General features: G+C 27.2%; 5 protein-coding genes across 5 annotated transcripts; 3 read left to right on the top strand and 2 right to left on the bottom strand.

Moving 5' to 3' along the window:
* Positions 1-17,014: 17,014 nt before the first annotated feature.
* On the top strand, positions 17,015-17,119 carry CLUP02_02904 (uncharacterized protein; the record flags this gene model as incomplete). Its single annotated transcript, XM_049281932.1, has 1 exon — positions 17,015-17,119. One exon carries the CDS (start codon positions 17,015-17,017, stop codon positions 17,117-17,119), a length of 105 nt encoding a protein of 34 aa, XP_049139075.1.
* Positions 17,120-41,001: 23,882 nt separating this feature from the next.
* Positions 41,002-41,208, top strand: CLUP02_02903 (alcohol dehydrogenase GroES-like domain-containing protein; the record flags this gene model as incomplete). Its single annotated transcript, XM_049281931.1, has 1 exon — positions 41,002-41,208. A coding segment is annotated over one exon (207 nt), but the record flags the coding sequence as incomplete, so codon positions are not given.
* A 4,024-nt stretch (positions 41,209-45,232) lies between these two features.
* On the bottom strand, positions 45,233-45,460 carry CLUP02_02902 (uncharacterized protein; the record flags this gene model as incomplete). The annotated part of the gene is made up of 1 exon (XM_049281930.1): positions 45,233-45,460. A coding segment is annotated over one exon (228 nt), but the record flags the coding sequence as incomplete, so codon positions are not given.
* A 4,587-nt stretch (positions 45,461-50,047) lies between these two features.
* CLUP02_02901 (uncharacterized protein) lies at positions 50,048-50,200 on the top strand (the record flags this gene model as incomplete). Its single annotated transcript, XM_049281929.1, has 1 exon — positions 50,048-50,200. A coding segment is annotated over one exon (153 nt), but the record flags the coding sequence as incomplete, so codon positions are not given.
* A 4,419-nt stretch (positions 50,201-54,619) lies between these two features.
* Positions 54,620-67,568, bottom strand: CLUP02_02900 (uncharacterized protein; the record flags this gene model as incomplete). The annotated part of the gene is made up of 13 exons (XM_049281928.1): positions 54,620-54,631; positions 64,195-64,435; positions 64,503-64,619; positions 64,683-64,823; positions 64,889-64,926; positions 65,145-65,192; positions 65,272-65,311; positions 65,494-65,505; positions 65,574-65,831; positions 66,090-66,167; positions 66,582-66,857; positions 66,924-67,034; positions 67,168-67,568. 13 exons carry the CDS (start codon positions 67,566-67,568, stop codon positions 54,620-54,622), a joined length of 1,773 nt encoding a protein of 590 aa, XP_049139071.1.
* Positions 67,569-72,089: the final 4,521 nt, after the last annotated feature.

Here is a 72,089-nt window from a genome sequence, read left to right as displayed (position 1 = left end):
ATTTATTATACGAGAACCTCTAATAAAAGCTATTATAATAAAATAATATCGTTATAAATAGAGACTAGATATAGGAGCTTTAAAAGCATAATCGTATATTGAAAATAGCGAGTATTATTTATTTTTAATTACGAGAATAATTAATAAGCTACTAAAGTATAACTAATTATTTACTTAATACTTAGTAAGTAACGTCCGTTATTTTAAGTACTTACGTACTATTATACGCTATTATACGCCGTTATATATTATTATACGCCGTTATTACGTCTTTATATTAGCTCTATTACTAAAAAGGATAGGTTCTTAAGTAGCACTACGAGGAAGTTATAGGGTCCGAATTTCGCTACTTATATTACTTAAAAAATAGTATCTCGGGAGTACCGTTAGAATAGTTATTAACAAAAATCAAATGAAATATAGAGTCTATTTTTACTACCGTTAAGAATATCTGCTTAATAAAATATATAAAAAACGCAAAAACCGTGGGCTAGTATCGTTAGAATAATTATTAATAGTATTACTATATAGTTTTATATATATATCGCTTCCTCTTTTATAAATATTCTTAATATTTAAAAAGCCGAAACCTATTATAATAGGTCTCTATAAACCTTTAGTTATAGTTATAGCGACTAGTTTATAAACGAAAATATAAGTTAGGATAGGGAATAATAGTACGAGTAATAACGTATAATTAAAAACTATTCTAAAATATCTATAACTAGCTTTTGTAATATTTATTCTCGTATATTTAATTATAGTTATATATATGTAGTTAAAATAATTATAAGCCTAGCTTATATAAGTTAAGTTTAAATAGATAAAATATATTATTAAGCGGAAGTAATATATAATTAATACTATATAGTAATATTAATATATAATTAATATTATCTTAGTAATAGGGTGGGGCTAAGAGCCTAGCTTATTAAAAAAACTCTTAATTCTAAATAAAAAGAGACCTTTTTATTAAAACTTTTATTAATATCCTCTCCTCTATTATAAGTTTATAACTTAATAAAAAGTATATTACTTATTATATAATAATATTAAAGACCTATTATATACTTTTAGGGAAAGAAGTATTTTTATATTTTAAAAAATCGCTTAGTAAGCGTTATAATAGGGGTTAGTAAAAAATATTATATTTATAGTTTTTAAAAAAGTAAACGGCTAGTAGTTAGTTTTTAATAACCGGGGTCTAGACTAAGTCTAGACTAAATAACGAAAGTATAAAGTAACCGGGGTACTAAACCTAGATTATTAATTAGAGAATAAAAGTAAGAAGTTAATTAAGGATATAAGAAATAGAAGTAGTTTTATAAGTAGTTTTTAGCTTAAGTATAAGTAAATACGGCCCGATCTAGTACTAGCGTCTAGCGGGGCTATTTAGTAAAATATTTTTTAAATATAATTATTTACCTTATTTTTTTAAACGGGACTACTTTTATTATCTAAGACTTTTCTTAGCTATAACTAGATTTAGTACTAAATTTAGCGCTAGTATTTTAAAGTTCATAACGTATTTTTCTTATTTATTTCTATTTTTAATAACTAGCGCAACTCTAGTTATAATAATAGAAACTATTATACTACTTTTAACCTTTTTAATAGGGGTTAAATATTATACTAAGAATTACGAACTCCGTCGTTATAACTTAAACCGGCTTTTAAAAATAGAACTATATTTCTAACGCGTTAAAAGCTAATTACTCCCGTTAAAAAAATACGGTATATAAAGACTAATTTTAAGCCGCCGCAGAAGCCTATAATTATTACTTCTTAAAAGTAAGAAATAAAACTTATCTTTTAGTTTATTACTTAAGACTATTTAAGTATATAGTTATTTCGTCTTCTTATTTAATAACTATATTATAAGTCCTTTGTTTATCGTAATTATAATATTTGCTAAGCGTTTTAATAATAACGTTTCGTCGTAGTAACGTACCTAGACTATCTAATTTCGCCTATAGATATTAAATAAGAAAACTAATAGGTACTATATAGTAGTATATATTAATTAACGTAACGAACGAAATCTAAATTCAATAGCCAAAAGCTAACCTAAATTATAGAAGGTAAAGTTAGTCTCTATATATATCTAGACTTAGTTAGATTAGCCTAGTTATACGCTATTACTCTTGTTTTTAAAATTAGCTAGAGATAGGCCCGTAGCTATATAGCGCTAAGATAGTATTCGAACTACGGATTAGCTTTACTATTTTATATATCTCTTAGCTATTTATACTTAAGTCCTAAGCTATATTTACTAAAAGTCTGCTTTTTATAATATTAATATTACTAATTATAAAATAAAATAAGTATACTCCGGCCGTGAGGCTAGTTTAGGATAACGTTTTATACGTCATATTTTTTAAATATTTTCGAATAAGAATAATAATTAATAGGACGCGTAAATACCGATCTGCCTCTATTATTAAAGAGTTTTATAATTGCTAAAGGCTACGCTCTAAGTAAATAAAACTACTATAGAGTACCGCATTACTAATATTAGCCCGTAATAATAAATAATATAAAAAGACTACTAAATTTAAAAAGAGGTTCTATATGTCGCTATTAATAAGCAGGACTTTTAAAAAGATATGCTTAGTTACGCTAATAACGAGTTATAGAAAAGTAAAGTATTAATAAAATAATTTAAATCGGTAGGTATCTAATAATATATTTATTAATTAGGTAAAGACGGGTAGTTAATAACCGGTAATAATATAAAAAGCCGACGGTAACTAGAGCTAGGAAGTATCCCTCAAAGAGCGATATATTTATATTTTACTCATATAGTAGCCGCAATATAGTAGCTATTAAGTATTTACGATCGAATTATAAAAAGCCTCTTTATACTATATTCGTAAGTATAATAACTAAGCTTACTTAATACTAGTAGCCCTAAAGCTTAACATAAACGCTCCTATAGTATTTAATTAGATTATTACTAAACTAAAAAGGTGCTATAATAAAGATAGAACCTCGTTATATATTAAGCATTTATTTTAATATTTTTAAACTTAATAATATATTACTAAAGCTTATGAAATAGGCTAATAAGTAGTATAATATAGTTTTTAATATTTTATAATAAGAGAATAACGCACTCTATTGTAAACTTAGGGTAGTACGGTAGTTATAGTAATTTATTATTAGTCTCGTATATAGTATTATTAAGTTAATTAACTAGTTAGAGAAGTTATTTACGATAGCTTAGTTACGGATCTAATAGGGAAGAGTAAACTATTTAGTAAATTATACCGTATTTTAAGCTATTAAAATAGTTTATTTTAATAGTTTATACCGTTACTAACTTATAAGGATATATTATTTATATTAAGACCTAATAATAAACGAATTTAAAAAGCCGAATCAATACGGACTTTAGATAAAATAAAACGGCTAGTTAGGAAAGAAAGTCTAATAGCATAGGTCAGAGCCCTTATAAGCTCTTAAGGCGCTTTGCTCCCCTTTCTATTCTTTTTTTTTTTTTTTTTCCTTTTTTAAATTATATAAAGGCTCTATACGCTTCTCTCTTCCCTTTTCTTTTAAATAAGGGAGCCTTATTTTACTCCTTATTACTTTTATTATTTATTTTACCTTTTTTCTAATTTATTTTTTAGTATTCTTATAATATTACGCGCCGTAGTTAACGGGCCTAAAAAACGACGACGCTACCCCTCCTAGGTATAATAACGAGGAGTATTTTAAAACTTATACCGTTTCTAAATACGATTAAATATTATTAAAAAACGATAAAGAAATAGATTAGTAATAGTCTCTACTAATTAAGATCTTTTCGTAACTATTATTAATAAGCTATATTATATTTCTTTCTACGTTCGCCTTATTAAAGAGGTCGTAAGTTCTTAAAAATATAGGTAAGGTTAAGTAAACGGTATTATACTAAGTTAACGACTATTTAATTACTCTAGCCTCTATATTCTTAAGTATTATATCTATCGGCTTAGCGTAGCTATAGTTTAAGTAGCGTGCGAACTATATTTAAGTATATTAATATATTATTATATAAGATGCCGTACTTAACTAGGTTCTATACGTATTAATATTTATAAAGCTATAGTCCGACGTTAATTAACTCGCTTATTAAGTTTTTATTAACTATTTTAAATATATATATAGTATACGGGGGTTAATAATTTATAATATTAATAATTACTATAACCATTACTAACTAGTAGCTAGTCATATTTTACGTTTTATACGGCGTTTATTAATATTTATTAAATAGACTACGTTATAAGACGGAATAATAGCTTAGAAAACGTTATTAGGAGCTAGTTTTCTATATTTTTATTTCTTAGTTTATTTAAAAATTAGTCTTACGTTTCCTTTAGGTAAAGGTAGATATACTGTCGTTAAGTATATATATAGCCCTATTTCTAGCTATGCTTAAATATAAAATAACTTAAATATTAAATACTATAATATTAATTAGCTTTGCTTAGAATATTATATATATAAGCAGATCCTTATATTTCTATTACTTTTCTCTATAGTATAGTATTAAATTCTACCTAACTTAGCTCTATTTATATCGAAACTAAACGCGCCTAGTTTTATAATAGTAAGCGATCGTTAAATATATAATAGTATTTAAAATATCTATTTATATAGCCCATATAGTAGAGGGCAACGCTATAAGCTACGTCGTAGAGTTAAACTAGCCGTTAACTATATAAAATAATAATATTCATTCTAGAGCTTAACTCTTCCTATATACGTTATATAATACTAAAATCTACTCTTTATAAGTATATTTATATACTATTAAATACTTACGAAAATATTAGATTATTTATAGAATATATTAAAATAAGCATAATAAAATTTAATAAAAAGACCTAGATTACTATTTTTTTTAATAATTATAACGCCTTAAGTGCCGCTATATCGGATCCTAGGGCTAGACCCGCGGCGTATATAATAATAAGAAATTATAATAAAAACTTATTAAAATAAACTAAGAATTAAAAAAAGGAGCGCGTTTTAAACGCGGTTTTAAAAAGAGGTTTACTTAGCCCGAAATACGATAATCTATTAGATCGCTTATTATATATTAAAAAGGGCTTATTTTAGAAGTATTATTAGGCTGAGTTTAAGCTTAATAATCTTAGGGGTACTTTAATAATAATATTAAGATATTAAAAATTATTTTATATTAGGGAACTAGTCCGTACGGAGTTAAAGAAAGTCTTAGAAAAGCTAAGAGTACTTTGCTATTTAAATATTATTAAGTTTATTTAGGTATATATAATACTTACCTCTTTTTATACTATTTTCGAGGCTATAGCTATTAGCTTTTTATATATAGTAGAATGCTTAATATATTTTAATAAAGTATAGCTAAGTACTATAGTTAAGTAGGTAAGTAAAGAGATAGGGCTAGATAAATATAATTACGTATTAAAGATCTAACTAATACTTATACCGATCTAAGTCGTAAACGGCCTTAGTTATTTAGAGGGAGAAGGCTTAGAGTATACTTTAATTAGTAAAAGAAACGTATTAATAACTAACGCGAGTATAATAAAAATTAGTAATTAGCCTATTTCTTAATTAATATAAGCTTAGGATTTCGATATTTAACGTTAAAAACTATATATATAACCGAATAATACTTTTATTAACTACTTAGAGGCTATAGTTACTATTATTTTATAGCTCTTAGTTATATTATTTAATTCCTTATATAAAAGTATTATAAAGAAACGCTAAGTATTAACGACCTTGGCCGCTAGGCCCCTAACTCGGACGGGTTTACTTTTTTAATTACGATTAACTTTACGTCGTTTGTTATTAAGTTATAAAGTATTTATATTATTAACTATATTTAAAGTTCGTACTAAAGATTTAAATAACTAACCGAGACCTATAGTACCCGCTTCTAAAATATTATAATACTAAGTATTTCCTTAGTTTTATTAGTTTAATACGCGTTATAGTTCTTTTATAAGAATATATATATAAGAATAGGGTAATACTAGTACTTAATTAATCTTTTTTTAACTATTTCCTATTTTATTAAAAATAGGTAGCTAATTATACCTATTACTTATACTCTATAGTATTATAACTATTCCTTAGACTATATACTTTAGTTCTTTAATTCTTTAGTCCTTTTTTATATTTAGTATTTATTTATACTTATTTATATATCATTATTATTAATTTTCTTCCTAGATCCCTATTTTCTTAGTTATAAGCGCTTATAGACTAGGTTATTACTCCTTATATAATTTACTTTACGAGTATAATTATTAGTCTTATTTTTTTAAACGTCCTATTTCGTATAGAACGGGCTCGGAAATAACTTACTTATTTTATAAAGAAATATTTAGTTCATTAGCTTCTTATTTATTATTACTCGCTACTTAGTCCTTAGAATATTATTTCCTTACTTAGTCCTACCCTCTTCCTAGGTATAAACGTATTTTACTTAACTTTTTAACCGTTAACCCTTCTCGCCCGCTCCGGGAACCTAGCTCTCTTTAATATACTTCCCCTATTTTCTAGACCCTATTTAAACTTTATTATAAATATACTTATTATACTTTTTTAGTACTACGTAGTGTTTTATAAATAATAGGGTTATATTATTACGATCCTTTTTATAAATTATATTATTAGTACTATAGGGGACGATAAGTTCTTAGTCTAAGTTTCTAAAAGCGCTAGTAAGCTCTTTATAATAATAGTAGCTAAACTATTTTTATAACTAATTTCTATTTCTTTATCTTATTTTTATAAAGATCTATTATTATAATAGTAGTAGTAATAATAACCTTTTTCCCTTTTTTTTAATACTATATTTACGAGTTATATTTAAGAGCTTACTAAGCGCTTACTTATTTAGTAGCGGTAGGGCTTACTTTTTATTTACGATTAATAGCCGGCTATTTATAGCTTTAGCTATATATTTATCTTATTATAATAATACTAATAACCTTTTCGTAAATAAGCTTAATAGCGTTTTATAATAAAGTAATAGGACGAACGTTTAGTAGAGCTTATATTAACTATAATACTAAAGCTATGCGCGTTTTAATTTAGTTATCGAGGCTATTTATATTTAAAGCGGGCTAGTATTTACTTATATAGATACTAAGAGTCCGCTTATTAAAGAGCTACCCCTTTATTATAACCTCGTAAGCTAAGGTAAAATAGAATATTATCTATCTTTTTATTAAACTACGTAAGGGATTTATTTTTAGTTTTATTTAGTATTTTTACGAGTATATTATACTATGGCTAACCTTTTTTTCTAACTCGTACGGCGTTAGCGTATTAATATAAGACTACGAAGCAATATTTATAATAGCTATAGGTTATAAAATCGCAGCCTAGGTACCGTACTTTAAAAAGCTAGTTTATAAATATAATTACTATAAAGGCCGTATATAATAAATCTATTTTATATAATAAGTAGCTAACCTTAATAAGTTAAAGAAAACGTACTAATACGAAGCGGTTTTTATAACTAACTATATTAAATATTATATATATAGCTAAGTCTATCCTAAATCCCATATTAAATAATAATATACTAAATAACGGCTACGTATATATATTATAACCTAGCTATTTTTATTAGTTAACGTAATTAATTAGTTACGAATAGATCCTCGAGATTTCTATCTTTTTAAATATAAAAATATAGGGGATATTCATTAGTAATTTCTAAACTTTATTATTAAAGTATATTAATAACGAGTAGATTATTACGTACGCCCCGATATATATCTTAAGTACGGCCGATACTAAGCGGCTAATTAATAAATATTTTTATAATAATAATAACTAATTACGTAGTAAACCGACTTATATAAAGGACTTTAATATAAGAGCGCGGCTTTATATTAATAGCCCTAACTTTACGGCTAGTTTATAAAATAAAGTATTTAACTTATTTAGCTATATATTACCTAACGTATTTAGAAATATAAGAAATATATTAGTCCTCGGTACGCCTTTTATTTTTAATAATAAATACTTTTTAATTAGTTTCGTAATATTTATTATAAATATAACGCGGGACGTCCTTTATAATCTTATAAATAGGTTTTAAATAAATAAGAACTACCCTTTATTTTCTAAGTTTTAAAAAAAAAAAGATATGCGCTAGTATTTCTAAACTAACGTATAGCTACGAGAACTTAATTACTAGCCGGCCGGCTAATACGCCCAGTACTTCGTGTTTTATAAGTATTTCTTCTAGTTAATAATAAATTTCGACGGTTTTTATAATATAATTATTATAAGACTCGTCTAGCTATATAGCTTATATATCGAATAATACGGGAGGAAAATAAAAAAGAAAAAAAGATAAGCTATAAGTACTATTATTTATAATATAATTACGAGTTAGTTATTATTGCGACGTTCGGTTTTTAGAAATAACTTTATATAAAATTCCTATTATTACTAACCGATTTAAATACTACGTAAAAGTAAGATAGTATTTACTATCTTTACTCGTTAGTAGTACTAACTAATAAAGAGCTATATAGGTAAGCTTAATATTTAGAAGTATTATAATCGGACTCAGGTCGGAAGGTATCGTAAGAAAGTAGGGTAAGAGGGGGCGGGCTAGGGAAAAAGCGCTCGCGCACTAGGGTTATTACGTCCGCTATTAGTAGCTATAATAGTAGCGCGGCCTATAAAAAATATTAAAAACGAGAAGGACGTAGATATAGATTAAGTAGTGGGCTATAAAGCTAAGTACTAACCTATAGCATATATATAGATCTATTACGAGAATCGCTTAGTTACTTCGGCTTTTAGTACTAGCTAATATAATTCTACTAGTCCTTAGTAAAGCGCTAGAGGTTTATATATTTTTTATTAGTACTTATATCGCCGCTCTTAAAATAACTAGCGGACGCTATATTTGATATATAGATAATTTTATTAGCGCCTTTTTTAATAGTATAAGCTACTAGCGCTATAAGGTTATAAGGTTTTATAGCTTTATAGTAGTTATAATACTAAGGTATACTAATTTCTTAATAATCGCACGTAGGCACTATGCCTCGGATGCTCTCTAAAATTAAGGGTAATATATACTTTTTATAAGCCCTACTTCAAATAGAAAATCGGCCACGGTAGTAAATCTAATCTAGCTAAGCGACCGGGCCAGTAGTAAGGAAATAGCGCCTACGATCGAATTTACTATTAAAACTAAAGTAGAGTTAGTAAACGGGGGCGTATATAGCCGTACCAGTATAGGGGTTACTTTATTTCCCTATTCACTTTATATAAGACACGGCCGGTTATAGGTTAGAGGCGGATTAGGTTATAGTAATAATAAGAAGCTAAATCCGGGCTATAGTATAAAGAAATAAAACTATTACGAGCGGGGTATTACCGGCGCAGTAGCATTTACTTTCGAAGTTTATAAAAATAATATAGTAGTTTAAAAGGATAAAAGCGTTTTTTATAACGTCGTTCGACTTAGTACTAAATAGCTACCCTCGAGAAGTAGGTTACTAGGGGCCGTAAATACGGAGAGGGAGTCTTGGTATATAGATAGTTATTAATAAAATAATTTAATCCCTAATCCTTAAGTAATATACCCCTCTATATACTCATTATTAACCGTAAAATTAGCTTTAGCTACTTTATAAAAAGACGTTACTAAGATATAACTTCGAAATAGCCGGCGATATATTATAAAAAGTAATATAAGTATAGTTCCGAGGGGCTAGGGGAGCTTTTTTAATAAAGCTAAGAAAAGCTCCGTTTTAAACTCGCTACTTATTACCGCTCTAGCCCGAGGCTTACTTAATATTATTATATTTTCCTAAATAAGACGTTTATATCTTAATATATAATATAAAAATAATAAAGCCTATTTTGTTATAACTTTTTAATTATTAATAAATAGTTCTTATATTATAAGGACTTAGCTAAGCTTAAAACGAAATAGTAAAGGATAGCTTTTTCCCCCCTTATTAATAACTAGACTTTATAGCCGCTCTTAGCTTACTAAGGACGCTATAAAAAGCTAATTAGAGCTATTATTATTTATTATATAGCGATTTTATATTAAATTAGTTAATTATATTAATAAAGTTATCTCTAAATACGGGACTATTAGAACGTACTATAGCTAAGGTTACTTATTACTTACTTATTATAAATTCGAATGCCTAGCTTATAGTTTAGAAAGTACGTATTTACTAATTAACGATCGTTAAACTAAGAAGAATATTACCTATCGGTAGTAATTCGATAGGATATGGGGCCTATAAGTAAAATAATAGTCTTTTTTAATAAATACTAATAAATATATATAGGCGCGCTTATTAAGATCTACGCTTACTTTTCTTATAATAATACGCTAACTACCTAAAAACTTATAATAAAATAAAGCTTTAACGAGATATTAAAAGATATTAGTTATTAATAGCGAGGACGCTTTAAGTTTTCGCTCGGATTAGATTATTAATAAAGAGGATATTTAATTTAAATATGTTCCTTATTAAAAATAACGGTAATATCTAGTTAGGGTTAGGGTAGATCCTTTTAGTTTAACGGCCCAAACTTATATAGTTATAAATTAGTAAAATAAAATATATATAGGTATAAGCCCTTCTAAATTACTAAGTAGCTAGAAGGTTACTAGTATTCTAAAAGGGCTATTTAATTTAATATAATCGTAGTTGCGTTATATTAGACTATTTAAAAAAGCGTAAACTAGTATAGTAATAGATTACGGACTAGCCCTATAACTACTACTCTATAAGTTATATAGACGATAGTTCTAAGTAGAGGAGGATAGAGGGTATTAATTCTTTTTATTATTCTAGGCTTACCCTTTATAAATATCTCTATAAGTAATTCCTCCCTAGTAATATATATTAGTATATATATATCTTTTTAATTTAATCCTTAAGGCTAATATATAATAAACTCTATAATAATCGTAGCTATATAACCTTTTTATTTACGTCTCCCCTACCTCCGATTTATAATTAAAGAGTACTTCCTCCGACCGAATTTACGTAACGGGATTATTCTAATTTACTTCTTCTATTATTAATAATACTAGCTTTCGTAATCGCTCTTATACATCGCTTAGAACATAGAGCTAGTAATTAAGTCTCTAAATACTCGAGTTAATATAGTTAATAATAAGTCGTAGTCCGGCTATTATAGTCTTTAGGGATACTAAATTAGGAACGTAGTTATTATTACGGGGATTTTTTATAATTAACCTTACGGTATTATAACCAATAAGAGCTATAAGCTTACCCCTCGACCGACTTTTAAATTATACTTTTTTAAAAGAGATTCCGAGGCGCATAAGGGTCTTTTTTAATATTTACTAATTAATTATTATAAGAGGATTATTTAATACGACCGATTAATAAGAGTCCGTATTAAAACGTACGAGCTACTTAATATTATAAAATAGTTTAACCGCTAGCCCCGTTAGTTTAAATACAAAAACGATCGTAATATTTAGGGATATAATACTACGGACGCTTATACTAATTATATATAAGCATATTAACGCTTAAAAATAGGCTATAAATAACGAGATAACGTATAGAGAATTATTACGGGACGATAGCTAAAACGATATTTTCTAAGGTACTAGGATTATATACTACGAAAGTAATATTATATTTAATAAATTTACTTATAAATAGAAATGCCGCCGTAATCTATACTTAGCTTACTGAAAATAAGCTTTAAGCGCTCGAAATTTTATTAGTTATTTTAGCTCTTTATTTAATCTAAAATAGCTACTTCCGTCCCTTATCCGCTATTTCTTATTTAGTATTATATATAAAAGGCGCTCGGTTTAACTAAGAAAGAAAGCCGTATATTACTTACTAAAACCCCTTAGTATCTCAATCCCTTTTTTATAATATAGTTTACGCAAGAGCGAACGTAGTTATAATTAAATATAATAATAAATCTATAATAAATACTCTATAAATATTCCCTTTACTCGCTTTAATTCTAAGTAGGTTTATTATAGCCTAAGATATCTTATAAAGAGAGACCGTATAAGCCGTTAATATTATAAAAAGGATAATAATAATAATAACTAACCTTAGTAATATAAAGCGAAGTAGCCTAAACTTAAAATTAGTAAGTAATAGTATAGTTAATATTAGAAGTAAACTAAGCCCGGTAAATAAAACGGTCTTTAAGTTAAAGTATTTCTTTACTAGCTTTTATAACTATTTTATTTCCTTAAATAAAGGGATAAACGTAGCTAAGTCTTATATTAAATAAAAAGCATAGTTAAGAATTATAGCGTAATCCGAGGTTATATATACGTATTTAATACTTATTAATATACTAAACGGTAGATTAGTAGTAACTAAGGATTTACTTAATACGACTACGGTAATAATTATACTAGTTACGGCACTTTATATTACTATAGTAATAAACTTAACTAAGTTAAGAACCTAAACAAAGCGTTTTGCTTATTTATATAGCTTCGCTATTATTAGTCTCGTATTATTAGTATAAAAGGTTACGTACTAAAATCTATACTATTCCCTTTTTTTATTTACTTTATTTTATAGAGCCCTAATAGTTACTATAAGTATAACTAGTATTAAGACGACATATAGGGCTATAATAATTTTAAAAATTATAGTACTAAAGGAAGGGATATAAAAACGAGGATAATAAGTATTTAAAGCTAAATTATAAATTTAAGAGATAATGGATAGATATATATATACTATACGAACTTATTAAGACTATATTAATTTACTTTATAACCGAGGCTTAGAGTAGCTTATAAATCTTTATATATATTCGTATATAAAGAATATTTACTATATATACTTATAGATTTTTAAGGACGTACTAATATTTAGAAGTCCTATTAAATAACTTTCGTTAAATACTATAAAAAGTACTAATAAGCTCTCGATATATATTAATATATAAACTAGGATATTATTAAAGTCGTTTCTTATTTTTTTATTTAGGTAGCGAAGTAGAGCTAGTTTAAATAACTATTATATTATTATATATAGCTAAAAAACGGATAAATAGATAAAGGATCTAGAATTTATAACTTATTATATACTAGACCCGTACTATATAGACTATATATAATTTAATTAAGCTATATAGGACGTTTATAACTAAATATATAAAACGTTAATTATACTAGATTTTATAAACGCCTTACTCTTTATTTCCTTTAGTATTACTACTTGCGCGTTTTATAAATAATATATAGTACGTATTAACGGGTTCCTTACTTTAATATTAGTATAGTTAGTTAGGGACTAAGGCTTATATAAGTAATAAACTCCGGCTCTAATAATACTTAATATACCTTAAGGTAATAATTATTAATTATTAGTCTTTTATATAGGAGTTCTATATAAATTAAAGTAGTATATAGCTTTTTAGTAACGTTTAGATATTTTAATAGGGGGTTGCGATTATTTTTAAGCCGTTTATAGACTTTTCTAAGCTATATTTATTACTTTATTTTACTTCTTCGCCCTATTTAAAAGCCCTCTAAGAGTATATAAAGAAGTATAAATCGACCCGGCCCCTAGTTATAGTATAAATTATAAATATCGTACTAAATTTAAAAGTTTAATTAGTAATACTTTATCTCTCCGATCTCGCGCTTAAGAATACTAATCTTTAAATATAGGGCGACTTTTTAATTACTATTAAGGCGGGCTATTTCTTTATAGAGCAGTAAACTAATATAATAATAATAAAACTCGCTCTTAGAGCCGCTCTTAATAGTTAACTATATTACTATTAATTTAATATTTTTTAATAAGTAAAAGCTTTAGTAAAAGGCTATGGCCTTACTAAGTATACTAAAAATAGTTCTATATTCTTTTAGTATAGGGGGCAATATAAAAAGTAATATTAAGTATAAAGTTTAATAAATCCTTATACTAAAAATAAGACCGTTACGTAGTTTAATTATTTTAAGAGAGGAGCTAACCGTATATAAAAATAATAATAAACCGTACGGATCCTTAAGTAATATATAAATAGTCTTACTTAAGCCTTATTTTATTAAGAAGGGCCCTTTTTTAATAAGTAAAAATAGCTAAAATAGCGAGGGAGAGGTACTAAATATAAACGGACCGATATTACTCCCTATATTAGCTATAAAAGTTAAGCTAATTAGTAATAGCGAAGACTTTTCGTATATAAACGCTTTATTAAAAAAAGTAGAGTATTTTAGTTATACTTACTAAAGCCGCTTAGAAATATTAAAGTCCTTAATATTTAGATTTTAGGCTTAAAGCTCTATATATATTTGTATTTATAAATCTTATAAGAAAGTAGCGTTAGTATATAATATAAGTATACCCCCGCTAGCTAGTATTTATAAGCTTAATAATATTAATACTTTAGTATTTTTATTTAGTATCGTAATAAGTAGCTTAGAAAAATAAACCGTATAGTTAAAAAACAAAGCTTAGGCCTATTACTCTAATTTCGAGCTATTTTTAACCTATACTCTATATAACTATACGTAATTTATATAAATAATAGCTACGAACTACGCCCTATTATAATTATATAGAATAAGCATAATAATATTAAAAATCCCGTAAAGCCTTATAGCTATTTTTATATTATTAAATATAAAGATTATTAAATTACTAAAGTAAAAAGATAGATAAGCTAGCTATAGTAAGTAAAGATACTCTATAATTATATTAACGTCTACTTACTCGCTTTTAGTAAAAAGTCGTAATAATAATAATACTCTTTATTTTAGGGTATTAATATAATTAGCTATGATTTTTATTAAGTTAATCTATTTGCTTATAATATATAATAGTACTTCGGCTTATTTAAAGGCTTTTTATAACGGGTATTTTAAGATTGCCTCCCCTATGTTTTAAAGAGAGGCGAGCGAGTAACGTTTTTAAATAACCCGTAAAGCGTATTATAATATTTTTAATATTACGGAGGTAAAAGGGTATATAGTAAGATAATAAAAGACCTTATAATCGTTTATAATAATAATATATAACGTAATAAAGCTTTAGTTAGTTATTTAGATCTCGTATTAAGCCTTATATATTTTAACTATCTAACTTATATTTATAATTTATTATTAAAGCCTTGTACTAAAAGTATTCTTAAAATTACCGGATATTACCGTTTATATAACTAAGAGCGGCTTTTCTTATTTATTTATAATATAAATAGGCTTTTATTTAACTCCTTATAATAATTATATATAAGCTATTTATTATAAATAAGCTTAATATTTAAATACTAAAAGCGCCTCTATTACCGCCTATTAGTCTCCGTTTTTAAGTAAGTATTTTAATATTACTTCTTATTATATAAAAGTAGAGGCCCTTTAAATTTAACTCGAAATTTACGTTTTAATAAGTTCTTATTACTTTTTACTTATACTTCTTATATAATCCTTTACTTTTATTTTTTAATATACCTCTATACGTTTATCATTTATAGAGCGTTTATTTTAAAAAGCTAGGAAATAATACCCTTAGCTAAAACTTAGTTTAATAAAAGCCCTTACGATATTATTTTATTATTATAGCAATAGCCGCCTTATTATTATTTATAATTACCCCTAACGCCTATATTATTATAACCTTTTTATAAGTTTAATATCCCCCTAAACGGATTTCTATCTTTTATATACTTATAGTTATAAGCTATTATTATAAACCTCGAGCTTAGTACGTATAACGGCTTTTAAATAGGTATAGTATACTTCCTAACTAACGCCGTATTAATATTATTTATTACGAATCTAAGCTACGTACTTAGTTAACGGCTATACTTAACTATCTTAGTCGCTTTTTTTATTCTAAGTATAGTTTTATATTACGTATTACGTTCTATCGGCTTAATATTAGTAAAACGGTCTTTTTAAAATATTAGTAATATTAATATTATCGTCTTATACTTTTTAATTTTTACTAACTTTATCCCTTTACTAATCCGACTTATATAATATAGCATAATATAAAGACCCTCTTTTTTAGGCTCGTTCTTTTTTTTACTAACTACGCTATTTATTTCTAATTAAGTAATATAAGTATTAAGTAACTATACTAATCCTTTACTAAGTAGCGTTATTACTTAGTATATAACTTAGCGTTAAACTTTTTATATTATATTTTTATTTTATATAACTAGACTTATTCTCGTACCCTAGCTCGTTAATATTACGTCTCTAGCTAATAAAATATATAAAAAGCTCGAGGATATAAACTAACTAAAGAACGCTATATTTATTAGCTCGGCTACTTTATTATTAATAGCCGTCTCTTAGGGTAATTTATATTATAGTTAGGGTAGTATAAGTACTCTTATATTATTATTACTTAGGGTAGTTAGTATAACGCTAATTATTATTTATAAGTTATATTTCGTAATATCCCCGTTTTTATAATACTAATTTTTTTAAACTATTAGCTCTATTATAATATATATTTATAATACTATTTAAAGCCTCGTAATAAGAGCAATATAATATTAAGTATATAATATAATATATTAATAATAATTATAAATATATAAATAGCTTTATTACGTACCCTTATATTTTATAAATATTAAGGGGTTTACTTTAGTCTAAATTAGTATCGCACTCTTCCTTATCATATTTACGTTAGTATTAATATTTATTATTACCGGTCGACTTATTATAGTATTTAATAATTACTAATAGCCGATCTAAGCGGGCTAGACTTTAGCTACCGTTATTTCCGGGCTAATAATATTATAAAACGTCGAGATACTAATAAAAGTATAGGTACCGACGCTCGTCCTTTTTAGTCTTAGTTACAGTTCTATTTTAAACGTATAAAATATAATATTATACGCTCTTTATGATAAACATAACAAAGCGATTATTACGGTAATATATGCCTTTTTTTAATAATTTAGTATAATAATCGGAGTAAGTATTAGTAAATTTATTTTTTAAAACGTAATATTATATAAGCTAAAGAACGATAGCTTAGCCCCTATGAGTACGCACGGGGGTACCTATACTATTTCCGCCCTATTTATTATAATTAACGACGCTAAGCTACGATTTAAAACTATAAATATATATATATTTAGTTTATAAGGCGTTTATAAACTATATATTAGCGTATTTAGGTTAGCGCTCTTAATAAGCTTCTTAATTTAGAGGGTATTATTAAATAAGAGCTTATAATCTAAATATACAATATATACGTAAATAACGGGTTATAATAATATTTATAATAGTTTTTATAGCTCTAGGAGTTAAGTATACTTAAAAAGGGGTATTATAACCCACGCTTACTTTACTAATACTTAATAATATAATAGTATAAGTAGTATTAGAATTATAAGACATAATATATTTTAGGATACTACTTAACTCTAAAACCGGCTATAAGCCGTTTTTTTTTTAAGAATTAATATATAAACTCGAAAAAAGGCGTATATAAATAATTTATAACGGAACCTTACTTAGTACTATTTTATGTAATAAGAGCCCGACTTTTATAAAGCTACGGAGGTATAATTTCTTAGTATATATATTAACCCTTAGTTAAGAGAGAGAGATTATATAAATAAAATACTTATAGAAGTAAATTACTAAGTAGGACCTATATAGTATTTACGTAGTATAAAGAAATAGAATATAAGTAATAGCCCGGACTAAACTATATAAGTCTAGCCTCCTATACGTTCTTTTTATAAGTATAGTTTTAAAATTTATTATAAATATTCGCTTATAATCAAGTCTTAAGAAAGAGCATTTCTTATTAGCATATCCTTAGTCTCCCGCGGGGTTTACGTTCTTAAATAAATAGTAAATATAATTGGCTTATTAAAAAACAAGTTAGCGTATTAAATATACTTAATTAATAATATAGCAAAATTTAGACGTTAGTTATAGTACGCTTAGTTCATTAAATCTCGTAATATAGCTAAACGTATTTATTTCTAAATTTAGGGCACTACGTATTTATTACTTAGCGTAAAATAATACCGTAATATATATTATAATTAAAAAATTAATTATAAGATTTTAAAATAACTAAGGTAAAAAGGGGATATACTAGCTATTGTATACTATTATATAAAGCTAAGTTAAAGAACTTATAGAGCAATAAACTTCGTAATAATTAAATATAAGCTTAAAAGCTAATGAATTGAAAGGTAATAAGAGAAGTAGTTTTTTATTAATATTAGCTTCGTAAACTAACTTAACTTTTAATTCTAAGCGCTAACGTATTATAAAAGATAAAAGCTTTGCGGACCTTTAGCGCCGTTTTATAAAAGTAACTTAGCTTTAGCTAGGATCCCGTATTATATTACGGTTTTTATAGCTATATTACTTTATTAAGTTAAGTATATACTTAGCATATATTACGCGTACTATAGACTTAAAAAGTATATTATATTATATAATTTCTTTTAAAAGCCTAATCCCGATAAAGTTAATCTTTTATACCTAGAAATATAAAGCTTAAAAAGATAATAAAAAAAGTTTTAAAAATAGATTAACTTTATAAGAACCTTCCCGGGACGACGTATATCTTTAGTATAATGCGCACAATTTTAAAAAACTAAGTAGCTTATATAAATAGCTTTTAGCGTTTAATACGGCCGGTTTATAACATAATTTATATATATTATAATCCGAGCCTTTTTTAAATAAAATATATATAACGGGATATATAAGCGTTTTACTAAATATTTACGATTTTTATATTATACCGAACCGGGACCTTTCTCGTTATATTATTAAAATAAGGTTAATTTTTAAAGTATTTATTTAGAACGTAAATCGGGTTTTACCTTTTATTATATTATTTTAACTGAAGAGACCGACTATTAGATATTAGTATTAATATAAAAAGTTTTTATAACCGTAATTACTAAATTGAAGTAATACCTAGCTATACTTTAAATATATAAGTAGTAATTAATATAATTAATTAAATATATAATATAAGAATAATGTATCGCTATATTAATAGAGAGATAAATAATAAGAGATTATATATTAGTAATCGTTTAGTATTATAGCTATTAATTATTTATATATATTTATTACTATTTATTAATAATTATAAAATAGTATACGCTCTACTAAGGCCCATACTAAGGGTACTATTATTAAAATAAGAATAATTAATTTAAATATACTAATAACGTTTTATTATTACCTTAGTTTATTATACCTAAGCTAGACTAATTAACTTACCCTTAGCTAAGCATAAGCCCCTTATAGAGTTATTAACTATAGAATAAAGTATTGTTATTATTACTAACTACTAAATCTAAAATATATTAGTCGCTTATATTAATACGTTAGGGCGTACGTCTTATTAAGGTCTATCCTATAATTAATATAACGCTCGTTATTATCGTCGTTTTACGTATTATACTTATAATTAGCTTATAACTTCGTTATATTATTTAATAAGTAGGGACCGGTAAATAAGAAAAAGGATCTACTTATAGTTATTAGCATTTTATAAAAGTAATTTTAATATAAACTTACTTATTTTATACTATTAAAAAACCGTCGTAATTTATTATATAATAGTTTAAGTTAAGGACCGACTAGTTCTAATTACTTATTATAGTCCTATAAAACGTAACTATTTTATATCTTTTATTTATTAATATACCCTAATTAATATAAAAATTTAAAAAGCCGCGTAGTTAAAAAGAAATTTACTTTTTTATAAGTTAATATATATACTACTCCCCTAAAACGTAATATAAGATACTAAATATAATAACTAAGTAGCTTAGGACCCGGACGACTTAAAATATTATAATAGATATTTAATAATATTAGTTACTAAAGGGCACTAGCTTTAGATTTATAATATATTTATATTTATAGAATATAAAATATTTCTCTTAGCTTTAAGTATAATTATAACCTATTTTTTCTTAGGGTTATATAATTTTAATTACTTTCGGATTTTCTTAGCTATTTTTAACTTCTCTTATTATATATAATTAAAATCTTAGAAGTATAAGTTAAAAATATAAATAAGCATATATCATTACGAAGTCTACTTTAGCTCTAATCACAACGAACTCTAACTAATACCGATTTAATTTACTAATTAAATCGAGCCGTATATAAGTAAATATATAAATATAAAAGACGACTACGTTTATAGGAGTCGTCTTTTTAGTTATTACTAAAAAGTATCCTTTTTATAGTATATATATAATAACGCCGGTCGAGCTTAGAATTATTAAAGGATTAGTAAGTACGTTATTTCTCTTACTTATACTACTATATAGTATTTATATATTAAATAAGATTAAAAACGAAGTTATATTATAAGCTATATTATAAATTATAAGGCACTTTACTTAATACTAAGGATTTTTAATATTCCTTAGATATTATAATTTCCGGGACTATAAATATTTAGACTCCTTTTATAACTAAAATATAAGATATTAATAATATTTAAAACTATTCTTAGGATATAATATATATATTATATATTTTAATATATATATAGTATATATAGCTTTTATTATAATAAACGGATAAAGATAATAGATAATTTACTTAAGTACTTATTATTATATATTTAGTATTAAGCTTAGTTCTCTTAAAGTTATATATAAATTTTAAGCTCTCTTATAATCGTTAAATATAGCTCTTATTATACTATATATTATTTCTAACTTAGGGTAAAGAGAGAAACGCTACTATTAAAAACTATATATAAATACTTTTAAATACGGCTTAGAGCTTATTTCTCTATATATTTTTATATATCGCATTTACTCTATATATTTATTATAATATACTTTATAAACAGGTCGCTATAGCGATTTTTAATAGGTTTTATTTTTCTTAACGGGAAGAAGATCCGCTTTTAAAGAGTAATATATTGTATAAACATAACTATAAGCTTTAGCGTCTATATAGTACTATAAGGATTAGAGCCGAATCGTACGTATTTAATAATAATAAAAGTTAGCTAATTTAACTTAACTTTTACGAAATAAGGCGAGATTTTTATTACAACGACTTATTAATTAGTAACCGAGCGGTCGATCTATTTATTACTAATAGTTATTATAGCCTATTAAAGTCGCGGGTACGTTCTATTTCTAATTTAATAAATAGAGCTTAATAACTCTTTATATTATAGTATTAAAGGAGTAACTACTTTTTTTATAATAAGAATCTATATTAAAAGTTATAAAAAGGCGTTTAGAGTAGTAAATAAATCGGTTATTATAGTTTAAACTAAGTTACGGAAAGTAAATTATAAATACTTAGCGTCCTTAGTTACTAACGTATAAAGAAGGGTTATTTTAAACTTAGTTAGAAATAGGTTTTATATAACGTTTAGGTATTTATACCGTTATAATATATATAGCCGCTATTCTCAGAGCAGTCCTTAAAATAAAATACGTACTCCTTATATAATACTTTTTACTAAGGAGATAAAATCTTTTATTATTAATAAATATAAGGTTCCCTGCCTTTTTATAAAAGAATAGATTTAAAGTATTAAAATGGATTAATATACTATAGTTATTATAATTATATAATAACTATAGGGCGTATACTTCTTAATCCTATTTATATACGTTACTCTTAGTATAACTACTATACCTATACTATTAAAAGCCCCTTTAACAAATATATTAATAACGGCTATATTTATAGGCTTCTTTCTCTTTATATTTATAATTATAATACCCTTTATCGTAATTATTATAGTTATACTCTCGTTCGTATTTAGTAATATTAGTAATTCCCCTAGCTCTAGTCGAGTTATTATATAAATCCCGGTTTTCTTTTTAAATTATACGTTCGTTTAGTTAGTTATTAGAGCGGCTTCATTTTTTATAGAAATACTAGCGTAGTAGTTTATTATTATTATCTACTTATAAACTAGGGTATTATTTTTAGCGACCGTAGGTATAACTAAATAAATTACTATAGAAACTAGATCGTTTAATATTTTTAGGTATACTATAATTAGTTATATCGATATAAAGTAAAGAGTCCCTAATTAAGTAGTTAAAGGGGCTATTTATTACTTATTAGTTCTTTATAATAAGCTAAGTTAAGACTAGTTAGTCTATACGTAAGTTCGGTTATAAAAAGCGGTATTTACTTTATATAAAATAGCCTACGTCATTCCTTAATAACTTATATAGGCTTTTAAGAAGTAAGAATCCGAATAAAGATAAAGAATATATAAATAATTATATAAGCCCTAGCTAGCCTAGCCGGGGTATAATAAATTATATATATATCTTTACGTTTTTAGTTATTCTTAGCATAATAATACGCTTACGGTATATAAATCTACTATTACTAACTAATAATAATTATAATAAATATATTAGTAAACCTCTATAATAAAAATACTTAGTTCGAGTACTAAGGCTATATTAGTAACTAATATTATTTTCTTTAGGAATATCGGGATATATTAAGAAAAGCTAGTAAGCTTAGATAGAGGTAAACTAAGTAAATAATACTATTTAAGTTAGTATTATTAGTAAATAATTTTAGGGTTTAATTAGGAGAGATCTAGGCCTTAGTACGGGTAGTTAGTACTATACTATATAACTTAGGCTTTATTATAAACTGTTAATCTTTATTTATAATAGAACCTTATTTACTTTTACTTAGCGAAATAAGCTACGACCTTTTTTAATATATATAAGTAAGTTATAATAAATAATACGTCGCTATATAGTCCTTAAAACGAAAGTAGACTTAATTTTAGCCCTTTATAATTTAGCTTATAATAAGTTATATAATTTATTTATTTATATAGACAAAAGGTAAACAAAAAAAGAGGTAAGTTATACTTATTTAAGAGTACCTACGTAATAGGTAATATAATATAAAATAAACGAGATTCTAAGCTAGTCAATATAACCTTATTTTATTATAACGCCGTTTAAAGCTTACTTAGGTAAGGTAAGAATTATCGAGTTATATAAGCTAGCTAGTTAATAATATAACTATAGTAAATATTATATAGTCTTTCATAGGTCGTAATAATTATTAATTAAGTATTAGGTTTAAAGTTTATTATTACTTATAAATAATAGGATAAAAAGCTCTACTACGCTTATTATAGAGATTATTACTTATATCCCTTTATATCTCCTCTTCTTATTTATTTTATAAGCTAAACTCTAATAAGCTTAAAATATTCTTTAGTAAGCTATTTACTAACTCGTCCTAAAAAAGAATATATAGGCCCTTATAATCTTACGGTTTAAAGTATTATAAAAAAAAAAGAAGAATACTATTTAAAATAAGGTCTACGATCTTAGCTACTTCTTTAAACTAAGTAATCTATATAGTTTTAATAAATATAGTACTTTATTCTTATTAACTAGTGTTTTATAACGTAGCTATTAATAATCTTAGCTCTACTACTCTATATTTAAAGAGCTTAATATATTTATAGTTCTATTTTAATATTAGCTTCGGTAGTAGCTATAAGATAGTTTTTTACCTAATTAAGTTCGAGACGATTCTTTATATATATAATTCGTAAAATAAAGTAATAGGCCGCTATTATAATACGGCTCGGTTTAATTTTAATATATTTTTTATTTAATAAACTATACGTCGATAGATATTATATGAGCGGGAGTATATTTAGTACTTTTATATTTATAATATTAATTTAATAAAAAAATACGAACGGACTCGGTAATTTAAAGGAGTTCTTTAAAACGTTAACTATAGTTACCTTAATAAAAGGAATATTTTTTAGTTAGTATCGCTCTATAAGATTACTATTAAGTTTAAATATAAAAGGTATATTTAATTTTTTAAACTCGGTTATAATAGTAAAAATAGTCGCTTTAATAACGTCGAAATAGTATTTTAATACGATTCGAACTAAGAGAAATTAGTTAAAATAATTAATTACTAAATAGACCGTTTTAATAAGGATATAGAGATATATTACGAATTAAACGAACTTCGTATAGACTTATAGTCGTAACGCCTATTTTTATAAAACGCACTCTTAAAGTTTTATATAATGTACTAAAAGTAAGGTCTTTTATTAATTTTAGAAATTAGTAATAGCTTAGTTTAATACTTACGAGCGATTTTACTTACTTTAAGTCTTTTTAAAAAAAAGACACTAGCGCTATTATAGTTTTTAATTATTTCTAAGTTATTTTTATAAAGTAGATATTTCTTATTATTTATTTTATATAAGCGTATTTTAGAGAATTATAGGACTCGAAACGCTTATTATTTTTAATATACTACTTTGTTACTTATATTTAGAAGCTTTTATAAGAGTTAAGAGTATAACTAGCTATAGATACTATATAAGAAGGCATAAGCTTTTAAAAGTAACTTTTTTATAGGACTTTCGCGTTTTTCTACTTATATTTATATTAATTACTTTTATTATTTAAAATAGTTCTTACTAAATAGCTTTTTATATAGATATAAAAGGCAGGTCTAGACCTTTTTACCCCCCTATACTCTTCTTTTTAAAAAATCGCTTTATAATAGCCTTCCTCGTTATTATTTAAGAAATAAATACTACTCTAAAACGCTCGTTAATATTAAAATAGGCTCTCGCTGTTTTATACTAACTTATATATAAGTCGTTCTTTTTAATTAATTAACTTCTTTTAGCTAATATATAGAAAAAATAATAACTTTTACTTAAGAATAGCGTTATAATACTTAATAATAATATAAATAAAAGAAATCTATTATTTTATTTTTTATAATCTTTTTAATAACGTAATTAAGTATATAGACTTTGTTTTAATTAATAAAGACTTTATATACCTCTTATATAGGGAATCCCCGAGATATCTCGTATTTTAATAATTATAATTTTAATAATACTAAGCGGGTTATTTAATTATTCGCTACTTAATATCGTCCGACGCTTATTATAACTTAAAAAAAAGAGAGGTAGTTTTTAAAAACCTTACGTTAGCTATTTAGGACCCGTTAATTAACTAAAATGCTATAATAATAACCGTATTTAATAAGCTCTTTTTATAAACTATAATAGCTATAATAACGACGGTAGTATTTTATATATAAAGGCGCCTCTATTTATAACTAATAGTTATCGAGGGCTACGATTTATTATTAATATTAAAGTATTATTTATTATTATATATAGGGCTTATTATATTAAACGAGATATATACGTAGGACTTTATTTTACGTAGGGATATTAAGAAATAGTAGTAAAAATAGCTCTATAATAACGTATAGCTAATATTAAATAGCGCGGATATAAATCCACGAGTTCGGTATTTCTTATAGTTAATACTAAATCGAATCTAAATTAAGAAAACTCGAGAGTTAGAGTATAATTAAATGAGTAAGGATATTTATACTTTAGTTTATTAATCTAGATTTACTAAATATTTTTTATACTATTTATATTATTTTAGAGATTAGTTCTTTTAAGCTATATTCCTAAAGCTATAATATTAAGGACTATTATTATATAATAGCTACCGTTACCGTTAGTATATTATTAATACGCTTAATATTAAAATATAGTATAATATAATTAGAATATAAGAGAAAGGCCTGGCTTTATAATATTTTATATCTATCTTTACTTACTTATAGCGTATTTCTTTATCCTTAAGTTCTATAAGTTCTATTTTTACGACCTTTATTTTTATTATAAGGTTAAAGAAGTTAATAAACTAATTATTACTAAACGCGAACTATTTATATAAATTACTAAGCTTTAAAAACTAAAGTAGCGTTCTTATTTAATTAGTATTTAGAAGAGGGGTTTTTATAATTATAAAATTATATAGTATATTATTAGTTTAAGTAAGGTAAAAGTATTAAGTTATTTAATACTACTTTATTTTATATAAGGCTAAGAGTCCGGAGAAGGCTATAAAAATAAGTAACGGCTTTTTAATAAATTAAGCTATAATATATATTTAGACTATACTATATAAGTTCTTTAATTACGTATCTTAGTTATTAAATTAAAAGTAAATCTCCGTATTATATTACTACTTAGCTAATATAATACTATTTAATATAATAATTTAATATAATATTAAATCTTTTTAAATCCTTCTAATTACTCGTTATATAAATTAATTTCTTTTTTTATATTTTATTATATTAAGTATAATAAAAAATAAAGATTACTTTAGCCCTATCTCGTTATAAAAAGGTAATCCCGTCTTTAGGGTAGAAGTACTTTAGTAACTTAATTTTTATAATTTAGAATAATAACTAAATTTAGTAATACTTTACTCTTAATAATAAGTAAAAAGATCGAAAATCTAGCTAATCTCTTTTTATATTATATAATAAATGACCGTTTATAGAACCTCTTACGTCCTATATTAATACTAATTAAGGCTTACTTATTAATTAATATAAGCGTTTTACTTAGCTAAGAAGCTTAGTAAAATTATATTAATTAACTAAAGATTACCTTTTACTTTAGTAATTTAGGCTTAGTATTTTAGCGTTCTCGCTACTTATTACTTAATCCGTACTTTTAATATTACTTTTTTTATAGCGTAATAGTATTTAATATTATACTAGCTTAGAGAGACGTTAAATATATTAAAGTTTATTTTTTTATTATTTATAAAAGAGATACTACGTTAAACGTAAGTCTTTTTAAATATATAATTAATACTAAGAACTAGTATTTTATATTAATATTTTATAACTAGAGCCGTTAGCGGCTACTTTTTAATATTATAATAAAAAGCTACTTTTACTTAGCTTAGTCTTAAGTTTAACTCGTTTAAAAAATAGAGCCTTAAATAAATCTAAATAATAACGCATACTTAATTATTTATACTATATTATATATACTATATTATATAATATAACTTTTCGAAGGTAAGTTCTATTATTACGATCTAAATAAGCCTATTTAGTATATCCTCGTTATATTATACTCTATTTTATTTATTATAAAGCACTAATTATATAGCTATACTATTAATAAGGAGTTTAATAACGAGGTAAGTAATTATAATAGTCGAAAATTTATAATAAAAATAGACGAATTTAAGTATTAAAAAAGATAAGAGGATATTAAAAACCTTAGAAAGGTTCCGGATTTAGTATTTAAAAATATTACGCTTTTTAAATAGGGGTCTCTACCGAAACGACTTATTTTATTAAAACTATATTTATTACTTCGTAAATTAACCCGGCCCTCGTATTATCGTAGTACTTAATAAAATTTAGAATTTAATAATAACTATATACTACCCTAAAAATAGAATAAGATTTACTAAGAATAAAAATATAAAAAACGATTTAGCTCCCTAATTTATTAAAAGTATTTGTAATTCGTACTAAGACTTAAAACGTACCGATAGATATCTTTTTTAAATCCTTTATCTTACTTAAGTCTTATTTTAATATCCTATTTATACTCCCGCCTTTTTTATTATAATTAAAGAGCTAGTTTTATATTATTTAAATAATAAGTTTTCGTTATAAGTATTATAAAATATAAATCGAAAGTACTTAGGATATTTTATTACCGATTTCCGTAAATCTATCGGCCTTAAATAACTTATAATAATATTAATTATATATTTTAAAACTATAAGTTCTAAAACTATAAAGACCCTTATTAATAAGACTTATATAATTAAGTTTTTTAAAATAGTAAATAAGGCTATAATAAAGGCTTATATTTTAAAAATAAAAGAAGCTACGTTTATTTTAAAAAGCGAGCTTAAGGGGACCTCGGACGGCTTATAAAAAGCCGTTTAGGCCCTAAAAGTACGTATAAACGAGCTTAAGGCCGAGTTAAGTATCATAAAATAAGAGCTTAAAGAGGCTATACTAGTTAATAAAGACCTTAAATAAAAAGAAAATATGCTAAGTAAAGTAGAAAACGAAGCTCTCTTTATTTTTTAAACGGTTATACTTATTATTATTATAAATAATGCGTTTAAGAATCCGTACGACTTAATAATATTTAATAATTTTAAATATTATATTATAAATAATAAAAAAGGAGACGTTACTAAATACGGCTATTTCTAAGGGCGCGGATTTAATTAATATTATAATATCGTTAATTATAAACTACTTAATACTAAAAAACTAAAGCTCTTACCGTTTTACGGGGTCCTTAGTTAGAAATATTTTAATAATAAAAGGCGTAACCCGAACTAAATACGCTTTAAAAAATAAAATAAAAAACTCCGAATCGCTATTTAAGTAATTACGTAAGTTATTTTAGAGGGCTATAATAACCCGATTAAGTTATTAAATCCTAAATATTTAGAAATAAAAATAAAAAACGATGCGTATTTTAATAAAAAGGGTACGGGGAAAAAGGAGCGAAAAAAACCCCTCTTATATACTATAGTTAAAATAAAATAGTTAAATAAAAATAATTAAAAAACGTTTAAAACGCGGTTTATAATTAGGTTAGTTTTTAATATAAAGCTAATAGCTACTATCCGAAACTATATAATCGGGGACCGAGTTATTTTTATAAAAGGTACGGTTATATTAGCTACTAATCTAACTATTTTCGTAACTATTATTATTTCTTAGGATCGTTATAAAAAGTAAAAGAGGGGTAATTATAAAAAAAAAAGAGCGTAGCCCTACGCCTTACGATCCGCTAGAAATAATAAAAACTAAGCGTAATATAAAAAAAGTAGCTAAGTAATAAAAGAGCTAGTTAAGCACGTCTTATTTCCGTAATAAAACCTAATAATCTTAGGGTATAAATTAATATTTAATTACCTTAATCGTTATATTAAATATTTCTTCTCTTTCCTAGTCCTAACCCTTTTTTTTCCCCTTAGCTAAATAATATAATAATTAGAATTTAGGTCCTTTTATATTTTATTATATTTACCCCCTAGTTTATTTCGTAATTATAAATTTATTTATTATAAGACAAACCCCTAAACTTAGCCGTTCTCTTATTTCTATTTTAATATATTATAGAATTAATTCCTATATTTAAGATAAGAAATATCGGAGCGTCTATATTATATATTAGTTATTTTCGTAAGAGCTATATAACTTAATTACGTACTCTAACATTTTTATTAGTTATATACTAGTCTTAGTATATATTCTATATTTTAAATAACGATTTAGTTTCTACTTTTACTTATGGGCCGTATATATTATTACTATTTATATGGAGCTTATATATATAGCCAATACGGGGATAAAGAGAATATATTAGCTTTTATAAAGAATATAGAACTACTTATAGTTTAGAATTAACTATAAAATAGATCTTAGTATTTATATATATAACCTAACTCCCTTTATCTAAGTTAAAGTAATAATTTATAATTTATCTAAAAGTATCTAGTTCATAAACGAATATTATTAACTAAGCTATATTCTTTTTTATATTTTCCTTTCTACCCTACGTAGTATTATCCTTTTTTATAATATCGTTTCTTTTTTTAAACGTTTATATTTTTAAGTAGTTAAAGTAGTTACTATTTAGAAGCTTTACGATAAGTATATTAATAAATTCTTTAATTTAAATTCCTAAAGTACTATATAAGAATAAAAAAACGAACTAGAAGTCGTGTATAGGCTTTGAAACGTTTTATATAAAAAAAAAGCTCGACTCTTATATTATACTATCTTTTAAAATAAAAAGATTTAATAAAATACTTATTCGTCCCTTTTTAGTACCGGGATAGAAGAGGTTATAGAGGTATAAATAAAGAATAGCTCTAGCCTCGTTAATTTTAAATAAAAAACTCTCCTCGTTAATCTTATTACTATTCTTTAGGGAACCCTTTAATAAAAAGATAAGATCTTTATTACTTTTAAAAATACTTAAGAACCGTTTTAATAAGCTATTTTACTTATTTTAAAGTATTAAAAATAAATAAAACTCCTAATCCTCCTCTCTTATAAAGATATTATAAAAACTATTATTAATAATTAATAAAAAGAGATCTTATTTAAATAGCTTTTTAAAATAGGTATCGTTTTTAAAAATAAGCTTTTTTAGTTTTTTTTAGTTATTATTAGTATTACTCGGAGTTAAGGTAGCTATAGTTATAAGAGGTTTATTAGTTAATAAGTTTTTTAAAGCGTGTTTAAAACCTAGCTAATTAGTAGCTTATAATCCTTTTTAATTTATATTAAAAAAGCTAGAGCTAGTTTCGTAAAGCTATTACTAAATTTAGAGCTCCCGTTGTATTTTTATATAGTTATAAAATAACGATAATAAGATAAATTAAGCTTTTAGCTGAGGCGCTACGTAGCGCGTTTAATTTATAATTATTATATAGTAGTTTATTATAGCCCCTTTACTTATAAACCTTTATTTATAAACCTTTTTATTTATAAACCCTTATTCGTAAACCCTTATTTATAAACGCTTCTAGCTTAGAAACGGAATACGGTGCGGTCCTTATAAGTTATAAATTAAGCTCTACCTCGTTATTAATAAAAAACGTTACCCTATTACTTTAGACTCCGTAATACTTTTAATATAATAAGCGGGAGATCTAAATATAGTAGTACGTACTTATAGGATAAGTACTTATTAACTAAATATTAGTACGAATTAATAAAGCGGGAAATACTAACTTTATTTTTAAATTAGAGCGTATTTTGTACTTTAAGCTTAAAATAGTTTCTATTTTAAGACTTATTGAAGTTATAATTATAGTAATATATATAATAATTAGCTAAGCTATAATAACTACTTAGGATATCCTTAATTAGTAAGTATAATTATTTTATAAAATAAGTTTTATATTATAATTATATTACTTTTTATTTTTAACTTATCTACCCCCCTCTTTTATTTTTATACCGTACCGGCCGTTAATAATATATATATAATAATTAAATAGGCGTTTATTTAGAGGATCTTATTTAGTATAATAGTGCTAGTTATTTTACCTTATTTATAACCCGCGTACGGGCTAGAGGAGTAATAATAATAGCTATAGTAACTATTAATAATCTACTAATAAAGAAGTAAGAATATAAAAATAGTCTTTAATAATAGCCGTAATATAAGGTAAAAATAGCCTTTAAAGCGGCTTAGTTAGGCCTTAATTACCCTAAGGTCTCTTAATATAAAAAAATATAAACATTCCTAAATACTTTATACTAATTATTCGTTTATAAAATAAGACCCCGAGAGAACCCCTAGAATACTTTACTTATATAAAAATAGAACTTTAAGTTAGAGTATATCCGTTATTAAGAGCTCTTTAGTATATAATTACTTAGAATTATTTAACCCCTATATAAGACCTACTTATTAAAAAACTTTAGTACTTTATAATAAATTCTTTTTAATACGACGGATCGGTATATTTAATTATTAAAATACGGCTATTAAGAATATATACTAATATATTACGCAATTGGAGACTCGATCGTTTATTTATTAAAAATAAGACTTTTTATAAATTATGCGAGTTAACTTTAACTAACCTTACGGAGTAATAAGTCTATTTAAAAACGGATATTATTAGTAGTATATACTAATATTTAGTATATATAAAATATTAAGAAGTTAATTATTAAGGTAGAGAGCTTTTATAAGCTAATTAAGTCGGTATAGGCGTTTTTTATACTTAAGGGCTTAGATACGGACGGCATAAATTTAGGAAATATAACTAATCTTATTAATTTTTAGTTATTTATATACTAAGTATACTCCGTTAAGTAGTTAAGGACGGCGATTTTTATTATATAATTATATAACTAAATAGGGACGTAAATAAAAAGCAGTAGAGGGATATAAGAATAAAATTCGGTTTACTAAGTAAATAGCGTTATTAGGGTATAAAAAGAAGAGAATAAATATAGCGAATATACTAATATTAAGCTTTATAAGTACCGTAAATATACGAAAAATTACTAATTTTAAATAGCCCTGGTATAAGGTTTTTGATAATTCTATTTCGTAACTAAAAACGGAGCAGACCTATATTATATTATTTTTTTATAGCTTAATAGCTCCAAATTATTATATACGTTATTAAATAGCTAGCTTATATAAGTAGGATGCGATTAGCTATAATTAGAGTTATCTCGAGGTCTTACTATTAAACCTTCTCTCGCTTTATATTTAAATATTATATTAAAGTTATATAACTATATTAAATAGACTACCCCCCGAGCTTATTAATATTATTTTTAACAATTATAATTATTTAATATAAATACGCATTTTATAGTACTCCTAAGGGTTTTAAAAAGCCTTTAGACTACGGATTTATTAGTATAACATTTTATTAAAACGCTATTTTACTACTTAATAAGTAGTTATTTATTATTATAATAATACCGTAGTATTTTATATAATTAAAGTATTAGTATATACTAAGATAAATATTTAGGCCCCATAGTTCGCTATTATACTAACTAATATATTCTTAATATAGTTTATATCGAAGCTTTTATAAATTCTAAGTTAGTTTACTACTAGCCTATCCCTATTTACCGTCGCCGTTCTTAAGTAAAGAGAGGAACTCGTTATATCTATTCTAAGTATAATAAGTATAATAGAATAGTACTTAAATAAGTTATTTATTTTAAATATTATAACGTATTTAAGAAAATTAATAAAAGATTAGCTATTATTAAGTAGCTAACTTATGCCTTTTTATATTATTTTTATTACTAATTTAAACGCTATTATTAAGCAAATTTTTAAAAAGCCGGTACTAAGGGTAGTTTTAAAAAACGTATATAACCGTACCCCGCTCTCTTATATAATATAATACCCGCTTATATATAACTTAACTATTTAATTACTTTTTTAATAATAAACCGATTTTGATAATAAGATAGCCCCCAAGAACTACGCGGACTACTTTTTAAAATACTATTATTAAAATAGCCTATTCCGCTTTATTATATATTTCTTTAAACTTAAAGTATAATATAACTTATAATATTTCTTTTACTTAGCTCTTTTAGCTCTCTTAACGTCTTTTTTAAAAAGGTCTAGCTCTAATAAAGGCGTTTTAATTTAAAAGCTAATTTAACGTAAGGTTAATCTAAACGGTATAGTACGGGTAATAGATATTAATATTAATAAACCGCCGCTCCTTTTTAAGTTAGTAATAATATTATATTTGGTAATAAAATATCTATTTATTATTCGAAGCGCTAATATAAATATTTAAGATAAGTATAGCTAGACGGCCTTAATTTAGTTATTATTAAAAAACTACTTAGTACGTAAAATAATAATATTACTCCTAGAGCGCGGGGTAAAGTTATAGCTATACTCTTTTAAAAATATTATATAAAATATAACGTTCCGGACGTATTAAAAGCTCGTAATGTTATTTTTACGTTACGAAAATATATTCAAACTATTTTATCTCTTTTATAAGTATTATAACTCTTATTTAGTAAAGGACTAAATAAAGGTCAACTTCCTAGCCTTAATTCCTTAGGAATCCGAAATATTAGTATAAATATCTAATAATAATATTAAAAATATTCGAAAGGGAAATGTTTTCTTTCTGAGCTTATATTTTAATTTAACTCTAATACCTAAGGGCTATTATAGCTTTTAAAGTTAAAAATAATAAAATATAGCTTAGTAATAAGATCGTTATTTAAGGGCTTTATAATATAATTAGAGTTAGGTTTATAAATAATAACTAAACCTTTATAAAAATAAGGGTAAGAAAAGGATTAGGTTAAGGGAGGGGGATTAGGGGGTTGACCCCTTTTTTACTTAATTATTATATAAATTTAATAATATTAATAAATAATTAAGATTTTAGATTTATTATTATAAATAAAAGTATATTACTAAGTAAATATAATTAGCTATACTAGACTTAGAAAGAAGCTTTATTACTTAGCTATGTAATAGTTTATTTATAATAGGTTACTTATTAATAAACGTTAACTTTACTTTTTATTATTAGTTATTAGTTTAAATAAACCGGAATTTATAATTACGAACGCAGGATATTAATAATATATCGTAAAGACTTATATAAGAACTCGTAGTATTTTAGGGATAGTAGTATTAAGTAAAAAAAATAAAGTACGTAATTATTAAATTAAAGGGCGCTTTTAGTTTTTAATATTATATAGCCCCGATAGCCCTATAAAGTTATTATAGCTAGCTAGTTAAGGCTCTTTTTTTAGTTATAGGTTATATATATATAAATCCGGACTTAGCTCTAACTATATAAACTAATTAACTACTTAATAAATCGGTCTAAGTTACGGAATCTACTTATTACTCTTAAAGCGAGCCTAGATACGAAACTAGAGCTTATAAATCTTAACTTTTTTAACGTCGATTTTAACCTAAATATAGAATAGTAGGGACGAGGGTATAATAATACCTAGGTTTAATATTAATATTATATTTTATTATAAAACGAGGAAGTTAGTAGAAGATATATAAAAAAAGAAGTAGCTTATTATATTTTAGTATAATACTTAAAAAAAGTCGTATTAAGATATTAAATAAAACGGGTAGGTTTTATAATAAGTAGTATTATATAATAATAATAAGTAGTACTACGTTTATAATATAGCGATATATTCTTAGTTTTATTTGCGAGTTTTTAATTACTAATAAATAATAAGAGAATACGGGCTACGTAGCTTATAGTTAATACTTTAAAAAATATTAATAAGTTTATAAAATAAGAACTCCGAATTTTATAAGCGACCGATTCTTTATATAAGGGACTTCGGGGTTAATTAAACCGGGATTAAGGGTCGGTAAGTACGAAATAACGCGTATTTTAGTATATTTTAAGGGAATAGCCGATTTATTTAATAATTCGTATTTCTAAATAAGCTTAATATATTAGTAAATAAAGTAAAAGCTTTTAGAGTATATAATAGTATATAGTAGGCCGTAGTCGAGATTAGGGTACGTAAACTAAAATATTCTTATTTATAGTTTTATTATTACCTATTACTATTACTACGTCTACTTTAGTAAAAGAGATATATACGAGATATTCTATATAACTTAGTTATTAACTAGTTTTTCTAACTAAAAGTTATATAACCGTTTCTTTCCTATATTACTAATCTTTTACTAAGCTAAGTAACCCTTTTGATCGTACGCTTTGACTATATTAGTAATGCCCTATATAACGTTATATCGTCTCGATTATAATTAAATAGCCTTAGCTATTTAACTTAGTACGATGCTTTAGGGGAGAGATAAGAAGCAGAGAGAATCGAGCGTTTTTATTAAGTTTAATACCCTTAATTTAGTAAACATAGATAAAAAGAGAGAAAAAAAATAGTAGCTAATATAAGTTAGTGCACTTATACTTAAGTACGTGCCGTTATACCCTTAGAGCTTTTAGAAGGTTTTTTTATAGCTAGACGACTAACCGCCACGGGATCTAGAAACATTCTAACCCCGGACCCTAGTCCTCCTATATAGTATTTAAATTAAGTCTTAATTATAATACCGTCTCTTTTTTATTCGTTTGCCTCGAGTGTTACAAAGAGGTGGGTAACCGTAAGGCCTTAAGGATAGGTGTCTTTTTTAATTAACTATACCCTAGTCTCTATTTATTATAATATATTTATTATAACTAAAGTATCCCTTAGGTATACTACCTTACCTACCCTTCTAAGCTTACCCCTTTTAATTATCGTATTTCCCTATATTTTTTATTTATATCGAGCTCTAGTAGTTACGTAACTATATTATTTAATTTGCGGCTTACCTATTTATTATCTTACGAATAGGCGCTTAGTATTAGCGTCCCCGTAACCTACTCCGCGGTATTAAATAAGCCGCGGCGCTAATAAATTTTTTATTACCCTATTTAGCCCGCGCTAGCTAGTTATAAACTTATAATAGCGACGGTAAGTAGTATATCCTTACTTTTTTATAATCTATCTTAGCTAGACGCTCTTATTAATAGCTTATATACCCTTATTTAATACTAAGATTATAAAAAGATCCTATAGTTAAGTAACTTCTATGGCCTCGTAGGGTTATATAATACTAAATTAAATTTCTATAATAACTAATAAAAGTATTAATACGTCGTTTTTATAAAAATAGAACTATATACCGGATATACGTAACGTACTTTAATAAATAACTTTTATAGCTTTATTATTATTATATTCCGTCCGAAATACTTCTATTTACTATAGCTAAAAATAAGCTCGAGCGTTATTTTTATTAATTTTAAGCTCTTCGTATCCGCTATAAGCTATTAATTTAGTTAGAAGTCGTTAGTATTTTAATTTTAAATATTATTTTAATAAAAAATACCCTACTCTCCGTAACTAATACGCGTTCTTTTTAATAAGTATACGCTTTTAAAAGTATTACCGTTTTTAAAAACTTCTTTTAATATTTATTTAATAACTAAAAAAAAAATACGTAAGCCTTCCTTAATAATAGCCTATAAGTAAGTTATATTTCGTACCTCCACTTTTTTTATAATAAGCTAAGACGGCTAAAAGCGCTCGATCTTTATATACAATATTACGAATACTTATAAGTTAATAATAAAATAAAGTAGCGTAGCTCGGATCGCCGTAACTATCGTATCCAATTTAATAAGTTTATTAAAAAGGTTAGTAATAGTTTTAAAATATAAAACTAAAGAGATCCTAGTAATTCGTATATTTATATAAGGACTTTTAACGACGCCTCTTTTTATATTAAGCTATGTATTATAAAAGAGCTAAGTATATCTTACCTCGTTTTTTTACTTAGCCCGAAGCGCTCGCTAGTAATTTCTTTTATTATCTTATTAGCGTATTAGTTATACTAGGCTTATAAGAACGTAATAAAAACCGCGCAAGTCGGTAGTTTAAACTATTAAGTATAGGCTAGATTTAAAAAAGAATATAAATAAGATATACCGAACTAGCTTTTTAAAACCGGTAGTATTATTTTCTAAAAGTAATAGCTACTAAAATAGAGGCTATAATAAGATATAGAGTAGAGAAAGTAGAACGACCGTAACGATAATATTTAATATACTTTATTCCGTTATATAAATATAGTTATAAACGTCCGAATTAGAAGCTAAATTACTAAACGGCTTATTAAATACGAGATCTAAAATAACGTTAAGTATAAAGTACTGCGCTTTTAGACCGAAGTCGAATTCTTTATCTTAAGAAGTATATATATTAATTATTAATATAAGTTAAAGAATACTCTTATCGATTTTAGCTTTAAGGTCGACGATATTTTTATTAAAATACTTTATTATAATCGTTAGTAATTTATACGAATTAACTTATAATATATATAAGAAAATAACTTATCCCTCTTGCTATTTAAAACCGGAGTTTAGTATATATTATATCGTTTTTAGTAAATAGTACGTTATCGTTTCTTAAATCTAGTTATATTACGTTATATTAGTCTAAACGCGTATACTTAATATATATACTAAGTATATACTTTATAAAGTCCGGGTTACTCGTTATAATATTATTTAAACCGACGTAAATAAGAAATCCTATACGAAGAGTTAGCGAGCGTTATAAACGATATTAAAAATAGTTATAAGTACTATATTTAAAGCTAACCTCGTAAAACCTAAAGTATATACTATTATTATATATAGTATATAAAAGCTACTAAAAAGAGAATCTAATAAAGGGAGGGCTAGGGATATATTATAATCGTAAATATTAATAAAAAATAAGCGTAATAGTATATAAAAACGGCCCTTATATAAAAATAGTTATAAGAGCGGTAATATTTATAATAAAAGTAAGCTAATTATACTAACTACGTAAGCCCTTAGTAAGTAGCTTTAGTTAATAAATAATAAGAGTAAGGACGGTAGGGCCGTAGTTATTCCTCCGTTTTTAATATATACTAAGAAGCCTACGGATAGGGTAGTCTAGGGAAGAGGCCTTAAATAATTCTTAAAAAAGGCTATATACTATATAGTATACTTCATAGGGCCTATAATACGCTTTATAAAATAAATATAAGTTATAATATCGTAATAAATACGATTATAAGTAGTTCTAAGTATCCTTACCTAAATCGACCCCTTTATAATATGATTAATACGGGTTTAATAAAGCGAAATATAATACTATAAAATATAGCTCTTTATACTACGGGGATAGTTTAAATTTTTTTAATTTTATATATAGCGTAAATATTAAGTAGTAAAGTTAATAGCTTAAGAAGCTAAATTAGGTAGCTATATACTAGACCTATATTACTATTTTTAAATTTTATATAAAGCCGTATAAGTATAAAAAGATATCGTGCTAACGCCTATATATTATTAAGCTAATATAAAAACTTTAATACTCGTCTCGCTATAATAATAAGCTATTATTTATTAAGACCTCTTAATAACTTATAAATAAACGTAAACTAGACCCTATTTACGTACTTTTTACTTATTATAACTCGTCTACTTTAATATTTATATAATAAGTATAACGAAGCGTATTACTTTCTACGGCCTTAGGCTATATAAAGTATAAAGTCCCGCAGCTTTATATTCGTTATTTATATTATTAATAATAGTTTACTAAATAAGTTATAAACACTTACCTAGATTAGGCTACTAAGCTACTTATAATAGCTCGTATATATTTATAAGCTTTAGGTTTTAGTTAAGTACTTAAATTATTTATTTAATATTAACAATAACTTATATATAATAAATAAAAAAGAACTTTATTAGGGTATATTAGTAGCGCGATTTAAAGTAGAAATAATCCGTTTATAAGATAATAAACTACTACTAGCTAGTTCTCTAAGCCCCGAAAAGACTATAATTACTAAGTATCGTATTAGCGCTATTATTAACTAAGTTCGATATAGTTAGGATATAAATAATATAAATATTAAATACTAAGTAAAATTAGAGATCGTTATAATACTCTCCCGTTTTATTAAGAGCTAGAGCCTAGACGACTTTATAAATATATATAAAAAGATTATAAGCGAGTTACTAACGTTATATATAATTAATATTTCGAAGCTCTAGGCCTAGTTTATATTATAAACTAAAATCGCTCGTACGAACTTAATAAATAATAATAAAGTAATATTAACCATTTCTATTAGCTTTTTATTAAATAACGTCCTTACTATAATACTTATTAATATTAAAAAGTAATAGAAAATACTATTCGTCCTACTAGTAAAACGCGTTAAAAAGTTAGAAAAGTCCCTATATTAAGATCTCTATATAATATAGCTAGTTTCTTTTAGGTTTATATATAGTAATAGTAAATAATAATAAAAAGAATTAAATAAGCTAGGGTAAGCTAGTATAAATATTATTAACTATTTCTATTTAAATGCGGACTAGGTATTACTATAGGGCCTAGGCCCGCTCTTTAATTAGAAATTATTATTAGGCCCTTTAGATCCCGTTACTAACTAAGTAAAAATAAAACGAGAATTAGAAACGGGTTTATATAGTACGGGAGGTTCTTAAGCGATATTGAAAAATATAAATATATATATTTATTAAAAATAGGGCATAGCTCTAGGAGTTAATTACGTATAACTAAGTTAAAATACGTAATAAAGGGTGATTTTTAGCGCTTATTAATATTATATAGTATCCGTAAGTTTAGTTAATAAATACTTCTTTAGATAGAAATAGTATTATAATATGCGCCGTATTTAAATAACGAGGTTTAGTAAAGAGCGGGGTACGCTTAGCTTAAAGAGCTAAAAGTTAAAATAAGGTTTTTTCTTAGTAGCCTCTTTAAAAGACTTATATTATAACTATTTTTATACTCGATTATTTTTTTAATTATTATAAAATAAAAGATTTAGCTTATATTAAGCTAGCTAACGCTTTATAATACCGGTTTATAACCTTAAGCCCTATTAAAAATAATAAAAACCTACTTTAATATTTTTATAGTTATTATTATTATAAATCTAAATATACGCTAAAGCTCTAAGTATAAGTCGTTATTATCCTTAGTAGTACTATATAGGGGCCGTATTGTTTTTTATTACTAATTAAGGTTAGAAAGGGCTCTGGGCTAGTTTATTTTCTACCCCTATTTTAATAGAGTAAAGATAATTATTTTTGAGCGTTATATTTAGGATATTAATATATATATCGGAATACGGTAGCTATAGTTTTATAATTAAGGATAGTCGTATTAATTAAAGCGTTTATTTCGACGTATACGAGGCATATGATATACCCTATTATCTTTTTAATAATTATTACTCGAGCTACTTACTATACTAACTAGCTAGGCTACGCGTGCTTTAATAATATATATTAACGTAATTAATTAATTATATTAGTAAAAGAAAGCCTATATCGTTTAGTAATATATGCGCGTATAACTATAGCTCTCGCTACGTTTTAAAGTTTTAAACCTCTTATAAATAAGGATTAAGAATCGTATTATTATTTTATATAGATAACTATTTTAAATATCGATACTTTTTAATATTTAGTAATATTACTTAATCTTTTTTAGCTAGCCGTAACTATGCGCGTAGTTATTTATTATAATACGCCTTTCGAAATAATACTTTAAAATATTACTAAGCTAATTATCCTAAAAGAAATGAATATCGTTATATAAGTAACTACGGCGGCCGTATATAAATCTAATTTATATATTTATTATAGCTATATAAGTAGTGCGGTACCGTGGGCTATAAGCTACGAGGCCGTTAGCTATATTTCGGAGATTAGTAACGCCGTATCCTCTTTTATTATTTAAGACTATATTATTATTCTTAATACCGTATCTAAGGATTATTTAGAGATAGTACCGAGGTCGAAGGAATACTTTAGTTTTAGGAATAGTAAAATAGGTCTTAGTAGGCTTTAAGGTTAGAGTAATCTTATTAAATAGACCTACCGTACGTAATAAATAATATACTAATTACGAGACGTATAGCTAAATACGCGAGGGTCTTTTTTACTAAAGCTAACCTAATCCCTATCCCGTTAACTTATAAAACCGCTAACTTAATAATTAAGCGTAACTATTTAACTATTTTAAATATTTTTATAATAAAATAGGCTATTATTAATTATACTAAATTCGAACCTAGCGATTTTATTACTATTTTCGGGGCGGGTCCCGTTAGGCTATTATTTATTTACTTAGCTATTTTATATAGAGCGTTTAAGGTCTACGTCGTTAATTATATAAAAGAACGCCTTGCTCTTACCGCTTCTATTAGCGCTATCTTAATTAACTTTATTAATAAAGACCCCGTTACTTAGATTCTAGCTTACGAGCCGGACGGGGTTATATATATTATAAACTATATTAATATAGAGGTATTAAACTCGAGCTTTAAAATAAATAAGAGTATTATTATATAATAAATAATTAAAGTAGTGCATTTTAAGGGAAGTATAAACTAATTAGGTATATATAGTTTATAAAACGATTTACTTAGTATACTATATAGTAATAATATCTTACTTACGATTTCTTTTCCTATTTTATCCTTTTTTATTAAGGGCTTAAGTTTCTAAATAGGAGCCGTTAATCCTAAGCCGTACGCTCCGTAGCTAATTAACTTTATTAATAATAATAAAGCCTACCTAAGCTTTATAATTAGCATAGTTATTAATATTAAGGACGTACTAAAGTATTATAAACGCTTTAATAAAAAAAAGGAAACTAAAGTAGCTATCCGCTTTTTAAAATAGGATAACTTAATTATATAAGGTTTTTAATTTATATATAAAAAAAACTATAGTAGTTTAAGTAATACGTACGAATTCCTCCCTATATCTTAGCTCGGAGTTTTAAAATTATATTTTAATATAATAAAAGTATATATATTATAACGATTTATAAGGTATTTTTTTAGCGATTTAGAAGTTTATTTAAAGCTTATTTAAACGTTTATATATTTATTTTTAAGCCTTTTTATTTAAGCTAGGTAGACTTTATAAACTAAAAAGCGAGTTTAGTAATATTATATTAAAGTATTTTATACTTAATTTAACTAATAAAATAGTATAATAAATAAGCGCCTTTAGTATCCGTATAAATATATTTAATAATTAGATTAGGTAGTTACGATATTATATATAGAATATATTAAGACCTTTTACTAAAGTTAAAGAGTAAATAGATATAATTTACTTAATAAAAGAGGAAGTAAAGGATAAGTATTATAAAATAGAATTACGTAACGGAGCGAGGGAGTAATAGTAAATATTTTAATAATAAACTTACTTATTAAGCCTAATATTAATAGTTTATTTTACGGCTTAACTAGCTAAATATGCCTTAGGGGCTATGAGAGTTAGTTAACGAGTCTATTTTTATAAGCTTATAAAAGTAAAATAACTAAGTTTAAGTATTATAAGCCGCTAGATAATAAGGCGCTATGTATTAGTATTTATAAGGGCATATAGGGTCTTTATACTAAACTTACTCTACTTTAACTAGGGGACTAAATTTATTATTAAATAGATTAGGGTCCTAGCTTATATTATTTAAGTTTAAAGAGTGCTCTACGAGCTAGGCTTCGTAGCGGCCGTATATATAGGCTATATTTAGAAACTATATATATAAGTATCGGTAGCTTATAGTTTTTTATATACTCTTATTTATATTATTTGTTACTAAGTTCTTACTTAATTTAAGCACTTTTTATTTACGAGATTAAAATATATATATAATATCTTATTTTTTACTTTTTTCCTTTAGCGATAGTAAGATATCTAATTAGGGTAGTAGGGCTAGGACTGCCTCGACGGCTACGCTTATAAATAGTATTAGTATTTATAAGATCTATACCCCTAGCCTTACCTACGATAGTATATTATCTAAGTTTATTATAATACCGTTAGTACTAGAGCCTACGGTCTTATTGTGCGAAATTTAATAAGCTATTAATAATATATTATAGCTCGTGAAGCGATTTAGATTTAAAATAGTAAAAACGCTAATAACTCCTTATATTAAAAAGGCGCTTTTTATAGATAAGAAATTACTTCGATTACCGTACTTAATATACGTAAACGAATTCTCTTATATAATTATAAAGTTCTATTCTAAACTAATCTATAACTTAACTTTAGTACTACTATTATAATAGCTCTAGAACGAGCTACTTAACGTCTTATTATTAATAAATAAGACGTAAAACTATAAACTTAACTTTAAACCCGCCTTAAGGACTAATATAGCCCTATTCTATATAATTACTATCGATATTTCAAGTATAAATAATAAAGATAATATCGAGCTTATTACGTTATATAGCGGGCTATTTAATAAGCGGCGCAGTTTTAATATACTTATTACGTAATTTAGCTTTCTTAAGTTAAAAAAGTATAATAAACTAACTAAGGCTACCCTAAATATTAGCTAAGATTTATATAAAAAAAACGGCTATATTACTAATATTTTTAAATACCTCGTACTTTATATAAAGAGCGAATAGCGGCGTACTATAGAGGCCTTTTTTTTAAAAAAAGAGGAGGACCTAGTTATCGCTCTAGTTAAGACTTATAAAGCAAAAAACGACCGCTTTTTTATATTATAAAATTAATAATAATAGTTTTAAAACTTATTACGGCGCTTTTTAATAAACGCTATGGAATATATAATTAAAAATAAGCTTATAAAAATAAAAAAAGGACCGTATAGTAAGTTTATATTCTAAGCCCTAGGTCCGAAGGACTAGGATATAAGCGAGTATTTATTTACTAATTTTTAATTAGTACTATCTTTTTTATATTATATTCGGACTTCTTCTCTATTTTTATATAACCTAAGTAAATAAGAAAACCTAAATACGTACGTCTCTAAGTATAGTTCTCTTACTAATATTTTTAAGTTAATATTACGAGTAAGTTCTATACTATTAAAATATCCGTTACGGGGCGTTATATTACGGCCCCGTAAGTAAAAAGGACGCTAAGCTTATACTATTAAAACTAACTATATAAACCGTCCTACCCTCGCACCTATCTCCGTAATAATATATAACCTTAGGATATAATAAAAAAATAAATATAAATAATAAAACTAAAGTATTTAGGTTATTTTTATATTAAAGTCTAGACTTTAGGGCCCGCTCTATTATTACGTCGTCCGTACGAGCTTTAAAAGCCGGTAGGGTCTTAATAAAGTCTTCTATATCTCCCTTTTTAATTAATAATATTATAATATAATCTTTAGTATTAGCCCTTTTTATTAATATAGGTAAGAGGGGTAATAAGTTAGAGTATACCCTATTCTTATCGTCCCGTAACGTAAATTGAGTACCGTAGTTATATTTAATAAATTAAAATAGATCTTTTTAAATATAAGACTTTTTAAATACGTTAAGTACCTTAGGTATAATATTACTTTACGCCCGGGCTACCTCGTAGGCTATACGCTATTTAATAGCTTTTATTATTATTTTATATTAAAAGAGAACGCTATTATTATAAGTCGTACCCCTTAAGTTATTAAAGTTACTAAGTATAAGGTTTTTATTTTTTATAACCTCTTTAATTATCCTAGCTTTATATATAATAAGAGATCTTATTAAATTAGTTAGTTATAAAAGGCTATATCTATTTATAAAGAGTTTTAAAGTGAGATTTATAAGGTATTAGGACCTATATCTAAGCTCATATATAAAAAAAACTTATAAATACTTATAACGAGAGTATTACCCTCGGCTACGGAGTTTTTTTAAAAAGTTAATATAAGTTTAGTTATTTAATTATATATATATAAGCCTTACTAACTATATCGCTCCGCTAGCTTATAAAATAAATGAAACGATTATATAACTAAGACTTTAAAAACGGTAGCGATCCCTTAGTAAATATTTATATTATAATTATAATTAATAAACTTATTAACGCTCTACTTAGTATATATATATAAAACTTCCCTTAAGATCGGTCTCTACTATATACTAAACTATATAATAAGTAGTCTATTCCTATTTTTAACTATATAACGCTAGCTATATAGGGCGGTAATATAGCCCGTAACTCGGATAGTAAATACCTCTATAATAGAGAATAAGAGCGTACTAACGAATACCCTTTAGATATAAATAAAAAACTCTTTTTATTCGTTATTACCTCGCGATACCGATTTTAGAAGCGCTTTAAGCTAAAGCCTTATATTATAAAACCTCGTAATAAAATAGTTTAGTAGTTTAGTCCTAGCCTATATAGGGAGTATATATAATATAACGCCGTTATATATACTTTTTATATTATTAATCCGTATAATAAAAGGCTTTACCCCTTAGTTATTACTATTTATAATAAGCTAAGTAAAAATAATAATAATACGGGCTATATTAATTAGTAATAAGAATAATAATATAGCTTTAGCTACGCTTATATTTAGCGTATTTAAAATAAAAAACCCGTCGGCTTTTATTATTATAATCGTTTTTAAATTACGGGCGTTAAGGCTATAGCTAACCTTTATTAATATAAATTCTCTATAAGCTTTAAAAGTAAAAAGTTCTTTAAAAGTAGCTATAAAGTTAGGTTACTTACGTAAGAATTTAATAATCGTTTTAATATATAAGTTAAGGTAAATCGTTATAATAACGAAAGCTATTATATTTTAAAAAGAAATAGTTAGTAAGTAGTAGTTTAATATAATTAATATATAATAAATATAAAAAAGAGCGTACGATTAAAATAGAAGTTTTAAAATCTTAGGGTTAGCTTAGTAATATTATTAACTATAAGGCCTAGGTAATATTAATATAACGGAGTTCGGTTAAATAATATACGTATTAATAATATATACTTTAGTTTAAATAAAAAGCCTTAGCTCGTTTATAATATAGCGGGATATTTATAACTAATAGTTCGTAATAACTATCCTTTTTCGTATCCTAAACTTCGTTAACTAAAAGCGACGTATTAAAGTTTATAATAAAGGAGTTAATATTCGAAATAATATTAATAAAAAAAGTATAATATAGCTAGGGACTAGCTTAATAATAAAAATACGTATGAAAGGAAACTTAAAAAGATAACTTAATTCTAAGTTTAGTAGCGGTTATTTTAAGTATTTTTATATTTTATAAAATAAACCTACTTTTTATATTAGTTACTTATTATTTAGCCTTCGTTAATTATTATAGTTTTATTATTTAAGCGAGGAGGGTATAGTATACGTTATAAAACGGTTTTTATCACGTTAGTTGATAAAGTTAATTTCAGCTTATTAGCTTATATACCTCCCTATATCTAAATCGAAGTAGCGGCTATACTAAGTATAGAGTAACTATTAGCTCTATTTTTAAATACGGGCGAAAAGTAATTATAGGATCCTATTTCTATTTTATTTCGATTTACTTATAGTTATAGCTTACTTTTACTGTACGATATAACTTATATATATATTTTAAAACTAATCTAAAAACTATAAAAAATAGTATAGGCCGTAATATATATATTATTTTTATTCTTTTCTTATTTCTTTACTATAACTAGTATTTACCCTAGTACTTTAACTTATAACGCTAACTATAAATATTATAAGATTTATTAAATATTATTATAAGCTTCTATAGCTAGCCGCGGATTAGCTACGAGCCGTTATAAAGTATATTATTCGAGGTTATATAGGCCCCGAGTAAGAACTCGCTTTATAATTAAAAATCTTTAAAATAGTTACGAATATATAGCGAATAATATTATTATTAATTAATTAGGAAAGAGAGGGCCGTATTATTACCGATTAAGCTATGTTTTTTTTATTATAAGTATTTAATAATATAGCTTTAATACGTAGTAGTTATAAAAAGAGAGTATAGCGGTAGTAAGCTCTATGTACTTAGTTATTAAATAAGGATAATTTATTATATAAGAATACGACCGTTTTATTTATAATAATAGTAGCTAATATACTTTTTATAATATATTCATAAAAATAGAACGTATAACGCTATTATTAAGAGTTAGTAGAATTGAGAATAGGTTTTTTATTATCGTTTATATAGTATATTTTATATTATAAGCTTCCTTAGTTAATTAAGGATAAAAGACCTAAGACCTAAATAGGAATATAATATCCCTTATATTATATAATTAAACGTAGTCTAGTATTAGACGGTACTATATATTATATTACGTTCTGGGGCCCCTCTTATTAAGAGGTCTTCGGATAGACGTATCTTAACTATTTCCTATAGTATATAATATAAAATTTGATGCTTATTTATACTACGCTAAGCTAGGATACTAGCTTACCTAGTCTTACGACTACTCTTATAATACTATTCGAGCTAATACTATTATAGCTAATACCGTTTTTATAGTTACGTACTAAAAGCTAGTTAATAAGTTACTAATTAAGATTATATATATAAACTTAAGGCACGTAATAAGTTAGAAATATACCCGCTATTATATTAAATCTACTTTTTTAAATACTATTATAAGGCCCTTTTTTATTTTTAAGTATACTCTTTTTAGTTTTAAAATAAGAAGTTTATAAGCTAACTAGTTTGTGGATAGTAAATCTAAAATAAGGACGGCGACTTAATATAACGGTAGTTAGGGTAAAGCGCTATAAGCGACCTTAGTTAATACTTAAAAAACTAAGCAAAGGTCGTTAGTTTTATTAATATAGTCGTTCTAAACGTTAAAAGTTAGGGTAGCTAGTTAAAAAAGTAGGGTAGATAGTTATATTTAAAAAATGCTTTATTAAATAGTCCCGCTAAATATAGGCACTAGATCGGGCCCTACTTAAGAAAAGTATAGATTTTTAGTATATACCCCACCCCGGGCTAAAAGCTATTTACTAAGCCTCTTTTATGTTTTATATTTTTTATTAACTTTTAGCCTTTAGTCTCTATTTATGAATCTAAATCCGGTACCTTAGTTACTTTATATTTTTATTATTTAGTTTAGATTTAGTTTAGACCCTAGTTATTAAAAGCTAATTACTAGCCGTTTACTTATTTAAAAACTATAAGTATAATATTTTTTATTAACCCTTATTATAACGCTTACTAAGTAATTATCTAAGAAATAGAAATATTTATTTTCTTAAAAAGTAAATAGTAGGGCCTTAATATTATTATATAATAAATAAACCTCCGTTATTTTAAATTATAAACTTAGAATAAATAAGACGAGGTCGATATAAAAATAAGTAAGGAGGTCTTTTTTTAATTAAATTTAGGAGTTTTCTTAATAAGTTAGGTTTTTAGCTCTACCCTATTACTAAGATATTATTAACCGTATATTAATATTACTATATAGCGGTATTATTAATAAACTTCTAATAATACTAAGTAACGGTTTCTTTATATTTCTTTTATATCCCGTTAATAATTATTTTAATATTACTAAGTAGCGGTTCTATATTCTATATCTTTTTTATATCCCGTTAATAATCGTTCTTAATATTACTAAGCATCGGTTCTATATCTCCTTTATATCTTATTAAATATATATTCTTAACGTTACCGGGTATCGGTTTTATATTCTTTTTATTTTTTATTAATAACTATTTTAATAATGTTATTAAGATACTTTTCCTCGAGTAATATAAGTAGCGAAATTCGGACTCTATAACCTCCTCGTAGTATTACTTAAGAACCTATCCTTATTAATAATAAAGCTAATATAGAAATATAACTATATATAACAAAGTATAATAGCGCGCGAGTACCTAGGACGGTAAATATTACTTATTAAATATTAAGTAGTTACTTAGTTAAGCTCTAGTAGCTTATAAATTTCTTTTATAATTAGAAATAGATAATACTCGCTATTTTTAATATATAATTATACCTTCGAAGCTCTTATATTTAGTTCCTATTTATAATAATACTATCTTATCGTAATAGCTATTATTATAAGTTCTTATATAATAAGTAAAAACCCCCTTTAAAGCTATTCTCGTATATATATAGCCCTATAGCGCTATTAATAATAAAGAATTTCGGTTATAAACGACTAAAAGTGCGTATTATTAGTTAGGTAGTAGCTTATAAATATTATATTAAGCTTATATCGAGACACTTATATAGTTATAATAAAATTTAGATTTACTATATATTAAATACTAGCTAGATTAGTATAGCTAGTTACTAAGGTATTAAAAAGGGCTAAGGGTAATATAAATAAAGGCTATATAATATAGCTCGCTAGTTTATCCCTTCTATCCTCGTAGTACTAATAAGAACTAGCTATTTACGCTACGCTTCATAGCTTAATAAATATTAATAAATTTAAAAAGCTTTTAAAAATATCTTTAATAATAGAAATAGTATAAGTAAGGATTATAAATATAGCGGTTAGTACGAGCTCGCTTTAATAAGTAAGCGGATTTAAAAAAGCTACGAAATAAATTTAATATTAAAATCTAAATACGGTCGTAGCTATATTATACTTATATTATATAATTTTATAGTATATTTAAAAATATATAACTAAATCTAAGGGACTAACGCGGACCTAAAGGCTCAGGATAATTAATTATAATCGTTAAGCCGGTTTCTTACTAATAAACTATTAAATAAAATACCGTAGTTTTTTTAATAAGTATACCCGCCCGCTCTACTAACTTCGATTCCTAACTACTTTTAAATAATAAATAGTTATGCTTTAAGCCCGATTCTGGCTCGTAGTAGGGCTATACTTAACCTTATTAAGGGCGTTTATAAACTATCTAGGTATATCCCCTACGTTAAAAATACTAGAGCTTCTTAGAATGCTCCTTATATATATATACTACTATATTTAATAATAATAATTATATATATATATTTACGAATATAGTAGAAGGAGTTTAGAGCCCGATATAGCGAACGGAAGTAGCTATAGGCGTTACTAAGTAAGATAATACGTTTCGCTAGTCTCTCTGCCCGCGAGGAATATTTATTTAGAAAACGTAGGTATAAGTAATCGTAGTTAAGACTAGCTAGCGATAATAGCCGTACTTAAACTATAAAACTTACGTATTTATAAAATATGTAAGCCCGTAAGTAGACCCCGCGTTATTTATACTAGTATCTATTATTAGAAAATTTAATACGTAATAAATTTCTATTTATTAATTCTTAATATATTTAGATTAATAATTAAATAGCTTTATTATATATGCTATAATAGGGAGACCGAGCTTATTCTAACTAACGACTTTAAAAACGCGGGTATAATTAAGATTGGGCATAATTTATATTACTACTTTATATATATTAATATAATAGGCTATTTAAAGGCACTAGGGGCTACTAAGCTACCGAAATATACTAAGTAAGGAGCGGGTTACTGGCGTTATATATAAATCGTCGTCCGTAGCCCTAATTTAAAACGGGGTATAAAAAGGCGGTACTATTTTAAATAATTAGTTAAAGCGCGCTACTTTATAGTGCCTAATAGTAACTTAAAAAGCTTAACTTTAAAATAAATACTATTTAATTTTTAATAGCCACATCTAGGTCGCTTCGGTAATACCTTTTTTGAAAGCCTTCTTTAAGGCATATTTATATACTCATAAACCTATTTAATCGCCCCTTAATACGAGAGAGATTATATTTAAGAAATATTATTATAATACTATAGTCCCGGTATAAGGCCTACTTTTTAATAATAAAGATCTATTTAATATAGTGCTTAATAAGTACTAATAAATAATAAGGATAAGTCTTATTACTTATAATCTTACTATAACGAACCTCTTTATTTATTTTAATAAAGTACTTAATACGGTAGTAGCTATTATAAGCAGGAGGCGAGCTATATATATAAAGATATTTATTATAAAACTTATTATAGTTTTATTTTTTATAATCTAAATAAGCCTAGGTATATTAGCTATAGGGTCGGTATTACTATATATTATAAATTTATTATCTCTTATTCTAAACTATTACCGGACTACCCGTTCTATAGTTTATTTTTAACTACGCTATTAAAAAAGTTATATATATTAATATCCTATATATCCCCTAATATATTAACCTCCCTAGCGCTATTAATAATAGTATTAATAAGTACTTTTTATTTTATAACGCGTCCGTTCGTACTTTATAGGGCCGGATTATTAAATAAACGTTAGTAAAGCTATTTCTTAATACTAATATCTTTAGTTACTTATAGATTCTTATTATAATTAATTAGTAAAGTATTAGTATAACGAGCGCTATTACCGTCGTTATTATTATTTTAGGGGGCGTTTATTTCTATAGCGGCGTAAAGACTAATATTATTAATTCCCGTTACTACTTTTTTATAAATAGAGGCGTTACTTATCTTTACGTCCTATAGGGGGTAATAGTACGTTTGCGCGCGCTATGGGCCGTATTATTAATTATTATTAAGCGATTTATTTAAAATCTAAGTAAACTAGTACGGTTACGCGTTAGCGTTTACTTATTATTTTTAAGGGTAGCTTTTTACTACTATTTATAAATATATTTATATTAGGGACGTCTTAGCTTTTTAATATATAAATAGCCCCGTTTAGCTACCGATACGTTAAGTTATAATAAATAATAGCCGAAAATATATTAATAAATTTACCTAATCGAAGCGCCTTACCCTATATATTAATAATAGACTTTCGGACCTTATTTCTTACCCTTTTCTTTCGGGCTTTAACTTTAGTTTTTAATAATAAACTACTAATTATTATTGCTCTGATTTAGTATTACTTCTTGGGGAACGTTTATATTACTAAGTTTACCGAGGCTTTAGTAAAGTCTTTTTAAGATAGTAACGTAGTAGCGTTCGTATTATTAAATTAAAAACTAGTATAAAGCGGTCTTTAGATCTATTAATATTTATATTTTTACCTAGCTTAATAAGATAATTTCTTTTAGTATTATAATAGTTAAAAATAGCTTTTAAGTACTATTCTAGAACTATTACTTCGCTTTTATTCCCTATTACCCTATTTAAAGTAGTTTCTAATTTAGAGCCCGATCTAGTCCTAAGTTTAATATAAATCCGGTAGGATATGGCTTACTAAAGTTCGATCCGCCCTAGCCCTATATTAATGAATTATAAATAACCCCCCCCCCCCCCCCCCCCACTCACTCCCCCATCTCATTTTTAAATCCGCCACCCCCCCCGGCCGCCTCAGTAACGAAACCATCAATATATTCTATAATCATATAAAAATAATTATATATATAAAAATAAAATAAAAACCCCCCCCCCCCCCCCTTATAGTCTCGACTACTTATTATAGCCTAGGCCGAGCCGCCTCTAGGCTAAGAACGATACCCTATAGTACCTATATATATAATACTTAAAAACTAGTTTAAATAGTTAAGAAATAGATTTACTAAGTTCTATTAACTATTATTATATAGTACTATAAGTCTAGGGTACGTTCTATATTCTTAGAGGTTAGAATAGTATATTCTAATTATATCCTAAATATACTTAATAGCTTCGTCGTTCTAGTTATTATACTTCTTAACGGGCCCGTTTTACTATTTTTTTAATTACGCTTACTATTTCTATAACTATTCTTACTAAGCTTATTTCTAAGTCTAGTACTTTTATTAAAAATAACCTCCCTTTATTTAAATATCTTTTTACTATATACACTTTGCGTTTATAGCTTCTTTATACTATAACTATATTTTAGCTTATTATTCTCCTCTATAATATAGTTAATACTCTATATATTATTATACGTATCTTAAAAAGGAAGATTAGAAGCTTGAGATATTATTAATACGCGCAGCTTAGTTATAACGAGCTAGTATCGAATGCGAGAGCTTAGATTAACGAGGTTTAGGATTAGCGAGCTTCTAAATTAGCAAGGTTTTAAATTAGTAAGGTTTAAGATTATTAAAATAATATAATTTTATATTAGCTAGTACGGGATTCCGTAAAGGGAAGAGAATACTATACTATAATTAGGCATAATTAAATTCTTATTAATAACGACTATTTACTTCTTAGAACGGATCGAAGTTTATTATTATATACTAGTAGTTTTAGTTATTATTAAAAAGTACTCCGCGAGGGTAGTAAACGACTTAACTAGTATTTATTATAATTTAAGTATTTTAATAGGTTTTTAATAATAGTTATTATTTTAGATAATTATGCGGTATAGGTTACGCTATCCCTTAGATAGTTAAAAATAAGCTAAAATTATAAAATAGAGTATTATAAGAGTATAGAGCGATAAGTAATTATTTTTTAAAATAAGGACGTTAACTTTTAATAAAGCCGCGGTTTACGAATTATAAAATAGTTTAATTAATAAATAAGTTAATTATTTAAGCATAGCGTACGAAGCTAGTACTATGTATACTTTAGTTATCCCTAATGATACTTTATAAAGTTAACGAACTAATAAACTTTATAACTATATATTATTAATGAGCCGGTATAATAGAATAAGCGGGGCTTCCCTATATAAGTGTATTTATTTAAAACTAGGTATTAAAATATTTATAAGCCGTTTATTTCCTAAGGCTTAAACCCGGTTTTAAATAGGGAGCGAATATACTAGGGATTTTAAGCAATCTTTAGTATAAGTATTCTATTCTCTAGGTTAGGGCCGTTTATTATACTGTTAAAATAGCGTTATTATAATTATAAGAGAACGGTATATAATACTTAATATATATAATACCCTAAATATTACTATATAATACTTACTTTTTAAAGATACCTACCTCTTTAAAATATTTATATTTTAATATAGTATTAACTCTTATATTATTAACTATCCTTAGCTATATATACTAATTAGTTATTATATCTAAAAAAAATACGTTCCTAGCCCAGTCCTTAAAGAACGGATATTTTATTTTTTTTAATAAATATTTAGAAATAACTAGCCACAGCCCTATACTTTTCTCTAGTTTAATAGCTAAACTAGGGTCCTTACTAAGATTATAAAGTACTAAAAGATCTAAGCGGACCTTCGTTTACGGATTTATTTCTTTTTTTATTATTATAAGCTAATAAAGACTTTATAAAGGGCGCTTACGCCCCTACTTTAACTTAATAGTATAGTAATAGCGCAGAACCTTATTATTTATAAATCCTAGACCCCTATATAGTTAGGAAACGTCGTCGGTAATATCTTATTTATATCTTATATACGTAAATTATAAAAAAAGTAGGTTATAAGAGAGTACGAGGGGGAAAAAAAAGATATTGCTTATATTATAATACCCGACCTTATTAAATTTAATATGCTAATTAATTAGGTAAAGAAACCGGACGATTTATTTAGAGGCGGGTATATACCTAGCCTAATATTTATATAAAGACGCCGTATCTTAGTTTAATATATATAAACTAAAATACTTAAAGCTAAATACGTATTATCATTACGATCGTTAACTCGATCTTATAATTCTATCTTAGGGCGTTATTAGGGTAGTAGTAGCCTCTATTATTATAATAAAACCGTTTATTTTTTAATTCATATTATTTACCCTTTATATTATATTAGTCCCCTATACTAAGAAAATAGAATAGATCTACTTATAACTATTTACTTATTTTAAACTACTTTGCGTTTTTCTTTTTTATATTATTAGTAGCGGTATTAATTGCTATAATAGTATAATTTAGCTAATTAATAACTTATTATAAAACCCTTATTAAAGACGGGGGGCTAAATATATTAGCCTTTTATTTACTTTACGTTAGGTTAAAGTTTTTAAATAGTTATATATACTATAGTTTATACCTCGTCCTAGTTACAGTTCTGCAGAGTAGTAGAATTATTTAGACTTATTAACGCTTAGTCTACTTATAGCTTTAAGCAGTCTATTTCTTATTAGCTTTAGATTTTATAAGAAGGCCCTCTGCGCTATTATAAAGCCCGGACTACTTATATTATTAAGTTAATTTTATAATACTAAACCGGATTTTATTATATTTATTATAAATATTATAATTAGCTAAGTCGCCGAGGCTATTACTAAAAGGGAAATATAATATTAGTTTAAGTAAAAAAGATCGAGGGTATTTAAAATAACGGGCGATTATTTATAACAATAAAAAACTAGTATATAAACTATAAGTAGGTTTTATATTATTACGGTAACGCTTTTATTTTTAATATAATATAACGCGCTAGCGGTATTATACCGTAATTATACTTTAGGATATAGAGCCCGACCTCGAGCGTACCCGTTATATTCGTTACTAGTTTATTAGGACCGTTTAATTATTTAGTTACAAAAGGGAACTATACTCTAGCGTCCTAAGTAGTTATTATTAAAACGAAGTAATATATTTTACCCTTTTCCCTAGCTCGTATATTATACTAAACTATTAATAAAGTATATGTACCGTTAACTTAGAGCTAAGGTATATATAGTTAATAAACTAGCTAATAAAAAATAGCCTAAGCTTACTTAGTATTAATACGGGCCTAGCGTATTTATAGCCGCTATATAGACCCTATTTATTATTAAGCCGGCCCCGTCCTATTACGCTAAGATTAAACTACGTATATAAAAAAGCTATAATAAAAAAGTAAAAAATATCGGGGCCTAAGTTAAAAAAGCGTCCTAATATAGTTAACCTTTATAATTACTTTAGTATAGGTATAGGATAGGGCGTTAATCTCGTTAAATAACCTAAACGTTATATCCTTTTTATAATATAAGCTTATATTTATAAAATCCGTAATAGCCTATATATATCGTCGCTTTCTTATTAAGAGTAAGTATTAGTTAGTTAGTACGTACGTACGTAATATTATTACCCCTAGGCTTAATAAAAAAATAAAAATAGGTACTATACTTAGTAATACTAAGTAGGGGTAAACGGCCTTAGAGTAAAAAAATAAGGAATTAGATATCATATTACTAAATAAACTACCTCGAATAAAATAAGTAAAGTAAAGTATTTTAAGGGTTTTTAATATTTTTATTATCCTATCTCGTATTAAAAATAAAATATCTCTCCCCGTTATAAACTCCTAGCTCTAAAAATACTTAACTAAGCTAGGATAACCCTTATTATTATAAAAAATAACGTATCGTAACTAAGTAAACTATTAATAACGTATTTATAGTATCGGGGTCCCGCGTTTTTAAGCCGTTAATAAGGTAAATAGACCCGACTTAATATCAATTAGTATAAGAATAATACGCTTTTAATAAGCCCTTAGAGACGGTACTTAATAAAGAATATTATTAAATGAGTAATATACGTTTATATTATAAATTAATATAAGATAACTAGAGTAAGTAGCGCTATATTTACATTTTAAGTAAGATATATTATCTATTTATTATATAGTTTAAGTATTTACGAAGTTATTTATATAAACGCTACTTATAAATAGGAGTTATTTAGGCTTAAATTGATAGTTCTTTATAAAAAGCCTTTATTATATTATAACTAGGGGAAAATACTTTTTGTAGAATTTAAATAAAAAATAATAGAGCTAACGATAATTATAAGTAAAGCGAAGTTTTTTTATTTTTTATAGTTTATATACTCGTTTACGTTAGACTTTAGTTTTATAATAAAAACTATATTTAAACCAAGATTTTAAAATAGGGAGAGGGGGGATAAAAGGGGGAGGGGAAAGAATTAGAGAAGGAAAATATATATAATTAATATTATACTATATTTTATACTTAACTAAGACCTAAGTATAGTTAATACCCTGCTTAAGATATATCATAAAGAAACCGTTCGAGCTAGTTATTTTCCTACCTCGTCCTTAATAACGTCTTTTAAAAATAAAAGAGCTATTAATTGAATTAAGTACTAAGAAGCTATTATTATCTTATTTAAAAAACCGATAATCTTAGTAATAATAAATACTTTAAAGGCCTAGTACCCGTCGCTTATAGCCCTAATTAACGTTTTTAAAAAAGATAATAATAAACTATTTTTTTATAATTCTTTATAGTAAATAAAGATTACTACGAAAGTATATAATAAAATCGATTTATTTTATAATATAGGGTATATTATAGCGGGGCTAGCTATTTAAGTAGCGGGGTTAGTACTATTTATATAGGGCCGTTTTATAAATTAAAAAGTTTATAAAAAGCCGGTCTAGGCTATAGTTTTTAATAGCCGTTAAGTTTTATAAACTATATTAGTAATATAAAGTCGCCGTTACGAGAGAAGAACGGCTTTAGTAATAACAAGCTACTGGGGGCACGGGCCCTTAAGTAGCGGAGGAGGGTATAGTAGAGAAGGGCATTATAAATATATAAAAGCCTTTAGGAGATTTAATAATATAAAACCGGTAGATTATAGAAGTTAATTATATATATATAAAAAAGAGGTCTAGCTTGTATAAATATAAGAGGCTAGTTTAATAACGTTTATTAAAAAAGAATAGTTAGTATAAAAGTAGTTCCGAACTAAAATCTTAACGTATATACCTTTATATAGCTTCTTATAATAAAATAAAGACCTTCCCTCTTTTTAGCCCGCGAGCGACATTTTTTATTATATATAACGGAGTAAGTACTTTTATTAGCTTAGGTAAAGAGAAAAAAGTAATTATTACCCTTTAGCTATAAAAATAGTTTATTAATAGCGTTAGTTTTTAAGGATTATTAATAATATTCTTATCCTTAATACGACGCTAGACGTTACTAAGGGTTAAAAAGTATATTTAGAAGCGTATAAAGGCTATTATAAAAGTGCGTTAAGTAAAATACTTAGTATTACGTCTCTTATAAATATTACTTATACCTATACGATCTATATAATAAAATAGTAATAGGCTATATCTTTTTTATTTTACTTATATATAACGCTAATAGGGCAAGGCGGATTAATAAAATACTATAAATATATAAGCTTAGACGTAATACCCTCTACCCGCTTATTCTACCCCGCTAGTTTTTTATAATTAGACCGAACGTAGTCGAGGCCGACGATAAGTTAGGCCGTTAAACTCGCTTAATTTAGCTAATTATAGTTTAGAAGATTTCGTAAAGTAGGCTATTATAAGGATTGAGAACGGCACGGGCTAGTCGCTATAATAGGAGCTTATCGATCGGGGTTCTTAGTATCGAGTAGTAGTTAGATAGCTAGGGGTTATTATGTATATATTAATAAGTATATCGAACGAATAGGTATAAAAAGAAACCCTATATTTGTATAATAAGTATATAACCCCCTTATATAAAGTTACCCTTGCTAGCCTTATTTATATTTCTAGTTAAGTATAAGTTAGCTTACTTAAGGCGAAATAATTACCGTAACGAATATCCTAGGGCAGTCTAATACTTAGGAACCGGGGTTAACAAGGGCGACGTATAGAAGTTCCTTAACTACTATACTATTCTTACTTACGATTCTTAGTTTAGTCTTAAGCTATCGTTATAATAAATAATATATTTACTAATTCTATAGCGGCTAAGTCTTTCTTTTAATATTTTATTTATAATCTCTAAAAATATTATTATTAATTTAGATTAATAGAAAAATAGTCTAATATTATTAGTTTAGCGAGCTATTAAAAGTAAATCTTAGTATGCTATGAACTTAGTTATTAAAGTCTAGCTCCGGAGCTAGATGCCCTCTAATAGAATATTAAGCTTCGTAGTCGTTTTCGTACTTATCCCTAAATAATAAGATTACTACTATAAATAGTTCCTCGAGTCGTAGGACGGGCTAGCGACAACTTATATAATAATATAGTCACTCACTTAAATATCTTTCCCGAGCTAGGTATAAAGTCTCTTTGCGCGTCCGAAGCTATAACTAAATATATAGCGAGATATAACGTATAGGATATTTAAGCACGTAGGCCTAGATAATATAATAAAGACTTTTCCCTTACGGATAAATAGAGAGTAACATCTCAGCAGGCCTAGTTTATACCAACTACGAAGTCACCTAATAATATAATAAATTTTCTATCTCCGGACTTTTCAGAACGTCCTTATTATCCTTATTAAACCGATTCTTCTTTAATAAAGCTAACCGTAATAGTTAGTTAGCAAAGCGATTTTCTACCCTAGGTAGTCAGTATTACTAGTAGGTCTACGATGCCAAATATATATAGTTATAATAGAACATTACCAGCTATTTATTATTAACCTATTAATAAGTAAACTAGATATAGAAAATCTTTAACCTTTCCCGTTAGGTAAATTATCCGAACCCAGAATTTATTAGTCGTTAGTTTACTTATTAACTATATCTCCCTAAATCGCTTTCGACGATCGGCTAATAGCTATAAATTTTCCCCGCATCGTTAAACGCCCGCTATCTTATCTATATAAATAATCGCCCGTAGCTTTGAAAGAAGTCTTAAGCTCCCTTATTAGTTTATTAACCGGATATAAATTTATAATAACATCGCCTCTAGAGCTTTTCCCTAGAGCTTTTAAACTATGCTCTTTACCGATCTAGTCGCAGTGTCCTGGGCACTTGTGACTACATGCGTACTAGGCTTATTATAGGTAGGTTAGATTATTTAGTCCAATGTTAGAAACGCTTTAAATAACGATCTAGCTGTATTCTTTATAGCTAAGTAACCCTCTTAAGCATATTATAGGTCTATAGTATACCCGTATTACCTATTATATACTTAAGTAGTAAACTACGATCGGCCGACGGATATATTACGTTTACTCTCTCTATAAAAAGTACGGTACCGTTATATAAATCTTGTTATATTAAGTCGCAATTTTAAATCCCGACGGCTTTGTTACGATCTATTATATCGGTTCTAGCTTCCTAAAATCGCTATAGTATAAAAGATTCGTTAGAGATTTAGGTATTGGAATTAGCGTCTTTATTATAGTCGACCTAATAAAGCACGGCGTAATACGAAGGCTTTTTTCTTATGCCTTTTCTACTATTAGTTTTTAATAGAATTACGAGGAAGTTATAAGGGAGAAGGTTATAATAGTAATTAAGAGGATTAAGGGCGAGGCTACCCTCGGATCCTGCGATATACTCTATTAGTTGATGCTTATGACTTCGGATGTAATTAGCTAACTAGTATTTAGCAAATCCTTCGAGCTACTAGAATCTAGCAAGGTGCGTATACTACTAGTGTATCTATTACGTCGCTTTATTATTAGGTATTACATTCTGCAATTCATAGCCAACTAACAATAACCGTTAATAGAAAATTAAGTATATTAATACTTTTTAATCGGTCGGGATAGGGAGTTTCCTAAAGTACGAGCTTCCGTAGCTATATATAGTCTCTTACTATATTCTACTTAAGTCGCTTTGACGAATGCTTAATATAGGAAACTCAATTTATAAGTATGGTAGCCGAGCTATCGAAAACTTAAAAAGATATCGCAATAATAAGCTAAATCTCTTTATTACTACTTTAGCCGAGTGCGATTTTAAAGACAAAGCCGAACTTACTAAAAACTATATTTAAATCGAGGTGTCTAATCTAATCTTTGCTAGCGTAAATACGACGGCGAGTATTTTAACATACCTTATCTAGGCCGTCTTAAAAAGGCCAGAGCTTTAAGCTTGACTAGAAGCGGAAGTTACTATTATTAACGATATTAACCTATTTAATAATGCTTTTCTTAAGAAACTTCTTCTAGTTATAATAAAAGCTAAAGATAAGTCTAATTAAGCCGTATAGCTATCCTTACTAACGTAGTTTAATAACGAGCTAGTTTCAAAAAACGGAGTTAAAGGCTCCCTTTATATTTATAATTAAAAGTATTATTATAAGCCCCTTTAAAAAGACTATTTTAATATTATAAATAAGGCTAGTTATTAAATTAACGGCTAACTTACCCTATAGCGCCCTAATTTATTATAAACTAATAATACGCTTAATAATTATTAATAAAACTATTTTTTTAATTATTAGTTACTCGAGTCCCTTATTTAAATATAATAAGAGCGTAATTAGCCGCTAGGACCCGGGCTTAGAAGCGTCTCTCCTTACTTTTTAAATTATAATTACCTTAGCTTTATAAAAAATAAAAGGAAAGTAACCTACTTATATATAAGACTAAAATAATAGCCTAACTAGCTCTAAAATAATATCTTAATAAGCTTAAAAAATACGTATTATAATACTATTTATACTAAGGGTAGTTATTTTTATTAAAGTAGCTACCCTTATTTCTTTTTTATTAATATTATTTTATTACGTAATCGCTCGCTTTAAGATAATAAGTATATTAAACGGATTACTTAGTACGTCGTTTTTTATACTAAATTTATTAAGCAGGGCTTTTTAAAGTACTTAAGCTTTTTTATTAATATCCTCGATCGTCTAGTTATTTATAATTAGTAAGGGTACTTTAGTTAATAAGCTCGCTTTTTATTAACTTATAATTTAATAGAGGTCCCAGTTTAAAACGACTTTATTAATCTTTTTAAATTAGTACGCCCGCTTAGCCTTTTTTATAATACTTAAGAATACCTTCCGCTCTTGTTTTAAAAAAAGATATACGTCCTACTCTATTTCTTAAGCTTATTAATTATAAGTAATATAGTACGCTTTATAAGCCTTTATATATTCCTCTATTTACTAAGCCGCACTTTCCCTATCTCTTCCTTATTTCTTATTAACTACCTTAATAACTCGGGATAAGAGCTCGATAATATAACTTATTTACTTATTAAGGTTTACCGGAGTAGGTCGGCCCCTTAGATTAGGTATTATAGCTATTACCTCTTTAATTAGGTCTCTTAGCTAGGGTAGTACTAAGTTTAGTACTAACGGTAGCCGTACTTACGGGCGGTCTTTACCCTATAGTTATAGGTATTTAAGTAGTAATATAACGGTTATAATAGCCTCGTAATTAGCCCCCGGGTATAAGTATAAGCTAACTTGCGTATATATAAAAAGGACGTTAGAAAAAGCTAAGTTAAGGACATATTTATAAACTTAAGTTACTACTCCTATTTTATTAATAAAAAATAAATTATAACTATCTACTTAACTTATAATATTATCTCCCCGATTCCTATTCCTTACCCCGGGCTTTTGAAAGTAGTAATACGCGTTAAAGTTACTTATAATTAAAATTCGTTTTAAAAGTTTAAGTTTTAATAATATTTTTATTATATAGCTATAGGGGTCGCTAAGTTATTTATAAACGTTAATAATAGTTATTATTTTATTAACCGCTAGTTATAGTACGTCTTTTATATAAACGGGCCTTTATTACTCTATTTTTATCCCTATTTTTTTACGTATATAAGTTAATACTTTTAGTTTAGTACTTTTACTATTTTAAAAGTCGACTAGGATAAAGGAGTTAAAACCTAGATATATATTAAGTTATATATTACCGTCCTTTTAGCCTATTTAGGGTTTTTAAATAAGGACTATATTTATCTAAACCTCTTAGTAAAGCTATAAGAAAGCTATATACGCCGGAGTAATCTTTTTAACGTTACCCTGCGTAATGCGTAATATTTATAAGGCCGCTACTCTTAGCTTACGTTTCTAAATTGAGTTTAAAATAAGTATAAGTATTTATAATATTATAATTTAGTTTCTATACCGCTTATTAGCTCTTACTTAGTATAAGTAATACGGGACGGTTAATATAAGTATTATTAAAAGAGTCTTTAGCTTTATTTACTTCGTTTTTATTTATACTACTATTATTAATATTTCTATTATTAAAATAAATAATTAAGCTTATAAAGGGCGTTTTTATACGCGCGCGCTTAGTACCGGGCTATTAGTTTTAATTAGTAAAAGTAGGGATACCTATTACTTTATAATTACTATCAAATTAAGTAGCCTTATATAGAGTATTAAATACTTTTTAACTAGCTTTTTAAATACGAGCCTGCTCTTTTTAATTAAAAAGGGAAATAATACTATTTATAACTAAGGGCCTCGCTAAATAGTTTATATAACTAGCTTAAAAAGGGCTATAGTAGTTAATATACTAAGGCCTAGCTATATAAAGTCCCGTTTTATATAAGTTAGAAAGTTTTTTATAATTATTATAAATCGGTCGTCGTTTATAGAACTAGTTAAAGTAATAACCTTAATAGCCGGGGTCGTATTAAATAAACGTCTTACGTTTTTTAATAAGTAGAGATTTACTATTTTAGTTAAAGAGCTTAAAGGGCGTAACCTCTAATATAAATAATATAAGTTAAGATATCTCGTTTATAACTAGGTTAGGCCTAAAGCGGGACAGTTAAGTAAGGATAGGCTTCTATCTTATTTATATAAAGACCTTATTTTTAATAAGCGCGGCTAGGTCTAGGACGTCCTTATTAATATTATATAGTTTTATTAAGTATTATAGTATAACGTACGTATATTATTAAATAGGCGTTTCGACTTAGTAAGCGCCGAAGTATTCCGCTAGCTTAGCCTTATTTATAAATAGTCTTTTTTATATTTACTTATTTAGTAGCTTTAAAAAGTAACTTATACTAATATAATAAATATAAAAAAGGTCCGCTAGCCCTAGGCTAAAAGCTTTATATACGGTTTATTATATAATAAATAGTACGATTTTCCAAATAATAACTAAGCCTTTTTCTAAAATATAAATAGAAATACAGAGATCCTCCTCTAGCTATACTTATAACTAATCCTAAGTAAGAAGTAGGGCTTTTAAATAAATAGAGCTCTAGCTACTCTAAGTAACCGTAATAATATTACTTATTATTAATATAATAATAGCTACTTAACTCCGAGCTATTACTAAGGTTATTTTATAATTAATTAATTTCTTAAGAGCTTAAATAATATAACTATTAGCTTTTTTTATAATTTACTTTTTAAAACTATTAAAGCTAGTAATAACGCTATTAACGGACTATATAATAATTAAAAAAACGTCTTTTTATACCTCGTACTATTTAGCTTCTTTTATAAGGGCTATTAAAACGGACTTTATAGCGGACTTAATTAGAATAAATATTATAAAAGTTGCGGGCCTCTTAACTAAGGAAGGGGCGTCGTTAATAACGTTAAGCTAGCTTTTTATTAAGCTAGGCCGAGTTAGCTAAGCCTTAATATTATAATATTACTTAGCTCTTAAAATAGGGTTTAGCTTTAGAGGTGTTCTAAAGCTTAGTTCGGGGTCGGCCGTATTAGTTAATATTAATTTAGTACTTAGCGGCGGTTATAAAACTATTATAAATACGGGCTTTAATAAGGAGAGGTAAAGAGTTTTTGGTTATTAATACTTTAGTAATAGGCTTACGCACGCACTAATAGCAGATGCTAAGAAAAATTAGGTAAGAGGGAAGTTTACTTTCCTCGTTAAGTTGATTAGCAAGTGCGTGGATCGAAGTCTGCCCTCTACGATTATCTCGTTTAATGGCTGCAATATGATTGTAGAGATCCTGTTGGGTTGTTACAGAGCTTGTGGTTTGTCGTATGTATGTCCGGATATCCCTCGGCGCGACGCCAGCATTTGATAGACCGGCTACTTTCGCAAAATCCTCGTCTGTCAGCTTGCGGTGTGTTGGATGAGCAGACGGATGCTGGCTTGGGGGATGATTATGAGAAGAAACCCGTTTGTCGGGCCGGTGTCTCAAGCTGCATGTGCTTTTATCCAAGGATTCTTTAGTAAGCACAGAAAACTGATAACCGGTTCCCCTGGTGGTGATTCGTCTCTGGCGCGCTATTGCTTTCCTTGGGGGATGACACGACCGACCGCACGAACATGTAATTGTCCGCCGTGCACTTTTGACAGATCTTCAGTATAGTCAGCAGTAGCATGATGTATGGGGATGAGTCTGGTTGTATTTGCTCAGAGTGATCTGCTGGGACTGCAGTAGATCTATATAAACGAGTGGCATCTATCCCTTGTAGAGCAATCCTGGCCCGACTCCCATTCGACTACGTCCCATTGTCAAACGACACGAACGAAGCAGTCCCCAGGCCGGCACTTCTATGTTCGCTCCTGTCTGCCGACCCAACCCAAGTCCTCGTGCCATGTTCGATCGCGGAGCACTGCGTTCCCATAACGAGCTCAGTCGCCTGACTTAAACAGCTCTGCTGCTATCGTAGCCGATTTTCCTGTCAAAAGAGGACTTACAGGGAACATACATAACCCCCATGGTCAAGAACCATCCCAGGCCCAGGGCCTACGTCACAACGCTGAGAACAATGGAGAACCTGGTAGCGTCGCCATCATAAAGTAGTGAATTCCCGTAGCCTCAAGGCGTAGATATACCGCGCGATCGAATAGCACGTTAACAAGAGTATCTGCAAGATAAGGCAGCCTCCGTCAATATACTCAAGAGCGGCGACTTGAGCACTGAGAAGTGAGTGGCCTAAGAAATTTCCTGGAACCTTCACGTACAAGCTCGAACGCTGGATTATTCATGGTATAAAACACGGTTATGTCAATCTATGCATCAAGATCTCTAAACCAGAATTTTTCCCCGTTTGTCATCTGTCAGGTGAAGGCAGTTGTGGCCTTTTCGCACAATCTCTCCGTAGCATTCTTCCGCCAACAGCGGGGAGCCTCTCGGGGAGAAAGGTAGTACCTAGTACTATACCATTAATTATTGGGTGATACTTTTGTTTCGATTCGGCCCATTTTCGTCGTCAAGATTTATATCTATATAACGCTTATTATAATTAATTCCCGCTTGAGTGATCTATAGTCTAACCCGCCGCGTTCTTATGTTCGTGGAATTAAGTGTGACCGTTGAATCTGCCTGCCGTGTGGTCGCATGATCCCGTGACTCTTTTGTCCGGTGGTTCCGGACAGGTTGGTTATTCTCACTGTGGCTTGGGTCTGCTTTGCTTCATGACCCCTCTCTGTCTAACTGCTGCTTGATAGGTTACATCGTCGTGGAAAATGGCTTTGTAGATCGATCGAAGAAGAAACAAACTCGTGACTTCCTTCTTCTTTACGGGTGGATAATGGTCGAGGATCTCAACGAGATTCGGGCGGTCCATCGAATACGCTTCAGAATCAAGCCATGGGCGCACATGCATCTTCGCTGTGGTAACATTGGTTGTAAAAGCGCTGTAGGTTTGTCTTTTTGGCACATGTCGGTGTTCGGAGAATGCTTGGGCAATTTAATTAATGATGGTCTCGTCTGCAACGAAATCGTAATCCTGATCCTGCGAAGACCGGACCAATGCCATTGCCTGCTTTGCTATCTCCCGATGAGGAGAAAGCGCTTTGAGAGAACGAATTTCATCATTGTCAAAGCCCAGTTCAATGGCCATATTCGCAAATTATGGTAAGAGGCTAGGGTCGGTACGAATCGAGTGAAATTCCCTCATCGTGAACAGCCATAGACGCCTCATGGCAAGTTGAAACTGAGCCTCAAGGTTATCGAATTCATCCGGGGCGGGTGTGCTGACCGTGCTGGCAGGGACGGTGGGTTGAAGCTCTGAAGAAGCATCCTCCGAACAGTCGGGCACCTTCTCATCATATTATTGTTGTTGTTGTTGTTGTTGTTGTTGTTGTTTTTAACGCCGTGGCGGAAGGGCCGGAGCCCTTACCGCAGACCTCCCGAAGGATATATGGCGTGGAGAGCCGTAGCCCTATAACTATTGCTAGATACAGTTCAAATCGTCCTCCAAATCAAGCTCAAAGGCCACTACGCGGTCAAGCTATCTTAGGGTGCCGCTGGCTTGCCCTAGACAGTGCCAACTATTTTAACAGCGATTCGCCGAAGAATATGTCCAGAGAGGGTAATGCCGCCGAAGCGGGAACCCTCGTACACGATTAATTCGCACATGACCATTCCTGCCCCAGTACTAAGATGACGACGTGTACGCGCCGCACGTCCACTTTTTCTTGGTCAGAGGGTGTGGATGTGAGAAAACCCTGGCGAGAGCCCGGAAAGGGTCCTGGGCCTCGCATTGGACTCTGCCCTGCCGGTCCCACGGGTAGTTAAAGCAGTTGTCGGCGGCTGAAATCGAACCAGCGACCTCTGGTCTCCAGAGGCCTTGCCAGGTGTACGCCAATACACCACGCCGGCAGTCTACAAGAGTACTGCTTGAAGGTTGCTCCTCAATGAGGGACGTAGTAAACGCGAGGAGAAGCAGGACGCTAGGAGAATTCTTGGAATTTAGATGACAAGGCTATGAAAGCGATAACATGTTATGTGATGGATACTATCGGCCTGTAGTGCTCCACATCACATATCCTTCGGGAGGTCCACAGTATGAACGAGCTAGCAATGTCTCGGTCCAGGTCGTCATGGCGTTGAATACAACAAAGACTACCCTTGTGTGTCTTAAGCCCGGCCGTCGCGTAAAGATCTGATGTCTTGTAAAGCAATTAGCGACAATCAACATATCAAAGTATTATGGATGCCATCTTCTTGATGAGCACGTTTGAGAATGAACACGTACACTACTTGCAAGCTATCGAATTGCCCCATCCTTGAGCAGGAAGAGAGTGGTCATAGGTGATTGTGACAGAGCGTTCGGCACCGCTCAATTCGTTGGCGCAGTTGGCCGCAGTGATTTGATTGGATGCAATTCCATGCCAAAAGCAAGTTCTTATGCCATCGGCATATACCAAGCAACACATCGAATGCGCGTCGACAATTTGCTTGCCAATACTTTGTCGAGCAGGCGGAGACACCGGAATTCGCATCAATAGGCACTTTTGATCGTCTGGACCGGAGAACCAGTACGAAGTTTGCGCCCTACCAGCATGAAGTTGCACGTGGTATACTTGGCCAGCCGTCACTTGCTCGGCGGCAAAGCCAAGGAGAGCGGCGGCGGTGAGCGAATTGAGAATACTGAAATGCATGGCGAAGGTAAAGAAGATGTTTGAGATTATGGGAACTTCGACTGCGTCATGAACCTCTCCGAGCCCTGGTTTTATAAGAAAGGCCGAAGCGAGAAAATGCATGCACTGTAGACAATTCAATTGGGCGACGTAATTTGTATAATTTCCTCAGTCCGTTATAGTTAGATTGCAATATCAAATACTTCGTTAGCGGAAACCCTTTGATTCTTTTCAGCACCAACGAGTTTAGCTCCTTGCACTCGCCGCCTCTCAGCGACCATCACTTTATCTCAGTCTTTTGGGTTTGAAATCTCGCCGTCAGAGGGTTGGAATGGGTTTGACTGGGCCAGGGCTAGGCTGTGGGTAGCTTGGTATAAGCTTTGAATACGATACAATCAACGACGTTTGTTTTTTTTGGTTTTGGTTTTTTGTTTTTCAATTTTTAATTTTTTTTCATGCGTCAGGGTACTGCAACCCAAACAACGGGGAAAATCATTAGCAGGCTCGGATAGGACCTTGGCTGGATGACATTGAAAGCCTAGCCTGACACAAACACACAAAGTTTATTGCGCCCCTGCTACGCTTACCAGGGCGCTTATACTAGCCCGTTTTGACGGAGATGCAGGACCGGATACTAATTTCGTTACTGGCTTAGGCCGTTAGAAAGCGGGAATTAAGCCATTCGGGTTCTATTCAAAGTCGTAGTCCCTCAAGTGATAAATGACAGTATAATTAAATGCGGAGACAGAGCTATTTAATCAATGAACCCCATTTCGCCAAACTACTATACTTGACACCAGCTACTCCCTTCTATCAAGAATCAAGAGCCTGGGAATGGCGCTTGCAATCGTTTGATTTATGTATAGCAACATCTTACTCAAGGTGACCCATCCCCTTGCCCTTCCGCCGCTGCTATTGGGTATGAATAACGTTACCAATGGTTTTGCGTACGAAGGGGAAGATAAGAATGCTGCGGCTGCTACGTACAGAACGGGTAGGGTGAAGTAAGCCCGCATAATAGATGCCTAGTGTTTCGAGCGTCAGCCGCTATAAACATACCCATGATCGCACATAGCAAAGATTGCTATTGGGAACGGGATATTATCTATCTCTATAAGATTGTTAGATATGCCAATTTTCATTTTAGATACTAGCTTATACTATACGGTGCGCAGCTAAAAACAAAAAAAGAGTCGGCGTGGCTTATAATTTAATTTAATTTAATTTGGCTTCTAATTTAATATATATATATATATATATAGTTCATACCGCCCCGGCTAAGCTATTTAGGGCTTAGATAATTATTTATATAATCTCTACCTTCGTTTATATCCTTGCCTCTTAGAAGCCTATAAGCCCACTATTTATCCCTATATATATTACTTTTAAAACTCTTTACTAATATTACAGTTACTCATGGTATTAGTAATAGGCTACTTTAAAGTTATCTCTTAAAGTATTTAGTATCCTATCGTTAATAATTAAAGCTAGCCCTACTATTAATAATACGAGGGTACGTAGGGGTTATTATTAGTTAGTATATTAATATAAGTAATATATAATCTCGCTACTAATTAATCTATATATTTAGCCTCTGCGTACTCGTAATAAACTTAATCGTCTTTTTAATAACGTTTTTATATAGTAACTAATTATTAAGGTCGGACGCGCTCTTTCCTCTAAGAAAGTATAATAAGTTTTCTTTTTATAACTCCGTTTATTAAAGTATCTAGGTTCGTTATGCCGTTTATTATATATAATAAAAGAAAAAATACTTTACTAATTTTATTATATACCCGTAGGCGTATTATACTAAGGAAGTTACTCCGATTTAGTATAAGTATTAGTTTAGTCTTATTATACCGGTGCGCAATTACGCTAAAATATTAACTTCTTTTTAAAATAGTTTATTATATAGCTCGTACGTATACTTTCTTAGTAACGTAATATCGATCTTTTTTAAATATGCTCTTACGTTATTAAATAAAGCTCCGTACTTTTATTATACGCTTCATAAAGCGATTCTAAGTACCGTTAAGTAGGCTTTAGTTAGTTATTTCTTTAGTATTTTATTTAGTCTCGTACTATTTTTTATTACTACTTTAGCTACTTACGCTAGGTCTAGCTCTATAGCTAATAAGAACTAAAAGAGCGTGAACTTATTACTTTATTTTTATAAAGCTTATATACTAAAGTATAGTTATCGGACCTCTCGTTAACTTAACTATTACTAGGGGTTGCGTATTACTAATATAGCCGCTTTACTATTAGTAAATACGTAAATAGCCCGGTACTTAAGTTTTTAGGGTAAAGATATGACTACTTTTACTAACGCCGCTAGCTTTATTATATACGGGTTTAGCTCCGTTTTTAAGCTAACTATACGCAAAGCCTTAATAACTTTATAACCCTTTTTAAATAATATAAGTAATATTATAGCCGTTCCGTAACTTATAACTCCGTTTCTTACTAAACTTTTTATTATTATCCTTACTACTTACTTAAATTAGATTATTTTAATAGCCTTAACCGCATTATTATTAATTACTATATTAATACGGGCTTTTTATAGAATAATTAAATACCCTTTAATAGTCTTTAGCTTATTAAGGGGTCGGTTGCAGTAGGCCTCTATTATTAGTTAGAAGGGTAATAAAAACTATTTCAAAACTACTACCCGTAAGTATTAAAGTAAATAGGTCTTAAGAAGGCTTCGTATCCGTACTTAGAACGTCGTTAATTTTCTATTATATCTCTTTTATACTAATTATATATATACTTACCTCCGCTTTAATAACTATATAATATATATAGTATATTATATATATACGTAGCGTATAATTTAAAACTTATTAATACTAAGCGAGATTATAAAACTATTTTCCTATTCGCCTTTTTATTATGATATTACTACGCAAACTAATACTATTTTAATCAAAATCGGGTTAATACTTATCTTTCGGGGGATTTATTAATAAAAAAATATATAAGCCCGCCTACTTTAATATAATATACGTAGGCTAACCTAGGTTATAAATTAGATATTTTAATTATTTATTATATTTATAAGTACTAAAAATAGTTTTATTACTTATTAAATGCTCCTATTAGACCTAACTATACTTAAGTAAAGCACGGGTCCCTCGGACGTTTTATATTCCCTAACCGTTTATTAGTCTAAACTTAGTACCTTAGTCGTCCTATAACTCGTTACTTTAACTCGCTACCTATTTTAAATAAGCTTCTACCCCTATCGTTATAATATTACTAATATTATTTTAATAATACTATATAGTAATATAATAAGTAATAATCCGACGATACTAAGTAATAATTTACGTACTTATTTTATTAACGATTTTTTAATAGCTTTACTAAAATACTATCCCTCGATCGATATAAGTAGCAAACTTCGAACTTTATAACCTTTTTATAATATAGCCTTTTTTAGTAATAGATTAGTATAGAGACGTAATAGTGCGTAGAATAAGTAGTTATTAACGCGCGCTAATAATTAAGTATTAATTAGGCTATAGTAGCTTATAAATAACTTATATATTTAATAGCGAGGCGCTCGTAATTAACGATATAATTACTTATTTAAAGCCTAAATTAAAAATTAAAAGCTAAAAACTAATCTCGATAGTAGCTATACTATTTTTAAAATATATAGGTTATATCGACCGCAGACCTAAGAGAGGAAGTATAATAATAGGAAATTTAAAAGTTTACTTAATATAAACTTCTATATAAACATAACGTACTAAAAATAACCTATATTAGTTAGTATTATTACTTAAGAAGTCCCGATAGTTAGAAATATATAGGTAAATTTATTTAATTAAAGCGGCGCTAATATTAGATTTTTATATTATATTTTTTACCTATTTTTCTAAAGTATTAACTCTATTTCTAGCTATTACGGCCGGCGGTTATGTTTATATTTTTATAGTATAGCCTCTTTATTAGTATATATATTAATAGGCCTACCGGGATTATTATAGGGCCTTTAGGGAATAGTAACGTAGTAGCGCTCTTTAAGCTAAAAAGAATAAATACTTATGTTTATTAATATCTATATCCTTATTAAGCTTAACTAGATAATTTTCTTAAGTATTAATTACCTTATTACAAAGGCTCCGATTAGTATAATATAGATTTATAATATTTTTAAAAATACTACTATTTTATTACTTTTTTTCTATTCCCTACTACCCTAATTAAAGTAAAGTCCTTGTTTAAAGCCTAATTTAGTTCTTAATTAAGTATAGATCTATCTAAAAATAGCCCTCACTAGCCGAGCCGCTTTAACGCTAAAAACGAGGCCCTAAGGCAAATTCTATAAGTTATTAAATAACTTAATAAGCTTTATACGCTTTCTTTTTAATATAACATTTTTTAGTAATATCTTGTATAGCTATATTAACTTAAATATTAAATATATTAAGAGACTTTTAATAAGCTTATCCTTAAACTTTATTAATACTTATTACGTAAAAGGGATTAGAACCGTAACTTACGAATTGCCCGCTACGTACTACG

This window comes from Colletotrichum lupini, chromosome 2, assembly GCF_023278565.1.
Source record: "Colletotrichum lupini chromosome 2, complete sequence".
Lineage (NCBI taxonomy): Eukaryota > Fungi > Ascomycota > Sordariomycetes > Glomerellales > Glomerellaceae > Colletotrichum > Colletotrichum lupini.
This window is presented reverse-complemented; position numbering and strand designations above follow the sequence as displayed.